At 44.0% G+C, this 72,089-nt stretch overlaps 2 protein-coding genes across 2 annotated transcripts in view; both read left to right on the forward strand.

The window, feature by feature from the left end:
• Positions 1-20,810: 20,810 nt before the first annotated feature.
• Positions 20,811-46,738, forward strand: LOC116839247 (cytochrome P450 4B1-like). The gene is made up of 12 exons (XM_032805046.1): positions 20,811-20,996; positions 22,024-22,162; positions 26,298-26,342; positions 29,248-29,375; positions 31,110-31,231; positions 33,154-33,305; positions 34,200-34,306; positions 34,875-35,065; positions 40,376-40,509; positions 42,945-43,009; positions 45,789-45,871; positions 46,570-46,738. The coding sequence occupies exons 1-12, from the start codon at positions 20,811-20,813 to the stop codon at positions 46,736-46,738; spliced, it is 1,521 nt and encodes a 506-aa protein (XP_032660937.1).
• A 9,383-nt stretch (positions 46,739-56,121) lies between these two features.
• The window catches only part of LOC116839246 (cytochrome P450 4B1-like), a 17,700-nt gene continuing 1,732 nt past the window's right edge, over positions 56,122-72,089 (forward strand). Inside the window, exons 1-11 of the mRNA XM_032805044.2 lie at positions 56,122-56,345; positions 58,620-58,761; positions 60,348-60,392; positions 62,377-62,504; positions 62,963-63,087; positions 64,230-64,381; positions 64,852-64,958; positions 66,710-66,900; positions 68,387-68,520; positions 70,292-70,356; positions 71,039-71,121. Of these exons, the coding sequence (XP_032660935.1) occupies positions 56,136-56,345; positions 58,620-58,761; positions 60,348-60,392; positions 62,377-62,504; positions 62,963-63,087; positions 64,230-64,381; positions 64,852-64,958; positions 66,710-66,900; positions 68,387-68,520; positions 70,292-70,356; positions 71,039-71,121 (1,382 nt within the window). The 5' untranslated portion in view covers positions 56,122-56,135. The remainder of the gene's footprint in view (positions 56,346-58,619; positions 58,762-60,347; positions 60,393-62,376; positions 62,505-62,962; positions 63,088-64,229; positions 64,382-64,851; positions 64,959-66,709; positions 66,901-68,386; positions 68,521-70,291; positions 70,357-71,038; positions 71,122-72,089) is intronic.

The raw sequence follows: 72,089 nt of genomic DNA on the forward strand, positions 1-72,089 counted from the left end.
GAACATAGTGTCCAATGGCTGGCTGATTCGCCCCCCTGCGCAGTATCCTTGCTTTACTGGGATAAAAATGGAGCTGGATTATCCGATGAAGATCTGTGTGCTAAGGTGGACACTTTCATGTGCGAGGGTCCCGATAACACAGCCAGTGGGATCTCCTGGCTTGTACATTGCCTGCCCTGCACCCAGAGCACGAGCGGAGATGCAGGGAAGAGATCAAGCAGATTCTGGGAGACCGGGATACAGTTCAGTGGGGAAATCTTACAGTGTATTTGATGACTTTCCCGCCTAAGATCATTTTCAGGGGACTGATCTATTCCTAAGAGCATTATTCACAAAACCAAGGAGCTCAGCATCTCTTTGGACGCTTAATGTCATTGTGTATCTTGAAGGGCTGTATGTTGTCATCAGTTTCACAGGACTTTCATCTTCCTAATTATGACTGCTACAAGGCTCATTTCAGGTACAAACGGATTAAGTCAAAAGCAGAGGCCCAGAGTTTATCTTACATTAAAAATACAGGTCACAGAGGTGTATTCCCTGGATTTTGTGTATCTGTCTTTAAAATCTCACTATCCCACCAATGAGAAATTAAATTAAAAAAACAGCTACTAATGCAATGATACTCACACACCATTATTTGTGTGCTCTATACACCCTCTGCTGGATCTGTAGAACCATTCATCAACCACTGTTCCTCAAACAGTGCTCATACCATCAGCAGCACTGAGCTACAAATTGGGGAGCAAATGGTAAATCTGTTTAAAACACAGTTGGCAGGTGGAGGGGGGCGAGAAACATTTTCCAGACAGAAAATGACAATCTTGCTGGCCCTGCAATTAATGGCAGTATTCCTTTTGCTTCCAAGAGAGCTCAGAATGGGTAAAGGGAAAGAAATTGTACTATGGAGCTTCTACATTACAGTCATAATAACAGAACCTACCCTGAGAACGAAGCACATCAGAATTGTCACACTGGCTAGATCAGCTGCTTGCACGAGTAGGCACACTGACATCAGTGAGATGCACTCACCAATGTGAGCAAGATCATGGTTCCCAAACTTTTGGGCCTTGAGTCTCCTTCAAGAGAACAGAACCAACCATGCCTCCCTGCAAACCCGCCATAGGGTGACCCCTCCTGGAGCACCCTCCAGCCTCAAGCCACAGCACCAGAGGTGTGCCCAGCCTCAGTTTCCCTTTTTTGTTCGACCACGAAGGGAACATTATCTCCCAGACCCAAGTTTTTAAAGGTATTTAGGTGTCGCTGCACAATGTTGCAACACCTAGTTCATTTAAGAGCCTACCTCTTATTCTAAAAAGTGATTTAGGCACTTAGCAACCTAAATCCTACTGAGGCCTGGTCTATACTACAGAGTGAGGTCAATGCAAGGCAGCTTATGTCAAACTAACTTTGCAAGTGTCTACATTCAAATTTCGGTCCTCCACTATACCGATTTACTAACTTCACCTCCACGAGCTGCATAGAGTCAAGGTCAATGTAGTTAGATTGTCAGTGTCAGTGTAGAGACCACGTTGCTTATATTAACTGTTGTTGGCATTCAGAAGCTGTCCCACAATGCCCCGCACTGGCAGTTCAATTGGTGCGAGCGCTCCTGGTGAGGGTGCACATCGGCGACACAAGAAGCAAAGTGTAGACAAGCACAAGCAGTGTGATTACTGTGGTGGCTGTGTGTCACTGTAAGATAGATCGACTTCATTGTGTAGTATAGACAGAGCCTCACTGTCAATGGGATTCTGGCTCCAATGTGACTAAATCCCTTGTGAAAATGAAATGTAGCCTCTATGTCCGTTAGGTGCTGCAACGCTGAGTCCAGTGACACCTTCATCGCTTTGAAAATCTCAGCCTCTGTGTACAGCTGGGCACAACGCATTCCCACCTGCCAGCTCCCCAAAAGCCTTGCAGTAAAAGCATTCTGCACTTCCCACGGTCAACATTTAAAGGGACAGCTTTCTCCAGCCCCCTCTCTGGGGCCATCACCGTCAGGTCACCCACCCAACAGTTAATAGCAGCACATTGTTCACAGTTTCTCTGGCTTCTGAGTCAGGGCCCCACTCCCCAGGCCATTCACCTCTCCGTGACTAGTCCTGTGACCTTTTACCAGAACTCTCAAGTCAGGCCTCTATCTTCCTTCCATACAATCTGAGCAACACAGCTTTATGCTATGACCCTTCCTCTCTTTTTTTACATGCTTTGATGAGCAGTGAAATAGTTAACTGCGCTGATGTTTAAAGTATCACCTTCCGCACCAGTGAGACACATGGGGCAGTTCACACCTCTCCAAGCTGCTCTTTCAGGCTCTCTGCAAACTCATTACTGTGTCAGTCACTCTCACTTCACGTTTTGAAGGTTTCTTCCTCTATAATAGTTAGAGACTTACCTAAGAAATAGAACCAGATGGGACCTGCTGGGTCATGGAGTCCAGTCCCCTGCTGTCACAGGCAACCCCATCATGCAATTTCTTTGCTTTTAAACGAAGCTGAGACTCTGGAGTACAACTGAGGGTTATGCCATATGCTTCCTTCTCCCCCAGCTAGTCCCTTCTGCCCCCCATCCTCAACAACACACTGGAGAAAGCAGGACACAATCTTGCCCTACCCAATTTTGAATATATAGAATCCTGTATTTCCAGACTGCCATACTCCCCCCATTCATCATACTGATCTCCTCTCTCACCTCTCCACACAGTACCATGATACTTGCACTAACTGTTGTTCAGTATTAGAGCTTTTTGCAGGCTTCCGGCCCATCCTGGATCATGTGACAGAAAGGTTGGCATGTGATCACGCAGCACTTTCTGGGTCTTTTATTTCAAATTCTTTCCCTAAAAATTGAGATTAGGAAGGTTCTTAGATTGTAATGTGGGTTATTCCTTGGGCAAATTGTTGGCCCATAAATCAGCAAAGGACAGGACTCCATAACAAAGAGGCACGTTGTTTTTCCTGCACACATTTCACCTAAAAACCAGGAGCCAGATCCTCAGCTGGTGTATATCGACGGGACTCTGTTGGCATCAGTGGAGTGCCACCAATCTAGATTAGCTGTGGATTTGGCCCAAGTGATTTCCAGAACTGAGAAGTGAGCTACTAAAAATGAATTCAAAAGAATTAAAAAAAAATACATTTTAAAAACCCATGTGAAGATGTTGAGTGCCCCACTTTCAGAGTGTCCTCATCTCTGCTTCTAAACTTGCACTCCCCAAATGTGTGTGATGCAGGCTCCAAATTAGGACAGCGGGCACAAAATGCTGTTTGGCCATGTGACCTGGAGAGTTAGCTGTCTAAACATCAGTGCTCTCTTTGTGGAATTTTTATCTGAATCTGAGTTCAGATATTGAATAACCCCAAGATTTGGTGGGGTTTGGAGATGGGGTTTTGATTAGGGGCCCATCCTCAGATACAAAGAAGAGATGGAAGCGCAGTATTGTATTTTATAGTCTTTACAATTGTTTGGGAGATAAATAAATTATTGTGGTGTACCAGAGAGACTAAGTGGATGAGGTAATATCTTTTATTGGCCCAGCTTCTGGTGCTGAAAGAGACAAGCTTTTGAGCTAAGACAGAGTTCTTCATCAGGTGTACCAGACATTTGAACAGAACTCATGTCAATGTAGAGATCTGCAACTTGCAAATGGCATTGCACTCTATGTACTGGTGTTGGGCATATGTTGCCTACTCGACTTTTTGTACTAAGCGGTAGGTGCCACTCACTCACAATCTCTGTCTTTGGTTCATTTTAGGAGTGACCTTGTCAAGACGCCTTACATCACTATGTGCATTAAGAGAAACCTTCACCTTCATCCTCCAGTACTTCTATGGATGTATGTAAACACATTCCTAAGAGATGGTAGAGGAACACACCAATCCCTCATAAGATAAGGATGAGGTGACAGGATAACGGATGAGGATGTTTTGTTTGAACTAGCAGGTACAAGGTGTAGGGTGGTAACGAACAACTTCTGGAGTGTAACACCGAATGTATTTGTATCAATGTATAAAAGGAGATGACAAAGGAGGGCCAACTTTGTGCTTGCCGAGGGGTCAGCCTCCTTATGTGCTAATGGAGCTGGTACCATTGTCTCCAGCATATGAGTGTTAGCGTCCACTGAGCTGGGGCACTAGCACCGTGCTGCGTCACCAATAAACCTGGCCGAGCTCTTTTGCCACCAAATTGGGCCTGTGATCTTTCTTTATCAAGGTCTGCCGAATCAGCCAGCTGTGCTCTCTGCTAGTGCAGCTGACATCGGAGATCTGGAAACAGCAGCACCTAGCGGTCTTAACTCGATGGACGTGGTGAACTTGATGGTTGTTTTGGTTAGTGGCGAGCTACCCACTCTTAGAGTTGCAACCTTAGATGGCAGAAAACTCCGAGTTAGGAAATCCCCTTATCCCCTCCCTTCAGATCCTCACTGTTTGATGAGGAATGGACTCGGTAGGTAATGAGTAAAGATGACCCATATGAGGTTTAAAAAGAAAGCAGGAAAACATGGACTGGAATCTGTAAGGCTATTGAAGAGACTGTAACCTTGAATAATAAAAAAAAGAAGAAGAAGAAAAATAATAATAACAAGAAGAAATGTAGAATATTGCAAACTTTGGGTAGGTCCATTAGATGACTGAAATAACACACCACAAAACTGGCAGGGCAAGTAATAGAAACAAAAAAAAGAGAAGAGGCAACAGAAGGAATGGAGCACTGGAAAACACAAGCGCTACTGCCAGGGCAGTAAGCAGTTCAGATATATGGTATGCTGAGCAAGCACAGGAACAGAACAGAAAATTGGAATCAGCTGTAGAGAATCTGCAAAAAGAGAAGTGCCGTTCCCTGCTATAAATCTGGGTGGGCAGCAACAGGTTTTGGGTACTTATACTGTGCCCGGAGGATGGGGACAGAAATGGAAAAAGGTGGACTTGGAAAACTGAAAGATGGAACCTGGGATGGTTGAAATGGGGACATATGGAATGACCCAGACCAATAATCATCAGGTAGTCCATGCATGGGGCCTCTGCACCCCAACCGCCACCTTATGATGAGAGACCGCAGGTTCTGGCAAATCCTAAATCGAAACCTAGCATGGTACCTGTTGGAATGGGAAAAGCAAGTGCACAGGAGGGGGAAGGAGCAAACAATACTTTCACTAGACTGGTAAATCAGAGGGAGGAGGAAATGGAACAATCAGCAGTGCACATTAGGCGAGAGGGGCTGTGACTCGATCGCAGGGGAGTGGATAGAAAAGGATTTTAAAGTGAAAACCCAAGAGTGCCTGGGTTAGCACCTAGAACTGAGGCAGCGTGCTGCCCGGAAACGGTTAACTGCAGCCGGGAAGGCCAGTCCAGCAATCTATTTGGCAGGCAGACAAAAGCAACAGACACTGCGGGGAACAAATTCAGGTTTTTCAGGAGCAGGTAGGAACCCTCGCTCTTCTGTGAGAGCCAGGATCAAAACCAGGAGTCCAGGTTGCCAGCCCCCTGCTCTAACTCATGGAGGCCCCCTCAGAGCTCATAATATAACCATTTTTCTCAGATAGTTTTGCACACCACTTAAGCTTTTCTTCATATCCTCTGTGAGTTGGCTAAACTCACTGCTGCAGCTGTTGCTGCTGCTTGGCTCAGGTCTCCCTCCCTTCCTAGGTTGCTCCCCACCCACTCTCCTCACTTCTGCCCTCTCTTTGTTTTAAATATTAAAAGTCATAGTTATTACAGAGTTCAGACCCCCATCACAGAAAGAAATGGAGCAACTGAAAAAACCAAAAGAAATAATCAAAATGCCTAAGGTGGTAACATTACTTTAAATAACTCCAGTAAATTCATTATTTTAAGAGTATTTCCAGCTGTTGCATTCCTGAAGTGTAAACTTTCTTGATGATATGGTTGCCTAGCAACAGAAATGTTAATTCTGCTTCTAATGTTAGTCATTAACTAATATTTGAAACATGGGTTTTCCTTATTTCCACATAGTGTTGGAAGCAATGGAAATTGCCATAAGTTAAAGAAATTAATACAACAACGTGGGCAAAGAACTTTAAAGGCATTTGTATCAATTCTTATTAAAAGTTTTAAATAAAAGGGTAATAACTTGCCTATCTAAATATTTAACTCTTTTGTTTACCTATCTGCTTTCTAAAATGCATTGCCTTAATAACTTTAAGGTCATAATGCCTTATCTTGTACAGATATAAATACAATTCTGGCACCGTTCATCTTTAATTATGTTTGCCCTGTATGTCATGTATGTTATCCTCTCTCATTATATGTTATGTGTGTTACATGCCTAATTTTTTGTTTGTTTTTATTTTGTTGCAACAAAAGCCAATTTGATACTCATTTTTTATATAAGTGGTATCACACTATTTTAACATTATGGTTGAATTATAACCATCATAATCCCAACTAATTTTTGCAGTGCCCCAAAAGGCATCTATATCTCAGTTACAGATATAGGTACATAAATTTGTGCCTCAGTTAATACTTTAATTACAAACAAAAAGGGTTCTCTTTTATTAATCAAAAGCTTTTTTGTTCAAATTAAAAACCTCAACATTAATGCAAAGTTCATATTAACAAAATGTCAGTTCCTTTTCTGGGGTTTTGAAAAACTTGTTTGTGCCTTTATTAAATATTAAAATATAGTTATAGGAATGTTATAGCAAAAATGTCAAAAAATAAAAAAATATTTACTAGGACTGGTTATGTTGCAAAATGCTAAAGTGAACCAAACAATTTCAGCAGGTTTCCACATTTGTCTCCCAAACACAACCAAGTGCCATGAAAATTTAATACCCTCAAGGAGTTTGCATTTAAAATTCATTTGGGTTTAATTTTTTATGCTATTTTCTTTTATGTTATGTTAAGAAGAGGTAGAGGCTGTTAAAGTTTGTGCTTTCAAGCCCTTAACAAAAGGTGATTGCTATCATAAATAAGTAACTACAAAGTTCTGTTACTAACTCTTTCGCTAAAACAGAAAGCTCAGCAGGGGAGAGAAATACATCTTCTCACAGAAGCTAGCGAGCATCTATTTTAGCAGTCAAGCACTACATTTATTATGAAAAAATTAGTAATGCACATTAAGTGAAAATGCCTGTCTATGCAACAACTGTAAAAGCATCTAAAACAGGTATATTTAAGCTAAAGAATTGGGAAAATCAGAACGAAAGCACAGCTTGTGCTATAGAAGACTTGATCCCTATTATATTGTAAACAAACTAAGTTATGATGTATTAAACTTGGGTTATTGAAAACAAGAAAAATGTAAAATGAAAAGACTTGATTGTGTTAACCAAATTAAGCTGTTTAAGAGTGCATCTGAAATATTGAAGACACCACAAGATAGAAGAAGAAGAAAAGATAAAGTGCTTTATAAATAACAGACTGGTCAGCCACATCTCAGCCTACCCTATATGGACAATTAACTGCAAACAACTATAAACCACAAGCTGGGCCAGGTCTGTTAGTTAAACAGTGTGCTACTAAGCAAAGTGAGTTCATGTGCCGGTCATTTTAAATCTTTCTCCCTGAAATATGGCTGAATTTGGTTAGTGTGCAAAAACAAATCTATTATTACCATATACTTCTTTGTTAATTAACATACTAGCATCTTATCAGGAATATGCACAAGACTCAAGGACTGCGTAAAAGACTGTTCTGCAGCATGGTATATTTCAAAATAGGAGACTCTAAAATCTAGATGGAATTATTGGTTAAATTTCAAGATGATTTAAACCTGGAATATCCATTTGGAATAGAGGTAACATGAAATATATATAACTATTGTGACCACTAGGTAGTGGAAACTGTCTCTGAATCTATAATTCATGATACTGATGATCTGGTTACCAAAGAAACAGTACACGATTTACAACGTGCATCATACTGCTAAACTATTAAATCAAACACAAGTGAAAATGAACAAGCTAATTGCAGTAAACAATATGAAGCAAGGAAAAACTGGATTGGTAAAGAAATTATTTGTACTGCTTATGACAGTTGCGTAGTAACTACCATAATTAACTCATCAGAGAAAATTTTTAAAAGGAAAGTTGCCTGACCTTATTACTAATAAATAGCTAACTGGGATTGCCCTCAGGGTATAACAGTGGTAAATTGGCAACGTTCCAAATTGTGTAGACAAATTCCTTGTTACTACCAGTCGTAACTGGGGGTCAGTGACACTGCATCCGAACTGAGGCACATTATTCAAAACAATCTTGTTCAGCGTCTGGTTCCCAATATTAAATCCTGACACAGCAATATTTGTAAAGTGGTTACTGTCTATTCAGCAGTGTATCTGGAAGACAGCAGTTACAAGAAACAAGTGCATCTGAGTCAGCTTGTTGACCTGAATTTGATGAGCTAGCTGTTATGGCTTGTCACTGATCACATCCGACCGGAAGATTTATAGGTTCTTGTCCAATTCAGACTACAGGGTTCAGGGACTCAGAGAGTTCTGTATCAGGAGAAGACTCTCGGGGTGCTTGGCAAAAACACTGACACCGAGGACAATACCAAATTGATAAAACTTTATTTAGATTAACAAAAGAATAATAAATGCTATGAAACTTATGACTCCAAAACAGTAAAAGAATTCCAAAACTCCTGCTTTTCCAAAACATTCCTATTGTAAGTACCTTAACCTAACATACTCACACCCTTCCTTGAGGACCCGGTAATAGGAGGTGAAGGACCTGGTATGCCCGGTAACAGGATGGTGCTGCCTTCCCCAACAGTTAGGAATGTTGAGTAGTTATACTATACTGCACAAGCTGAGCTGATGGTTTGATAGAAGATAGATAAAAAGATAGTCTATAGAATATAGGAGAGCAAAGAAAAGAAAGAGCTACAGGAAAAAGCACTCAAAGAAAAAGAAGCTCCAGAAAAAGGACTAGGAAAAAGCTCCCGACTTCTTCCATACAAGGTATTTCATAGGATCCTGACACTCTGTAATTCAAGCCCAACCTACCATACCCAAATGTTATTTCCGTACCCGAAGAAATTTATGGGTACCTTATCCTATAGGTTAGTGGATTATACTTCTGATGAAGTGGGCATTCGCCCACGAAAGCTTATGCTCCAATACATCACTTAATGTCCCAGCTTCCTCTCAGCGAGCACTGCCTTCTCCTAGTCTTTGTTTATCTTAACTGCTTAGACTGGAAGCTTTCCAGGGCAGGGCCTGTCACTTACTCAGTATACAGTGGCTAACACAATGGGATCTTGATCTCAGCTGGGTTGTTGCAGGTGCGACCAGAATACAAAGAAATAATAGTAAGAAAAGTCTTCAGGAAAACTCTCTCCTTTATGGCCTGCTCTCACTGCTGAGTCTGATTGATGGCTTTACAACACTATAATCCCAGTTTTACAGCAAGTGGGCAGCAGTTTACTAAACGACAAGAAGATTGGAGTGATTTGTGAAACCAAACGATCACTTTATAGAGAAATGCTCCTTTTAGTTTACAGTGGAACCAACTATTTTTGTTTCAGGCATTTGACCCATTGAGGATTTTCTCCACAGAGCCCACCCCTCAGATATTCTCATGCCTTCCGACCTTTAGCATCTGTGACTTAAAAAGAGAGGAAAGAATCCCTATAAAATCAGTCTTCCCTGCACTTTGAGGAATAGGATTTGGAATGATTCTTTCCCATTTGATGTGGCTTAGTGGAAACGGGGTGCAGTGAATGTATTTTGATGTTTGGTGAACATGGGTATATAATTCTGTGACAGAGTGCTGGGCAACAGCAGCTCTACCAGCACTCTTATCACTGGATCACCAAGGAAATCACCCCAGAGTAAATCTGAGGGGCAAAACTGAACCTAATTGATAGATTAGGGATGGGTGGAAAACAGCTACAAGGCTAATCAAGTCGAAAGTAGAAAGGCAATGGAAGGAAGTTCTCAGAAGGGAAGAGAAACTGACAGGTTTTTCAGAATCAGAGCCAGGACCAGGAGAGCTTTCTTGGGTGGACAGTACCTTCTTTCTCCCTCCTCCTTGGCTGAGTGAGCTAAAGAGTGTACGCTATTGTAAACACAGAGCTGCATGAGATTTTAAGGCTGGTGGGAAGAACTCTGTAAATACAGTGCACAAGCTGTTTGACCAGAAGAAGGTCTCTGAGCAGTTTGTGGCTAGACAAGGAACAGGAACAGGGTGATTCCCCATCACAAACACTCTTTCACTCCATCCTGATTGGCAGTGGAAGTTTGAGGGTTGATAGATCCTTGACTGAGGAGACTTTGTGGAACCATAAGCAGTCCTGGTTGTGCCCACCACTATTTATTATTGTGATGGATTGTGCCTGGAGTGATAGAAGATACTCACTTGACCTTTGGCCTCATGACTAGGTGTGCAATGGTAACTAATAATATACTCCTTTGTAGGGTCTTATCATGGCAGCTAACAAAGAAGAGGAGGGAAATCTCAGCTCCCCTGCTGTCTTTACACTCAAGCCATGCATGGTATATTATTCTTTATAGATTCATAGATTCTAGGACTGAAACGAACCTTGAGAGGTCATCGAGTCCAGTCCCCTGCCCTCATGGCAGGACCAAATACTGTCTAGACCATCCCTGATAGACATTTATCTAACCTACTCTTAAATATCTCCAGAGAATGGAGATTCCAAACCTCCCTAGGCAAATTTATGTCATGTTTAATCACCCTGACAGTTAAGGAATTTTCCTAATGCCCAACTCTAAACCTCTCTTCGCTGGCAGTTTAAGCCCATTGCTTCTTGTTCATCTTAGAAGGCTAAGGTGAACAGTTTTCTCCTTCTGCTTATGAACACCTTTTAGATACCTGAAACTGCTATCATGTCCGCCTCTCAGTCGTCTCTTTTCCAAACTAAATAAACCCATTATTTCAGCTCCTTCACAGGTCATTTCTCAGACTTTAATTCTTCTGTTGCTCTTCTCTGCGCCTCCAATTTCTCCCCATCTTTCTTGAAATGCCGGTGCCCAGAAACTGGACACAATACTCCAGTGAGCCAAACCAGCGGCAGAGTAGAGCGGAAAATCATTTCCTTGTGTCTTGCTCACAACACACCTTAATTGCATCCCAGAATCATGTTTTGCTTTTTTGGCAACAGCATCACACTCTTGACTCATATTAGTCTGTGATCCACTCATGACCCTAGATCTCTTTCTGCCATACTCCTTCCTAGACAGTCTCTTCCATTCTGTATTGTTGAAAGTGATTGTTCCTTCCTAAGTGGAACCTTTGCATTTGTCTTTATTAAACTTCATCCCTGTTTACCCTCAAACGATTTCTCCAATTTTCCAAGATCATATGAATTATGACCCTACCCTCCAAGCAGTTGCAATTCTCCCAGTTCAGTATCATCTGCAAACTTAATAGCGTACTTTCTCCATGCCAATATCTAAGTCGTTGATGAGACTATTGAAACAGAGCTGGTCCCAAAACAGACCCCTGCCGGGGAAGGAAAAACCCCCTTGTTATACCTTTCCAGCAGGATTGAGAAACATTAATAACTACTCTCTGAGAGCGGTTATCGCCAGCCAGTATGCACCCCATCTTTATAGTAAGCCCCATCTAGTTGCATTTGCCTAGTTTATTGAAAGAATATCATGCGAGACTGTAATCAATGCCTCTATAAAGTCTTATACACATCCTTCTCAACCTTATACCAGCGCTCGTTATCCTCAACGAGAAGCTATCCAGATTGGTTTGAACATAGAATTTGTTCTTTACAATCATGACTGCTATTCCTATCACCTTACCACCTTCCAAGTATTGCAGATGATTTCCTTAATTACTTGCTCCATTATCTTCCCTGGCACAGAAGTTGAACTAACTGGTCTGTAGTTTCTTTTTATTTCCCTTTTTATAGATGGGCACTATATTTGCCCTTTTCCAGTCTTCTGGAATCTCTCCTGTCTCCCATGATTTTCCAAAGATAATAGCTAGAGGCTCAGATACTAACCCTATTAGTTCCTTCAATATTCTAGGATGCATTTCATCAGGCCCTGGTGACTTGCAGGCATCTAACTTTTCTAAGTGATTTTTAACTTGTTTGTTTTTTATTTTATCTTCCAAACTTACCCCCTTCCCATTAGCATTACTATTACTTTTCTACTGGGCCCAGACCTGAGGTCTTTATGAATGAAAATTACCTGTAAGCTGAGTTTCTCTGTGATGTTGTTGCATCTCAGAGTTATGGGTAATGCACCAACCTTCCAAACAGTGCTCATCAGAGCACCCATGCACCGTCCCTGCCCTTCCCCTCAGATCTTAGACTGTTCTGAGGGTGAGGGTATACAAGGGAGTCTTGCACCCTCTATCTTTCCATTGCAAACCCAGAGAAACCACAGCAGGACACCGACAAAGAGATGAAGGTGGATGGGAAGCAGGAATATGTAGAGTCATCTCAAAGAGCTCCATTTACAAGCAATTAACCCTCCTTTCTTCTTCAAGTGGCTTGGCATGTTTGCACTTATGGGTAGTTTGTCAAGCAGTACTGAAGACGCAGGAGGAGGGAAGCAGAATCCTAATTCAATAATGCTTGGAGCACTGCTTTACCAAATCTAGCATCCACTCTCGAAGGCAAAACCAAAGCATAAAGTTTAGTAAAGGTATGAGCAGCCTTACAGATTTTCTCTGATAGGAACATGTTTAAGGCAAGCAAAACATGCCACCACTGGCCTAGTAAACTGAGACCTTACAAAAGTAGACACAGGTACTGCTGTGAAGTTGTAACATTCAATGATATGGTTTTTAACCCATCTGGAAATAGTCTGAGCAAAAAGTCACATATGATTATGGGTAAGGTTAAGATTTTGTCACAGTTATTTTTAGTAAAAGTCAGGGACAGGTCATGAACGATAAACAAAAATTCATGGAAGCCTGTGACTCGTCCCTGACTTTTTCTACAAATAACTGTGACAAAATGGGGCTGATTGGGGGATGAGAGCTCAAGACCTGCTGCAGGTGTGGAGGGTGGAGGTCCAGCACACACCACCACAGTAGATGACAGCTCTGGGGTCCCCCAGATCACCATGGTGGCTGAGAGCTGTGGGTGACCCCTGCCACACACAGTTGCTGTGATCTTTAGGGACACTGACGGCTCCAGTTCCACCAGGGCTGAAGTGGAAAATGTCACAGAGGTCTCTGTGACTTCTGTAATCTCTATGACATAATCTTACTCTTTGTTATTAGCACAAAAAACAAACAAGATGATTTCCTAAAACCCTTTGTTCTATTTAAATAATATGCTAAAACCTTTCTAACTTCTCAGGTATGTGACACAGATTCCCTTTTATTAGTATGCAGTTTGGGGGAAAATACCAGTAAATTTAGTCTGACATGAAACTCAGATACTATTTTTGGTTAAAAACCTGGGATCAGGTCTAAGATCCACTTTAACTTTGTGAAGGCTAACCGGCCGTCAAAGCAAGCAATTCACTCGCCCATCTGGCTGATGGTTATAGCAATAAATAAACAATTTTGATAGATAAATAAAAGAAAGACCACTGTGCTAAGGGTTCAAATAGCGGCCTCATAAGCACTGATAAGATTAATTTAAGGTCCCCTTGTGGAAGCAGATCCCTCAAAGGGGGATACATGTTATACAACTCCTTCATAAACCTTTAACTGTATTGTGCACAAATAACGACCTTTGTGCTAAGCTGAGAAAGCTGCCCAGTAAACTTTTAGGAGAGGAAACAGATAACTCTTAAAACTTTCAGTACACTAAATACTCTAAAACACAAGGAATAGAAGCTCTAACTGGTGAATGAGATCTTCCCCACATCCAAGAAACAAATCTAGTCCCTTTCAAACAGTGACGCTGGGTCAGTTCATCCTGTTCCAAGCAGGCACAGACAACCTGGTAGTTATAAACAACGGGGTGGCCATGCCTACACAAGTGCTCCCACTGTTCCTGTCCCCGCTGGAGCTGTACTGGGAGTAGCTACAATGGGAAATTTCTAAGAGGAACATCAGATTGTATCAAAGGCCTAAGAGATCTTAATCCTAGATCTGTGGAGGTGTAGAGCATCTTCCAGCAGCTCTGAGTTCAGGGCAAGGTCCCTGCATCTAGCTGAGCTGCACTTAACAAAGAATCCAGGGCAGGGGAAGAAATGTGACCTATGTGAAATTTCCGCTGCCCTGAGCAGCCTAAGGGCTGCTTTAAATTACTCTGGCAAGAGAAGTTCCATAGGGATTTACCCACTGACTGGGAATCACTGGAAGACAGAATACAAATAAGTTATAGTAAAAATAGTTCAGTTCTGCCCCTCTTGCTCCTGGACCTCCCAGAAAAGTCCCATCCAACTATGAGTGGAGCAGGTGGCATAGAACGGTTTATACCAAGTTTGCTGTACCCAGGGACTCATTGTGTGTCAGAGCTGACATGTTGGGAGAGATGTCTGCGCCCTTTGTACCACCAGACAAACACAAAGCTGCCAGGAATTGGCTCTGAGGATGCCCGGTCATTTGCAGGACGCCCATAGACTCTCACAGGATCTAGCCTTTTGTAAAACAGGAGCACACACTGTGTCTAGGTTTCAATGAATTCAAACACTCACCTCTCCTCTAAGGTTAAGTAAGTAACACCTGTAAATTTCTGCAGTTCCATTAGCCTTGAAAAACAGCAAATAACAGATCGGTGGGACAGCTCCCCAGCTGATAGAGCTGCATTGAAGTCAGTGGAGCCACTCTGTGGATAAATGTAAAGTAACCCACATTGGAAAAATAACCCCAATGATACATACAATATGATGGGGGCTAATTTAGCTACAACGAGTCAGGAAAAAAGATCTTGGAGTCATCGTGGATAGTTCTCTGAAGATGTCCACACAGTGTGCAGAGGCGGTCAAAAAAAAAAAGCAAACAAGATGTTTGGAACCATTAAAAAGGGGATAGGGAATAAGACTGAGAATATATTATTGCCCTTATATAAATCCATGGTACGCCCACATCTCGAATACTGTGTACAGATGTGGTCTCCTCACCTCAAAAAAGATATTCTAGCACTAGAAAAGGTTCAAACTCCACCAGAGAGGTCCTTTGGGGCCATCTGCCTGTCCCAAGTCAGGATAAAGGAGGAGGGTTGGGCGTGGGGCTAGCAACTCCACCCTGTAAAAAAATCAACTTGCTACAGAAACGCCAACAACAGAGACAACAGAGACTTTTACCCTGGAAAAAGAAGGGTCTTCAACTCGAAGATGCATGACTCTGGGTGGTGAAAGCCATGAGGAAGCCACTAAGCTGATTACCCTTCTTGCAACCAGGAGGATTACCATAGGCACATGGAACGTGAGGACCATGTATGAGTCAGGAAAGACGGCGCAGGTTGCAGCAGAGATGAGGAGCAACAACCTGACCCTATTAGGCATTAGGAAACAAGATGGACGCAAGCTGGACAGAGACGACTGTTGACAGGAGAGCTGTTGCTGTATTCAGGACATGAAGAGAGCAACGCACCCCACACACAGGGAGTAGGCTTCATGTTGTCCAAGCAGGCACAGAGAGCACTGATTGGTTGGGAGTCACATGGTCCCAGGATCATCACAGCATCCTTCAGAACTAAACTGAAGAGGACTAAGATGAATGTTGTTTAGTGCTACGCTCCGACTAATGACAGCGAAGAGGAGGACAAAGATTATTTTTACAACAGACTCCAGAAAATATTAGAGATTCTCCCAGACAAAGACATCATCATCCTTATGGGAGACTTTAATGCCAAAATTGGACCTGACAACACAGGATACGAACAAGTCATGGGGACCCACGCTCTGGGAGAGATGAGTGAGAATGGAGAGAGATTTGTGGATCTGTGTGCACTGAACAACCTGGTCATAGGAGGTAGCATCTTTCCTCACAAGCGGATCCACAAGAGTACCTGGGTATCACCAGCAGGCACGACAGAAAATCAGATCAACCATGTCTGCATTAGAAAGAAGTTCAGAAGATCCTTGCAGGACGTTAGAGTTAGAAGAGAGCAGACGCGGCGTCCAACCATCACTTAGTGGTGGCTAGATTGAAGCTGAAGCTGAAGCAGAGCTGGATAGACGCATCAGACAGAAGAGTGAAGTACAACGTCAGCCTTCTGAAGGACCATAAGACCAAGGAAGATTTTGGACTGATGCTGAAGAATAAGTTTTCAGTATTACAGGATCGGTCTGAGGAAGAGGAAGACAGTGTACTAAACAGATGGCAGAAAGTGAGAGAGACACTTAGATTAGTATGCCAGGAAGTGCTTGGAATTAAGAAACACCAACAGAAAGAGTGGATCACAGCAGAGACCTTGACCAAGATAGAAGACAGAAAGAAGAAGAAGCAGCAGTCAGCAACAGCAGGACTAGAGCTGCAAAGGCCAAAGCTCAAAAGAGTATGCTGAAGCCCACAGAGCAGTGAAGAGGAATATTAGGAAGGACAAGAGAGAGTATGTGGATGAACTGGCAGCAGAAGCGGAGCAGGCAGCATACAGCGGTAATATGAAACAGCTGTATGATATTACCAAGCGACTGTCTGGAAAGTTCAGCAAGCCAGAACGTCCCGTTAAAGACAAGCAGGGAAAGTCTATAACAGGAATAGGACAACAGATGACAGATGGGCGGAGCACTTTGAGGAACTCCTGAACAGACCAGCACCACCAAATCCACCAGACATTAACCCAGCCAATGAGGACCTCCCAATTAATTGCGATAAACCAACCAGAGATGAGATCAGAAAAGCCATCACCATGATGAAGAACAGGAAGGCGGCTGGACCTGATGACATCCCAGCAGAGGCCCTGAAAGCAGACCTGGATGCTTCAGTGGAAATGCTGTACCCACTCTTTGAGAAGATATGGGAAGAAGAAGTGATTCCGGCAGACTGGAAAGAGGGATATCTCATCAAAATCCCAAGAAAGGAGACCTTAGCAACTGTGCCAATTATAGAGGAATCACACTCCTGTCGGTGCCAGGGAAGGTCTTCAACCGAGTTCTCTTAGAGAGAATGAAGGATGCCGTCGATCCACAGCTATGAGATGAACACGCAGGTTTCCGGCTGAACAGATCATGCACGGACCAGATAGCAACGCTTCGCATCATAGTCGAGCAGTCTGTGGAGTGGAACTCCTCGTTGTACATCAACTTTGTTGACTATGAGAAAGCGTTCGATAGCGTGGATCGAGAGACCCTCTGGAAGCTCCTTCGGCACTACGGCATTCCAGCAAAGGTGGTCAACCTGATCAAGAACTTCATATGATGGTATACACTGTAGAGTGATCCATGGAGGGCAGCTCACTAACAGCTTCCATGCGCGAACTGGAGTCAGACAAGGATGCTTTGTTTGTCACCACTTCTCTTTCTCCTCGTCATCGATTGATTATGAAGACATCCACTTACGAGCGTAGGAACGGAATCCAGTGGACATTGTGGACCCAGCTTGATGACCTGGACTTTGCTGACGATCTTGCACTCCTTTTGCACAGTAAAGAGCAGATGCAAAAGAAGACCAACACTGTGGCAGCCACGTCATCACAGGTTGGCCTCAACATTCACAAGGACAAGACCAAGATCCTTAGGATTAATTCCATCAGCAACGACCCAGTCACACTGAATGGAAGCCCCTTGGAAGAAGTGCAGTCCCTTCACCTACCTAGGTAGCGTCATCGACCAGCAGGGTGGCACAGACGCAGACATCAAAGTAAGGATTGGTAAGGCAAGAGCAGCCTTCTTACAGCTCAAGAACATCTGGAGCTCCAGAGAGCTATCTTTGGCAATAAAAATTCGACTGTTCAACTCCAATGTGAAATCAGTCCTACTGTATGGAGCTGAAACCTGGAGGACAACCAAAACAACCACCAGGAAGATCCAGACCTTCATTAATAGCTGCCTCAGAAGGATTCTCCAGATCCGCTGGCCAGACACCATCAGTAACATCCACCTCTTGGAGAGGACCCGTCAACTCCCAGCAGAGGAAGAAATCAGAAGGAGAAGGTGGGGTTGGATAGGACATACACTACGCAAGCAGCCAACTAACATCACCAGACAGGCACTGCGGTGGAACCCCCAAGGCAAGCGGAAAAGAGGCCGTCCAAGAAACACCTGGGCGACGCGACCTTCAGGCTGATAGCAAAAAAATGGGCTATACCTGGAACCAGCTAGGGCGAATGGCCCAGGCATAGAGGACTCTGGAGATCTGTGGTTGGTGGCCCATACCCCGATTGGGGTGACGGGCATGAGTGAGTGAGTGAGAAAAGGTTCAGAAAAAGGGCAACTAAAATGATTAGGGGTTTGGAGAGGGTCCCGTACGAGGAAAGATTAAAGAGGCTAGGAATTTCATCCTAGAAAAGAGGAGACTAAGGGGGGATACGATAGAGGTATATAAAATCATGAGTGGTTTGGAGAAAGTGGATAAGGAAAAGTTATTTACTTATTCCCATAAATACAAGAACTAGGGGTCACCAAATGAAATTAATGGACAGCAGGTTTAAAACAATATAAAGGAAGTTCTTCTTCACACAGCGCACAGTCAACTTGTGGAACTCCTTGCCTGAGGAGGTTGTGAAGGCTGGGACTATAACAGTGTTAAAAGGGAACTGGATAAATTCATGGTGGCTAAGTCCATAAATGGCTATTAGCCAGGATGGGTAAAGAATGGTGTCCCTAGCCTCTGTTCGTCAGAAGGATGGAGATGGATGGCAGGAGAGAGATCACTTGATCATTGCCTGTTAGTTCATTCCCTCTGGGGCACCTGGCATTGGCTACTGTCGGTAGACAGATACTGGGCTAGGTGGACCTTTGGTCTGACCCGGTACGGCCGTTCTTATGTTCTTATGATTTACATCAGTTGAGGATCTGGCCTAGATGACCTTGGGACTCAAAAGAACAGAGAATTTTCACTCAACTCTTAATTGCTGGTTTGTTCTAAGCTGAGGAATGCACTGGGACCTAGAGACCTTTGATCTACTGGATTTGTTACATGACCATGGGCAAGTCAGAAGGTCAAGCATTTTGAAACTCGGGGTTTGATTCTGATCTCACTGACAACAATGTAAGTCTGGTGTAAACTCCGCTGAAGCCAAAAGAGTCACAATCCTTTACACCTGGTGAAAGCGACTGGAGAATCTAGCCCTTGGTGTCTAAGGTTGGCACCCGATTACAGTCCCAGTCTCCTTGCCCAGCCAATCCCAGTATCTTCTCATCCCCACTCACAGTCCTGTGATGTTGTTAATATAACCTGTGACCATACAGATCATTATTGGTGCAACCACGGTTATATATTTGCAGCAAATATTGTACAAAGCTTCTTGAGAAAGGAATTTGCAAGTTAAGTGCCCAGTCGAGAAACACTTAACTGACAACAGACCTTGGAAGACTCCAATCCACATAAGAAGTCTTCCTGGAAACGTTCAAGATAGCATATGAGCAATGGCTGCCACCTGTAAAGAACTGAGTCATGCATGGACATGTGGCTTGCCCATGTGACTCCAGGCTCCATCTTGCTGCTGTGGTCTTCCACAGGGCAGAGGATATAAAAGGTCCTGGAAACCCCTCCATTTTGTCTTCAATCCTGCTTCTTGCCTCTGGAGGGACTTTGCTACAAACTGAAGCTCTGAACAAAGGACTGAATGACCCATCCCAATGGTGGTGTACTCCAGAGACTTGATCTGAACCTGCAGTTTTTTCCATCACTGCTACAAGCCTGAACCAAGAACTTTGTCATTATTGTATGTAATTCATTCCATTTAACCAATTCTAGCTCTCACCTATATCTTTTTCCTTTTATGAATAAACTTTTAGATTTTAGATTCTAAAGGGTTGGCAACAGCATGATTTGTGGGTAAGATCTGATTTGTGTATTGGTCTGGGGCTTGGTCCTTTGGAATCGAGAGAACCTTTTTTCTTTACTGGGGTATTGGTTTTCATAACTGTTTGTCCCCATAACAAGTGGCACTGGTGGTGAAACTGAAGTGTCTAAGGAAATTGCTTGTGTGACTTATGGTTAGCCAGCAGGGTAAACCGAAGTCTTCTCTGTTTGGCTGGTTTGTTTTGCCTTGGTGTGCAAAGGAACCCCAGCCTTGGGCTGTAACTGCCCTGCTTTAAGCAATTTGTCCTGAATTGGCATGCTCAGTTGGATCCCACTAGAACCAGCATCATTACAAGTCCATGTGTCTCTTCCTTCTCCTCTTGGTTCCTTTTTCCAAACTGCTTCCCTCTCCCTAGGATCGGCGTCTTGTTCCCTGATTCTAAACAGGGAGGTCGCTCCCCCACATTGCCTGCTACCAGCGGACAGACACCAGAATGGCAAATGTCAGCCCGAACAGTTTAAGCAAAGCAACTGAAAATGGTCTGATAATGGGAAGTGTTGGATAGCACCACCTCTGACTGAGGTTATCAGCCCCCCATACTATATACATACATGTCTATATGTGTGTGTGTATATAAATACATACAAAGGTCTCTGTCTATATATGTAAAAATAATTACTGGAATTCACTTCACCAGCTGGTTTAACAGAATATGAGTGTACTGGTCTTCAGACCATGCTGCAAAGTCCATCTCTTTACTTGTGTGTTGTGGGGAGGGGCTCAGCACTGGACTGCTATCTGTTTACCTCTGGCCACTGAGCATTTCTCCTCAAGCCTGTGTGATCTCTGATAGGTCGTACGACATTTATGGTTTCTATCTGGGCGGTTTGGCTCTGTAACCGGATATCTCAGAGCCAGTCCAGCCCTGGCTCTTCACTCCAGCTCCCACTGCACACAGGGATAGGGGTGTGTGTGTATAGATTGCGAATTCGTGCATATGCAAGAGAGACAAAGGCTGATGGCACCATAATATCTGTGCTGGACAGCATGGGGCCCTCCCGGGCCTGGCTGCATGTGGACATCCATTGGATTTTTTACCTGGCTGCTGTGTTTTGCCTGACCTATGCACTGCTGAAAGTGATCCAGCTGTGTAGGAGGAGACAGCAACTGCTCAAAGCCCTAGATTGCTTCCCAGGCCCGCCAAGGCACTGGCTGTATGGCCATGCTCAGGAGGTACGGTCTATTTATGATACTACTTGATAATATATTAGGGAGCATGTCGGAGTGTGTGTCACAAACGAATGAAGTCTTGGTAAACTCAGCACACTTCCCTGCTGTCCGTACTTGCAGAGAAATGGGGAGATGTCAGTGATTTTGTGTGTGAATGGTAAAGGCCACTGTCATCACTGGGGGGGAGGGGGAAAGCCTGCATTTTTCAGTGCCCAACCTTCAATACCTAGGGCTTGATTTCTTCAGAGGTGCTGAGCACCCTCAGCTCCAATTCAACCAGGCTCAGTAAAGTGAGCGAGCAAGTGAGGATAGGAGAGAGCGAGCAACGGAAGCGGGGATGGAGTGAGCAGCGGGTGGGGCCTTGGAGAAGGGGTAAGGTGGGGTGGGGTCTCAGAGGAAGGGTGAGGCAGGGGGCGAAGCATGGGTGTTTGGGTTTGTGTGAGTTGAAAGTTGGCAACCCTAGATGTGAATCATGCTAATTAATACTTGTATTTATTGTTTCTCTTATAGCCACACCCATAGACCTGTCTTTAGTTCAGGGTCCCATTTTGCTAGGCACTGCAAAGATGAGACAGGCAAACTGTAGGAGAAAGAAAATCATATCATCCCCATTTGAGATACAGAGGCCCAGATTGGAATGATCTTTCCTAGTTGACTAATAACTTTATCACAAGTACAGCCACTGAAATCAATGGGAACAATTGGTGGGATGGGGAAAGTGCTACTCAGACTATCACAAACTGACTCAGGGAAGTTAACTGATTTGTCCAAGGTCACACAGGGAGCCAGTAGCAGAGCTGTGAATTGAACCTAAGTCTGCTGCGTTTTAGTCCAGTGCCTAAGCTCTTCAGGGCAGGGATTGCCTTTTTTCTGTGTTTGTACAGCTTCCAGCACAATGCAGCCCCAATCGTGATATATTTAGGTGCTACCATAATATAAACCTTTATAATACTTAACCATGAGACCATCCCTTCCTGCACTTTCATTTTCTCCATAACAGTATTTTTTTCTTTGTAAAAAATCATTACAGCTTCAAGATCAAGAACTCAACAAGGTCATATCTTGGGCAGAGAAATATCCATGTGCTCACTCTGTATGGTTTGGAGGTTTCTTAGGATTTCTGAATATCTACCACCCTGAATACGCCAAGGCTGTATATAGCAGAGGAGGTGAGAATAGGCAACTTTATTTCTGAGTTCTTAGGATTACAGTTGCTAAGTGTTCCTGCCACCAAAGTCGGGGCCAGCCCACAACATTTTGGCACCTGAGGCGGGGAGCTCAAATGGCGACCCCATGCCCCCTTGCTTAGGCCAAAACTATGAAAGGAAAAATCGTTTTAGGGTTACTGTTGCTAAGTGTTCCTGCCACCAAAGTCCACATTTAGTGGAGTGCTGATATCTTGAAATCTGTAGCCTTGTTATAGAACTACAGTAACTCCTCACTTAATGTTGTAGTTATGTTCCTGAAAAATGTAACTTTAAGTGAAACCATGTTAAGCAAATCCAATTTTCACATAAGATTTAATGTAAATGCGGGGCGTTAGGTTCCAAGGAAATTTGTTTGGGGCAGACAAAAGGCATTATATACTGTACAGTACTGTACTGTGGTTGGGAAGTGCCCCTGGCTTACCCCACACAGGCACAGCCCACTGCAGGGAGGGATGCTAGGAAGCACCTTTGCAGCAGCAGTGGCAAGTTCCCCGGAGAAAAACAGGCGCTGACTTTGCCGGGGTATGCTCCAGGCCCACCTCTTCCTGTCCCTGCTCCACTTCAGGCCCACCTCTTCCCACTCCCACTCCACCTCCTCTCCGGAGCATCTGCATCCCTGCTCCTTTCCCCCCATCCTCCAAAGTCCTAATCGTCACCAAACTGCCATTTGGCGACACTTAGAACTTTCTGGGAGGGAGGGGGAGGAGTGGAGATGCAGCACTTCCCCTCTCCTCCCTGTCCCTCCCTCCCAGAGAGTCCTAAGCACGAAGCACTGGGAGGGAGAGAGAGGAGTGAGGAAGCGCCACATCTCCACTCCTCCCCCTCCCACTCAGAAAGTCCTAAGCACCGTCAAACAGCTGTTTGGTGGCGCTTAGGACTTTGAGGGGGGAAGGAGCAGAGACTTTCTGGGAGGGAGGTGCAGGAGTGAGGAAGTGCTGTGTCTCCATTCCTCACCCTCCCTCCCAGAAAGTCCTAAGCACCGCCAAAAAGATGTTTGGCAGTGGGAGAAGTGCTGGGAGGGAGGGGGAGGAGGCGGAAAAGAGGAACTTGTGCAATGTTCCCTTGTAAAGTCACTGCTCTTCCACAGAATCTTACAAGCAGTGGACAGAGCAGGCAGCCAAACAACATTATAAGGGAGCATTGCACAACTTTAAACGAGCCTGTTCCCTAATGGAGCAGCGACGTAACTTTGAAACAACGTTAAGCAGGAGGACGTTAAGTGAGGAGTTACTGTATTTGCTCCTAACTATTAACACTCCCCCACACCCTAACTTGCATCCTTATATAATTCCTCTCCTGTTTTATGGTTTATACATATTCAGCTGTTTTGATCTTCTTTAGTGACCCCAGTGTAGGTGTACACTGCAAGATTCAATTAAAAACCAACGTGAACTCAGAACAACCAAATTTATTCATGTGCAGAGGGCCAGCCTAGGGTTATGAGACCCTCCAAACAGGCTAAAATGGAAGTTAAGTTGCGCATAGGCTAAGTGGAAACCCTCTGTATGGGAGTGAATTTTACCCTGTGCAATTATTTGCATAGTCTTCTAAGAACACAAAATGTCTGTCAGCAAATTGCCTGTGTGACGGCTGACATACCAGACTGAACTGGGAAATTCCAGGGCTAAATGAATGAGCCACTAGAGCATTAGCTGAAGAGTCTGACTTCTTAGCAGTGTCTGTACATGTATCCTCTGTGCATCAGACCCAGAGGGGGACCATCAACACTAGCTGTCCAGTGGGTTACACATGGAAAGCAGGTCCTGCTTCACTTACCTAAAACCAATGAACTAGCTCTGAGCAGTACGGGTGGATGAGCCTAATACCACTTCCTAGAATCTGTTTTACCATGCTCGAAAGAGCAGAGTGGGGTTTGAAAAGCGGGCAGGCTTAGGAATTATAGCATCATAGAATATCAGGGTTGGAAGGGACCTCAGGAGGTCATCTAGTCCAACCCCCTGCTCAAAGCAGGACCAATTTCCAACTAAATCATCCCAGCCAGGCTGTGTCAAGCCTGACCTACGAGTCAGCAGCTAGAATCTAAACCCCAGTAAAGGGTGAAATCATGGACCCGCTGAAGTCAATGGGGCCAGGATTTCACCTCTGAAGTTTAGTGGTTTACATGAACTGAATTGGTGGTGACCGTGCAATAGCTAGTGTGTAGGGGTTTACAGTGCACAAACGCAGTTAGCACTTCCTGGCAAGTTTGCTGAATCTGACTATACCTGAGAAGTGCTGAGGTGCTATAGAAACCCTAAACCAGGTACACCAATACCATTGATGGTAAAGAAGGAAAAACCCCTCACAATAATCTACTCCATCCCCTTGCCAATGCCAGATTATTTCTATCCGCTTACATGGCCCTCGGCACCATGGTATCTCTTTCTAATTGTGTATTTCACAGGCTCAAAGCTTGAACTGTCAGAAAACATTTGTTTGAAATACAGCCTAAGGCCCAGATCCACAAGGGTATTTAAGTGCCTAACTCACACTGATTTTCACTGGCAGTTAGGTGCCTAAATATCTTTGAGTATCTGGGCCTATGCTTTCACTTTACTCATTTTAACCTATTTGTTCCTACACCCTTCCCCCACAACTTGCATCCCCATATAATTCCTCTGCTGCTTTGTGGTTTACACTGTTTACATATTTGGAGACCATTCGGCCCCTGCCGGCTCTTGCTTAGCTAAGACACGTGTATCCAGCTGCTTTGAGCTTCCTTAATGACCCCCATACATCATTTCTTTTGCTCTTCTCCGAACTCCTGCCCAGTTTCTGAAGAGCTTTCTGACAACAAAGTGGCCCCAGCTGGACACGGTCATCTCAGTTCAGCCCTGGATTGATTAGGCACAGGGCTTGGATTACCCTTTTCTCCTCTGGAGGTTGTCCCTCTAGCCAATGGCTCTGAGGCGCAGCGTGGTGGAAGCTTGCGTGGCACATTTGAGTTAATTTGTGTGAACATATCGGCCTCTAGCGGCTGGCTGCTGTGAGGATAGGACTCTCCTTCATCACAGCCAAAGGAGGTGCTTCTTTAATTCAAGTGGCGTTGGTGCTGAAGGTCTCAGGGGTGAACATTCGCACTGTTTGTGTGTTGGCAGCTGCAGGTTTATTGGACCTGCACACACACTGCCCGATCATACCTGCTCAGTGACTCTAAAGAGGACTGTCAACACAGTGCCTTCCATGCCCCTTCAGCTGATGGAATTTGCTTCTGAAGGGAGGCGAGAGGCAAAAGAGAGTACTCTCAAATGTGGCTGCCAGTTGTGCCCTGCCTTCTGAGCTCTGAGATAAAATCACCTGCCATTCCTCCCTATCGCATGTGGACTTTGCTCCAAGATTAGGAAAAGCACCTCTGTCCCAATCCAACCTCAAGTTCGATGACCTTTCCCTATACATCAATCTAAATGCAGGGCTTGTTTCTGCTCCCATCCCCCAGCCCGTCTTGTCAGATTGCTCGTCTTCTCCCCAGCCCAGCCAGCAGTGCTGGGAGAGAATGGCTGCAATTCTAGGCCAGGTGCCCAGGGACAAGGGAGACAAAGTGGGCTGGAACTGACATTTCTGCCCTTCTGACTACGGGCGGCTCCAGCAACCAAGACTGCCTTCGGAGTAAATTCTGCAGTTGTCCCCAGGGCTTCGTATGGCTGGCGGTGCAAGCCAGAACGGGTGTGCTGGTGCTAGCTACAGTCCCACCCCAGGGCACAACCCATGCATCGGGGCTTGTGGGAGACGGACAAGGATAATGCCCAATGAAGTCCCTTCATGAAGATCATACTCTTCCAGCTCCAAGCTGGCTGTTATCAGCATATGTAGGCTGTTGGAGCAGCGGTGAGAATCCTGATCACTGTATCTGTGTCTGGCACTACCTCCAGTTGGGGCAGAGCAGATCTGCAATACTACCACCCATTGGGGCTTATAAGCAACGATCTAGCCCTTAATGGGTTCCATGAAAATGCTTTGCTTTTCCCTACGGAAGTATAGGATGACAGGGGAGGGCAAAAACTTACCTTCCTGCATGACCCCTTGATTTACTGACATAGCTTGCCTTCGAAGGCAAAGTTGATTCCATTAAAACACGCATTTCTGGTGCATTTTTCAGATCCGAAGGCTGGTGACTTCTATAATTTCTTTGTTCCATGGACTGGTACGTATGCTTTTTGGCTCTCACATAACATTACATAACTCAGTTCTGTAGGGACTGTTCGATTAACTGGGTGCACAAATTTACCTGACTTGTGAGCCCAACTGTGAAAAGTAAGTGGGAAATTAATGAAGTGTCACAACAACCTAGGACCATAAACGCTGATGGGAAAAGGTGCAAAAGGGAGCTAAAGACTGAAGTAGTCCACACAAAAAGGCCTCCGGATGTAACTCAAGGGTTGTGTTCAGATCATGCCAGGTAAACAAGAGAAGTGGAGGACTAGAAATCAAAGGACCAAAATCTTTGTGTCAGAGACCTGGCCTAATTTCAGCACTGAGGTTGCAAGTAAAAGTCAGCACCAGAGGCAGAAGCTTCAATGTCTATCTTTGCTGTTCTTTTCCTTCCCTTTTTGGGGTTTGTCTTGTTTTGTCTCTTAGGAAGTAGGATCAGCTCCAGGCCATTTCAACTAATTCCCCCCCACCCCAAAGGACAGTTATTACCGTCTTTGGTACCATGTAAGAGACTGTCTCACAAGGGGTTTTTTCCTTCTTAAAAGTTTCTCTCCAGCGAAAGGGAAAGGAACAAGGGATGTGGTCACAATGAAAGCCTTACTTGAGACTTTACATTTCAAATGCTTGAACTGTTTTTTCTTCCTTTCCAGTATCTTTAATAAGGGGTTAAAAGGGTTTATAAAGGCGCATTTTCCCTGGTACTAAGGAGGCTGGGGTTTCTGCACACCAAAACCTGAACAGCGTGTGAAACTGTTTAATGCTGGTCAGTGACTGGGTTATGTTAACATGCTTGGCTCTCGGGCCCATTTATTCCATCTAAATTAATACAAGAGGAAGAGATCTTATGGAGTGAAACTCACCCCACCTGCTCAAAGATCCTGTACTGAAGATTCATCTGTCCCTTCTCCTGCAGCTGAGTCTGTGTGGGTGGGGAGAGAAGGAAGCTGCTGCTTCAGGACCCAGTGGGGGCCAGAGAAGGGATGGGATGGAAGCATCAGGAGGACAAGGTGAGGGAGCAAGCTGCCCCTTCCTAACCTCCCAGGGATCCCATAGGAGCCACGAGATTTTGCTGCTTTCCACCACTCCACTATGGATCACTCTAATTTGCATCTTATTGGCTGAGAAGTCCTGGTGTACGTCAATGACCACAAGGCTGGGAATCAGGAGCTCTAATCCTGCCTCCCTGTGGCTGGTAAAGGCCAGCACAAGTTAAAGCAGTCAGCGAAAGAAATCTCCTTGCACACCATCTCCCTGACATATGCTCTGTGCATTACAGCCATGCCAAAGATCTCCAGGGAATCCTGCCCTCTCCTCCATGAGAAATGGGAGCACAAAGGTAGCACAGGATAGGAGGTGGCTTTGTAGAGGGTATACACCCCCATCACCAAATACACCATTTAGTTGCTTAGCATTTAGATGCTTAGTGAGAGGCACTGTATACCTAGGTGAACTAAATAAAACTGGATATATTCACAACAACAGACAGGGTGATTGACTGATGCAAATAAAGTCCCTGCTTCTGTTGAGCTAGAATCCTAAAAGCTAGTAGGGAAAAAAAACATTGGATTGGTAAGGACTGCTTGGGTCATCAAGTACAGTCCCCAGACACTGCAGGCAACCCCCTCATATAATCCTGTTCTTAAATGTATCAAGCTACATCTTCAAACTGGTTAGGTGGTTTGTCCCCACAACTCCTATGGGGACATTGTTCCAGAACCTCACTTCTCTGATGGTTATAAACCACCTCCAACTTCCAGCCTAAGGCCAGCTCTACACTAGGCAATTATTTTGCTATAACTACATCGCTCAGGGGAGTAAAAAATCCACGTCCCTGAGTAACATCATTATACCAACCTAAGGATCGGTTTAGACAGAGTTTCTCCCACTGACAGAGCTACCATCTCTCACGGAGGTGGATTTACTACGCCAACAAAAGAGCTCGCTCCCATCAGCATAGAGTGTCTTCACTAAAATGCTACAGCCAGGGCCGGCTCCAGGCTTTTTGCCACCCCTAGCAGCGGGGGAGAAAAAAAAAAAGCCGCAATCTCGGTGGAACTTCGGCGGCAGCTCCACCACTCCTCTTTCTTCTTTGGTGGCATTTCCGCAGCAGGTCCTTCCCTCCAAGAGGGACCGAGGGACCTGCCGCCAAAGAACCTGACCTGTCGCCCCTTCCCCTTGGCCGCCCCAAGCACCTGCTTGCTGGTCTGGTGCCTGGGCTTGGCCCTGGCTACAGCAGCACAGCTGCACTGATGCAGCTGTGAAGATGCAGTTTTTCAAATGTAGACCTGCCCTAAATGTATTTGTGGCCACTTTACACTTTACTTAGGACAGCTACCCCCACTTTCCAAACCACTTTTCTTCAGTTCTTTACCCACACAGCAAGGGTTTGCATTTTCTCCAAGATAAACCATTATGAATACAAAGACCCTTTTTTCGATTAACAACTGTCTTTCAAGGGCATAACACTGTCTCTTTGGGCTAGTTGACACTAGAAGTGCTACAACGGCTTATCTGCACAGATGCAGCTATAGTGCATCTGGTGAAGACACTCTATAGCGATGGGAGAGAGCTCTCCCATCAGCATAATAAAACCACCTCCATAACACAGTGCTTTCCACACTGGTGCTTAAGTCGGTGTAACTTACATTGCTCATGGGTGGCGTATTCATACCTCTGTATGATGTAAGTTATGCTAATGTAACTTATAGTGTAGACAAGCCCTCCGATTCCACCTTTCACAGGCCAGATCGTATGGGTTCATCTTGTTTTGGTGAGGCCTTTTGTTAAGCCCATCTAAGCAGTCTGATTTCTTTTGTCATGAGCTGTAAGTTATGGACAGAAGTCCAGACTCTCTGCCACAATCCAGAAGGCTTAAAACTGTGTGTTTCCCTCCTCAGGGAAAGGATTAATTGTTTTACATGGACCAAAGTGGTTCCAGCACCGTAGACTGCTGACTCCTGCATTTCATAATGATATTTTGAAATCTTATGTGTCGCTGATGGCGGAGTCCACCAAAGTGATGTTGGTAGGTAACCCTCTGCTATTGTCGTCATTCTTAACCTTCCCCTTCCCATATTGAAACGTAAGGCCTGTCAAGCTGCACTTTATGCTCATTCGATACAGTAAGACAAGCTGGTGTGAGATGTTCCTCACCATTTCCATCCTAGAATTAATCACATCTGGGTACTGAGGTGAGCCAGTCTCAGGGATGGCCCTAGACTCCATCCAGCAGTGGCCTAGTAGCGTACATTCCCAACCCTGTCTTCTTACCCCTGAGTCAGTGGCGTCAAGAGGAGCAGAGGTGGGGCCCCATTAACATTACTGCTTCATTATGTAGCCTGTGTGTAACAAAGGCCCAGATTCTCTTCTCCTCTACCCCAGTATAAATCAGTAGTAAGCCCATTGACATCAGTGGAATTACAGTGGTGTATGCAAAAGGAGAATCAGTCCTAATATGTCTTTAGTCATCTCCTCTGCTTTCAGTTCTAATCACCACTGGCATTTTATTTAATTAACTCACTGAAACAGCAGTGTTACAGTAGCCGAGTGAGAAGCTAGTCCCCACTAGGTGAAAGGGTTCCACCTAATACATGATCTGCTAAGAACGTAGAAGTAAGAACATAAGAACATAAGAAGTAAATTCAATATGGCAATCTCCCCACCCTCACCCCAGATTCACCAACTTCGAGATGTTCCTTCTGCTTCTTCTAGCCGAAGGACCTGAGATTCCATAGCAACACGCTGGGCTGTACACCTATTGATGTGTTTGAAATGGCAACAAGAAGTCAGTCCTATAGAAGATATTCCTCACTTACCATGTCTCTGGCCATGTCTACACTTATGAGCTTACAGTGGAACAGCTGTTCTGATACATCTGTGCCGCTGTAAGATTGCTCGGGTAGCCGTGTCATGCCAATAGGATAGAACTGTTCTGTCAACATAATAAAACCAGCTTAACGAGCAGCAGTAGCTATGCCATCGGGAGAGCATCTCTCGATAAGTGTTTATGCTGGAAAAGCTGATACCACTCAAGGGGTGTTTTTTCCCACCCCTGAGCAGCAAAAGTTTTGTAGACATAATGCTAGTGTAGACACGGCCTCTCTCAACAAGAATAAAGTATTATGAATAACATATGGAATGGAATTTGTTTAATGCTGTCACTCCACAAGTTGAATGTAACTATCAGAGGGGCATCCAAAACAGCAGACTCAGGATATTAAGATTAGCTAGGCAGTATCAGCAGGGTTGGGCAGTTAAGGAATTACCATAAAAGAGTGAGACAAAGTGGATGAGGTAATATCTTTGGTTGGACCGACAAGCTCTCTCACCAACATAAGTTGATCCAATCAAAGATATTACCTCACCTTGTCTAACTCTTTCATGGCAATTCCTTAACTACCCAATCTCATCCACCTTGTCTCTGTAATATCCTCGGACTGAATTGGCTACAACTACACTGGATACATAAAAGAGTGAGTCATAATCAACTATTGGAACAGATTAGTGAGGAAAATGTTTAATTCATCCTTGTTTGGAATCTTTAAATCAAGACCGGATGTCTTTCTGAAAGATATACTCAAATTCAATCACAAATCCTCCATTTCTTCATTTCCACACCATACTCCGAATATTGTACAGTTTGCAAATGAACCTCGGATCCTACAGACAAAGAAATTATTCAAAGGATGATGGCTGGGATTTTGGTGATCTGAGAAATTCCATTTGTTCTGTGAATGCTGACCTCTCTTTTTTACATTAGGATAAATGGGAAAAGCAGATAACAAAGGACAAGTCGCTGGATATCTTTGAAGACGTTGGCTTGATGGCTTTAGATAGCATGCTGAAATGCACCTTCAGTTATCAAAGCAACTGCCAGAACAGGTCCGTATGAGAAGGACAGTGGTTTTGCCTTTAAGGCACTGGACTCAAAGTCAGGAGATATGAGTTTAATTTCCAGCTGTACCAGAGACTCCTTGGGTGACTTAGGGAAAGCAATTTAGGCTGGGATTTTCAATAAAAGCAAGGAACATGGCCAAATTCCTGTGGGTGGCGATGGTGGGAAAGTATGAAGTTGCACTGAGGTAGCATAAATGTCTCTCTTTAATTAACACTAAGGCTGTCGATTAATAGCAGTTAGCTCACGTGATTAACTGAAAAAAAAAGTTGCGATTAATAGCAGTTTTAATCACACTGTTAAACAATAGAATACCAATTGAAATGTATTAAATATTTAGGATGTTTTTCCATATTTTCAGATATATTGATTAAAATTACCACACAGAATACAAAGTGTGCAGTACTCACTTTATATTATTTTTATTACAAATATTTGCACTGTAAAAATCATAAACAAAATAAATAGTATTTTTCAATTCACCTCATACAAGTAACATAGTGCAATCTTTTTATCGTGAAAACACAAATTACAAATGTAGATTTTTTTTGTTACATAACTGCACTCAAAAACAAAACAATTTAAAACTTTAGAGCATACAAGTCCACTCAGTCCTACTTCTTGTTCAGTCAATTGCTAAGAGAAACAAGTTTGTTTACGTTTATGGGAGATAATGCTGCCTGCTTCTTATTTACAATGTCATCTGCAAGTGAGAACAGACGTTCACATGGCACTTTTGTAACTGGCACTGCAAGGTATTTACATGCCAGATCTGCTAAATATTCATATGCTCCTTCATGCTTTGGCCAGCATTCCAGATGACATGCTTCCATGCTGATGACATTCATTAAAGAATAATTGGTTAATTAAATTTGTGATTAAACTCCTTGGGGGAAAATAGTATGTCTCTTGCTCCGTGTTTTACCCACATTCTGCCATATACTTCATGTAATAACAGGCTTAGATGATGACCCAGCACATGTTGTTCATTTTAAGAACACTTTCACTGCCAATTTGACAAAACCAAAGAAGGTACAAATTGAGATTTCTAAAGATAGCTACAGCACTCGGCTCCAGGTTTAAGAATCTGAAATGCCATCCAAAATCTGACTGGGACAGGGTGTGGAGCATGCTTTCAGAAGTCTTAAAAGTGCAACACTCCAATACGGAAACTACAGAACCCGAACCACCAAAAAAGAAAATCAAACTTCTGTTGGTGGCATCTGACTCAGATAATGAAAGTGACCATGCATCGGGCCGCACTGCTTTGGATCATTATCAAGCAGAACCCATCAACATGGACACATGTCCTCTGGAAAGGTGGTTGATGCATGAAGGGACACGTGAATCGTTAGCGTATCTGGCATATAAATATCTTGCGATGCCAGCTACAACAATGCCATGCGAACACCTGTTCAATTTCAGGTGATGTTGTAAACAAGAAGCGGGAAGCATTGTCTCCTGCAAATTGTAACCAACTTTGTTTGCCTAAGCAATTGGCTGAACAAGAAGTAAGACTGAGTGGACTTGCAGGCACTAAATTTTACATTGTTTTATTTTTGAATGCAAGTTCTTTGTATATAATTCTACATTTGTAAATTCAACTTCTATGATAAAGAGATTGCACTACAGTCCTCATATTAGGTGAATTGAAAAATACTATTTCTTTTGTTTTGTTACAGTGCAAATACTTGTATCAAAAATAAATATTAAGTGAGCACTGCATACTTTTTATTCTATGTTGTAATTAAAATCAATATATTTGAAAATGTAGAAGACAACCAAAAATATTTATATAAATAGTATTCTATTATTGTTTAATAGTGCAATTAATCGTGATTAATTTTTTTAATTGCTTGACAGCCCTGATTAACACACATTAAATTCCCCTTTTTTGTCTTCCCTTTAGCGAGAATACATTTCTCAAAGCTATACGTCAGCTCACAGCCATGGTACAAGAGAGAATGAGGACATTTCTGTACCACAATGACCTCATCTACTGGTTCAGTCCCCCTGGGCGTCGCTTCTGGAATGCCTGCAGAATAGTCCATCGCCATACAAGTATTTTTCCTCTCTTGACTCAAGATTTCATCTGTACAACTGAGACATTAACCATGCTCAAGATCCTGGGTCTCTTAAGAGGGATGGCCTTCTGGGCAGGCAGGCGAGACATACTGGAAAATATTATATTAAAAAGTTGGGTATATAGTGGTAAAACCATGAATGTTCCTCAGATTACCTGGGGCCTGAAATTTATACTTTGGGAAACTCCATTAACCAGAGGAACTTCACATTCTGGTCCATTAATTGAATCATACAGTGGAATCAGAGAAGAAAGAAATCTAGAGTACCATGTCATTTAATTCAATGGTTCTCAAACTGCACTCATGGAGTACAATCAGTCCACAGAGACCTGCCTGGCAATCTGCAGAATGAAATCTGATGAGAATCAGGCAGTGATGGGATTTGAATGTTACAGTGGGATGGGAATATGACCCATGAGATAATCCTTCTTTTAATAAGTGGTCCTGGAACAAAAAGGTAGGAGAGGAGAATCTATTGATCTAGTCCATGAGATGGATTTGTGATTATAACAGGACTGGGAATCAGGAGATCTGAGATATATTCTTGCATTTGCTACAGACTTTTCATGTGACCTTGAAACAAAATCACTTAATACTTCTGTGTCCTAAATTTCCTTACCCAGGAAAAGGGAGAAATACCACATAATGTACATACTTCACAGAGAATACATTCTGAGAATACTGAATGTAAAGAACTTTGAGATTCTCTGTTGAAAGGTGCAAAGTATTCTTTTTTCTAGTGATTTGACTAGTCCATTCTTAAATGTATCTAGAGATGTGGCTTCCACCATTTGCCTTCCAAGGTGATTGAATTACTAGTGAATCACAGTGACATTTTAACTAAATCATACATTGATTATTCTTTCCCTAGAGAAGGTGATCAAGGAGAGGAAGGAAAGACTCAAGGATGAGCGAGAGCTCGAAAAGATCCAGAAGAAGAGGCTCCTGGACCTTCTGGATATTCTTTTATGTGCCAAGGTGAGTCCTGAAGAATACACATGAACTAACTGTGCTATACCATGTGCACATTTCACTAAGTATCACTGGGAGATACCTGAGCATTGCTGACTGCAGTTTCCTCACCAAATACTCCCTTTTCTAATCTTGTTGGTTGTTGGGTGTAGCTGGAATGTCTAGATGCAATAGGTCAAATTCAAACATGCTATAATTGGGCACAAGTCCTACTGAGTCTCATACCAAGAGTGAATTTGTTTGGATGTGCTTGTTTTTTAATAAAGTCAATCAAAATATTTAAAAATGGTTGAAATCTAAATTAAATATTTCAAATATATATATAGTAGGTTCTTGTGGGAATGCAGAACATGAACAAAAGAACACAGGAACTGCCACTGGATCAGACATGAGGCCCATCTAGTCCTGTCTCTAACAGTGGCCAGCTCCTTCAAGTGAAGTTATAAGAACCCTGCAGTAGCAGATGTGGGATAATCTGCCCATCATATTAGGTCTTATCCTCATCTCTAACAGAGATTGTCTTAAACCCTGAAGCATGAAATTTAATTGCAAAATTTTTCTATGCCAAAATTAGGATGAAAATGGAGAAGGATTACCTGATGAAGATCTACGTGCTGAGGCAGACACTTTCATGTTTGGGGGTCATGACACCACAGCAACTGGGATCTCCTGGCTCTTATACTGCATGGCCCTGTACCCAGAGCACCAGCAGAGATGCAGGGAGGAGATCAAGGAGATTCTGGGAGACAGAGAGACCATTCAGTGGTAAGGCACCTCATTTATTGCACATTGCTTCCCCTTGCAGATTGGGTCAGCTAATGGTGAGACTTAAGCAAGTTCAAGACTCTGCTTTTAATCATTACACATTAACACTTGGGATGAGAGTTTGAAATTTTGTGAACATCTCCACTTAAATTTTAGGTATGTACAGAGTCTGAGAATATAAATCTGGAGTAATTCTTCAGACTTCAGTGGAGTTACTCCAAACTTAACACTGGTGCTACTGAGAATAGAATTTGCCTGTAAGAAATATCGTGCCAGACCCTCAGTCAACCCCACTGAAGTCACTTAGTGCTCCAGGGCATTCTTGCTGATATACATTAACTGGGCATCTGGCTTAATATGCCTGTTCTGTCTTGTCTCAGACACCTGAGATGTTTATTGATGAACTTCACCTTAAGGTTTGGTGGTAGGCCTTCATCCGTACTCATGATCATTGTTGATTTGGGCATTAATTGCCATAGGTTTTATAACTGACAAACAACTACAACTGAAATGTATTAAATAAATGCTAAGAATTATCAATGAGATGAAAGCAGTCAATGGCAGAGTTAGTGCCCAAGTCACCAATGAAAATAAATAAGGAAGTACAGATCTGTCACAGTCTAAGGATTACAACTGGCAGAAATTTGGGATTTCCAGTGTGAGAAATTTTGACTGTGTTCCAAATCAGGACAAAACCAAATTGTTCAAAATTTTGTGTGAAGTGAAAATCCCCCAAACCATTGTTTTGGAAATACTGACATACAGTTGGGGACCCCAGAGCTTCCAGTCTCCTGGGTCAGTTGGCTTCCTGGGCTACTGAGAGTCTGGAGTGCCTGGGATCCCTTGCCCCGTGGCAGTCTCCATGGAAGGGCTTTCCCAGGACATCCAAGAACATCAGAATGGCCCTACTGGGTCAGGCCAAGAGTCCATCTAGCCCAGTATCCTGTCTTCTGACAGTGGCCAATGCCAGGTGCCCCAGAGGGAATGAACAGAACAGGTTATCATCAAGTGATCCATCCCCTGTCACTCATTCCCAGCTTCTGGCAAACAGAGGCTATGGACACCAGCCCTGACCATCCTGGCTAATAGCCATTGATGGACCTATCCTCCACTTCCTTATCTACCTTCTCTACACCAGTGATGATTTTATAGACCTGAATCATATCTCCCCTTAGACATCTTTTTTCCAAACTGAAAAGTCCTGGTCTTAGTAATCTCTCCTCATATGGAAGCCATTCCATACCACTAATAATTTTTATAGACCTTTTCTGAACCTTTTCCAATTCCAATATATCTTTTTTTGAGATGGGGCGACTACATCTACACACACAGTATATAAAAAATGTGGGCTTACCATGGATTTATATAGAGGCAACATGCTAGTTTCTGTCCTATTATCTATCCCTTTCCTAATTATTCCCAGCATTCTGTTTGCTTTTTGACAGCCACTGCACATTGTTTTCAGAGAACTATTCACAACGACTCCAAGATCTCTTTCTTGAGTGGTAACAGCTAATTTAGACCCCATCATTGTATATGTATAGTTGGGATTATGCTTTCCAATGCGCATTACTTTGCATTTATCAACATTAAATTTCATCTGCCATTTTGTTGCCTAGTCACCCAGTTCTGAGAGATCTTTTTGTAGCTCTTCACAGTCTGCCTAGGTCTTAACTATCTGTAGTAATTTTGTATAATCTGAAAATTTTGCCACCTCAGTGTTTACCCCTTTTTCCGGATCATTTATGAATATGTTGAATAGGACTGGTCCCAGAACAGACCCCTGGGGGACACCACTATTTACCTCTCTCCATTCTGAAAACTGACCATTTATACCTACCCTTTATTTCCTATCTTTTAACCAGGTACCAAACCATGAGAAAACCTTCCCTCTTATCCTGTGGCAGCTTACTTTGCATAGGAGCCTTTGGTGAGGGACCTTGGAAAAGGCTTTCTGAAAATCTGAGTACACTATATCCATGGATCCCCTTGGTCCACATGCTTGTTGACCCCCTCAAAGAATTCCAGCAGATTGCGGGGGCATGATTTCCCTTTACTAAAACCATGTTGACTCTTCCTCAACAAATTATGTTCATCTATATGTCTGACAATATTGTTCTTTATTATAGTTTCAACCAGTTTGCCCGGTACTGAAGTCAGGCTTACAGACCTGTAATTGCTGGGATCATGTCTGGAGCTCTTTTTAAAAATTGGCATCGCAGTAGCTATCCTCCAGTCATCTGGTACAGAAACTGTTTTAAATGATAGGTTACAGACTATGGTTAATAGTTCTGCAATTTCACCCTTGAGTTCCTTCAGAACTCTTGGGTGAATAGCATCTGATCCTGGTGACTTACTGCTGTTTAATTTATCAATTTGTTCCAAAACCTCCTCTAATGATACCGCAATCTGGGACAGTTCCTCAGATCTGTCACCTAAAAAGAATGGCTCAGGTTTGGGAATCTCCCTCACATCCTCAGCTGTGAAGACCAATGCAAAGATTTCATTTAGTTTCTCTGCAATGGCCTTATCGTCCTTGAGTGCTCCTCTAGCATCCCGATCGTCCAGTGGCCCCATTGGTTGTTTAGCAGGCTTCCTGCTTCTGATGTACTTAAAAATTTTTGCTATTACTTCTTGAGTCTTTGGCTAACAGTTCCTCAAATTCTTTTTTGACCTTCCTAAGTGTATTTTTACACTTCATTTGCCAATGTTTATACTCCTTTCTATTTTCCTCACAAGGATTTATCTTCCACTTTTTAAAGGATGCCTTTTTGCCTCTCACTGCTTCTTTTACTTTGTTGTTTAGCCACGGTGGCTCTTTTTTGGTTCTCTTACTATTTTTTTTAATTTAGGGTATACATTTAAGTAGAGCCTCTATTATGGTGTCTTTAAAAAGTTTCCATTCGGCTTGTAGAGAATTCACTTCTGGCACTGTACCCTTTAATTTTTGTTTAACTAACGTCCTCATTTCTGTGTAGTTCCCCTTTCTGAAATTAAATGCTACAGTGTTGGGCTGCTCTGGAGTTTTCCCCACCACAGGGATGTAAAATTTAATTATATTATGGTCACTATTACCAAGTGGCCCAGCTATATCCACCTCTTGGACCAGATCCTGTGCTCCACTTAGGACTAAATCAAGAATAGCCTCTCCTCTGGTGGGTTTCAGGACCAGTTGCTCCGTACCTCTGTATTCTTATTATTAGAGCATGGAATTTCTATCCTTAGAGATTCTATGATACAGTTTGATTCATTTACGATTTTTACTTCATTTGATTCTAAGGTAAGAGTCTGAAAGCCTTATCTCGGTCTTCCAAGGCTTCCAGGGTCCTAGCTCCACAACAGAGAGTCTAGAAGTCCCGGTATGGCAGGGCTGCCCCAGAGCTGCAGACTACAAAAGCTTGAGTTCCCTAGTCCCAGGGCAGTCTCCAAGGGCAGTCCCACCTGGCAGGGACCCTGATAGTTTTCCAACATAACAGCCTGAGATTCAGCAATGTTCTTTGAACCCAAATCTCATTTGTGAAAAATTGTAGGCTTGATGAACTGGCATTTTCCAATTAAACTCTTGTTTCATCAGAAATTTTCTCACCAGCTCTACAAAGGATGCATTTTATCAAAAAATCTAAGACATCCAATAATGTTAGAGGGACAAAGTGACCATATTTTAAAAATAAACATAAAAGTCAGACTCTTTTGTGATGACATTGGTTGGAATTGTGAAATACTCATCCAAATTACATAGTTTTTAATATGTGTACTGATCTTACCTAGTTCTAACTTCTACTTCCACAGCCACGTGGACATACATCTCAGAGTGGAGGATTTCCCTCCCAGTAACTTATTGCCCTGTATGAGTTTATTGTGTAACCTTGAAGGAGTGTTATGTGGCAAAGTACCTCCTTCTCCTCAGCAGGCTCAGTCCTTTTTAGCCTTGGAGACACAGGCTTGGGCAAAGCAAACCCTTCTAGGTAGCACAGGGTCTGGCTAATCCTTCCCTCAGTCAGTCCCTTATGCTTGTTTTCCTCCCCTTCTAGGGACAGAGGGCAGCCTTCCTTGCTGGAAGAGATCAGAGCCTTGCTGCACCTAACTTGCTGGCTCCTTCTCTCTCTGCTTCCATGCCAGGGAGGGTTTAAAAAGGTCTCCAGCAGTTGGAGCCAGCTGAACCTAATTAGTTCCCTGGTAACCCCTTTTCCAGCTGAACCTTATTTCCCCCCTGGTTATCTCTCCTCAGGGGACTGAGAGAGGCCTTTTAAGCCCCTGGGACTAAATGCTACCCCTCCCTTTGTAGCCATTTGTCCTGGGTTTGCCACACTTGTTAAACATGCACTTTGAGCAAAAGAACAGCTTTGATTGCACCTGCACTTTTTAACTTTTCCTTTCACTGCAAACAGCATTCATTACATTGAATGCTAGTTCCACTGGACTGGGGCTTCTGGTAAAAAAAAGAACAAATGGTACCTGATGTGGCAATAAGTCTTGGACAAAGCATTTATAAGTTATTAAAAAATCCAAATGTCTGATATGGATGAAATGAAAAACTAAGACATTGTGGGTGTCCCAAATAGACTTTCTGAGACAAGAGAACAGGAGCTGGTTGAAAAATGCAAATAATTTTTCATGGAAAATTTAAGAACATTACTTTCAAAATTTCCCATATTTTGCTTTGATTTTTGAAGACAAAACAAAAACAAATCTTGAAGAAATATGTCAGTAAAAGATTTTTGTTTTCATGAGCTAAACCCCAAGAATGTATATTATAACCTGAAAAGTTTTATTGAATATTTTTTCAGATTTTAGTTTCTTCTTTTGAAAAAACAGAAAATTTCAACAACAAAAAAATAAATTTTCATCAACACTTTTTGTTTTGGTCAACCCATAAAAAATTTTCCTCAAAAACTTTCATTTTGATCAAAAAAGCATTTTTCATTAAAAAATATTGTAATGAAATAATATTGAGCTGCTGTATCAGATAAGTAACTGATCCTGTTTTTTGGAAAACAGGTACTCAGTTATAGATTGAGAACCCCACTGAAGTTGGTAGCATTACTCCAGCTGAACACGCTGCTGGTGAGAGCAGAATTTAGGCCTCACTGCTCTTTGGGTATGGAAAAACATAACAGCATTTCCCAGTTTTAGTCAGAAGCCTTCCATTTGAAGAGAACAAGAGGGAACTTCTTTCAGACTGTAGATTCCCTTGAGGGTTTACAATCTAAAAGATTCACCTAGAGAAACAACAGGTTGTGCAGGCAGCCTTGTATTTCTGCATTGGGGAGGAGATTCCCACATTCAGACATATCTTTGGTTTCTTTTCAGGAATGACCTTAGTAACATGCCCTACACCACCATGTGCATTAAAGAGACCCTCCGCCTTTACCCTCCAGTACCTCAAGTGTATCGACAACTCAGTGAACCAGTCACATTTTTCGATGGGAGGACTTTGCCAGAAGGTCTGATTCTATCCCTTTTCCTGTGTTCTTTATAAGTTTAAGGGTTGCAACTTTATATATAGTAGCTAATGGGCATTGTATCTGTGTGTATCAGTTAATTATGGACCCAAGTGATGGCATTTGGATCAGGATTAAGAAATCCTCTAAAGCTCCAGGGGTTTTGACTCCAGAGTTTTGGTTTACTCCAGTTAGGAAGGTAAGCAGTGCACCAATAACCAAAATGGATTAGGATAAATATTCTGCAATCACACAAAACAGAGATGTCTAATAGTGTCAGCTGAACCAAAAATCCAGGAAGCGTTTCCCTGCATCCATATCTGTCTCAGTCATTAACTAATCACCAGCCAGTTGTCTCAGCCATATTTTACATATCCTTCTGACCACAACAATCTACTGCAAGGAACAATGACACTTTGATCATGAAGTGACTGAGAAAGAGAGAAGTCAGAGACTGGGAAGGACATTAATTCCAGAGGATGTCGGGAATGATCTGGCCCACTCATAGGAGGTGGATGAGTTTGCTTTGCTAGCTGACAAGATCAATGTACTCAAAGAGAGATGAAGAGCTCTTCAGCTGACCTACACTGTGGGCAGGAATTAGCACCATACATAAAGCTGCTGAGTAAGGCCAGGTCTACACTACGAGATTAAATCAATTTTAGATACGCAATTTCAGCTACGAGAATAGCGTAGCTGAAATCGAATATCTAAAATCGATTTACTCACTCGTCTTCACCGCGTGGGATCGATCCGCGCGGCTCGCTGTGTCAAATCCGGAAGTCCGGTCGTCTAGCTGGAGTTCCGGAATTGATCTAAGCATGCTCTGGGATCGAAATATCGCATCCAGACCAGACACGATATTTCGATCCCCGAGCAATCGATTTCGGCGCGTAGTCTAGACGTGGCCTAAGACCTAAAGTACTGGGACAAGTACAGCTTGCTAACTCCATCAAGAGGCGTAAGAAGTGGGGTGTGACTCTCTGATCTGAGGGAACTAACTGCAGAGCCACGACGGTCCTTCTGGACACACTTGGAACAGCTGGGCTTAGGGAAAATGCCTAGTTTTATGTCACTTCATTGTAATTGATGTTACCATTAAGCCAAACCCCATAAAGAGGGTGACTTTAACCTGGTACAGCGTGTGTAGACTTGATCCAGAACTGTCTAGGAATCGCACCTATGCAAGAGAAGACTAAGACTAAGCAGTTTGTGTATATGAACAGGAGGGCTCCTCTGTAGGGATGTATTCACTGCCTGGCCTTACAAATGAGAGAGGAGAAATGACGATGATTTAGTTGGGGTTGGTCTTGTTTTGAGCAGGGGGTTGGACTAGATGATCTCCTGAGGTCTCTTCCAACTCTAATCTTCTATGAGTCTATGATTCTATGACTGTGACCATGTTATTTCTTAGCCCTCTCTTCAATAAATGAAGTAGATTGAACTTAGTAAATCTCCCACTATAAGGCATGTTTTTCAAACCTCAGGTAATTCTTGTAGCTGTCTTCTGCGTTTCCACTTATCCTTTTATTATATTATATTATATTCCATTTATACAGCGACCTGTAAGTTGCTCAGGCAAGGTGATGCTGAGCACAACTTACATGCCTAGAGAGATGAATAAATAGATGTGTGCATACCAGTAAAAATAAGGTAGCAACCCCATATACTTTGGGTGGATGGACTGGACATATTTAGCAGGGCTTAACAAAATGCACTCTTGGGACTTAAAGAGTCAATGCAATCTTGGAACCATTAGCAATTATATCTGAGAACTCATGGAGGATGGGTGAAGTCCGAGAGGACTGGAGAAGGCTAAGTATAGCACCTATCTTTAAAACAGGGAACAACAGACCAGACGAGTTTCAGTAGACCAGACCAACAACAGACCAGACGAGGAAAGATTATGGAACAAATTATTAAATTATGATGCGGAACCAACTTGATTTCTTTCTTTGACAAGGTTATTGGCCCAATGGATAGGGTGGATTCAGTAGATTTGATATATCTTGATTTTACTAAGGCTTTTGATCCAGTCCCACATGACATTCTCACAAACAAGTGTGGTCTAGATGAAACTATTACAAGATGGGTGCACAACTGATTAAAACCGTTCTCAAAGAGTAGTTATTAATGGCTCACTGTCCAACTGGGAGGATGTATAGCTTAGGTGCTGCAAGCCTGGGAGGCAGGAGAAGTGAAGCAGTTACCGTGTGCTCGGGGTGCTCGGGCACGGAGCAGGGGTGAGCTGGGGCAAGGGGGGGGCCTCAGGGCAGACGGGGGGAAGGAGGGGGCGCAACATGGAAGTTTCGCCTAGGGCACGAAACATCCTTGCACCGGCCCTGGTGGTGGGGCAGGAATACAAAAATATAAATAGAAAGAAAATATTGTAGCAGGTGATTTTCTTCTCATGAGATCTTTTCTCTCATTCTTACCAGGTAGCTTAGTGTCTCTGCACATTTACGCTCTTCACAGAAACCCCGCGGTATGGAAAGATCCAGAGGTATGTTACTTTGCTTCTTGTGATATTTAGTTTCTTTTTGCCTGGGCACAATGGAAGGAACTTGCTACAGCATCCCTCCCCACCCTCCGTTGGGGCAGTGTGGCTATATACCACCAGCCTCTTGGGCCAGGCCTTAAAAGTACAGTCTGGCCTCTATATATGCGGAAGTTTTTTATTGGATTGTTTGTTTTGGATGTAGCTTAGGACTAGTTTCTTCTCTCAGTCAGACCAGAGTAAATCCAGAATACATTTATGGACCCCAATGGAGCTATTCAGGATTTACACCAATTCAACTGAGATCAGAATCTCTTGCCCTTTATCTGCACTGATAATGAAAATGGGATTCAGACGTCTATTCATTTAGAAAGGTGTAATTGCTCTGAACCTTTAGAATCCCATCATCCCAATTAGATTAGTCAATGAAGGTTCTCCGTAGTGACATGAGGCCTCATTCTCCACCATAGGGCTTTGTACATCAGGCAGTAATTTATATCCCATTCAGGTAGTTTTGGCACATTGCATGTGTGATTGAATATATAAGATACAGGCATGGGTCGGCACTGTGTCCATGGTAAAAATTTTGAGGTACATGGGCATGGACCTCAACATTTTTACCATGAGGCAGCGCCTTCCTCTCCACCCACGCAAACGGCTTCCCTGCATCCCTCTGTGCTGTGAAGTATCTGTCTTGGCCACTCTGCAGCATGCTGCCTCCGGAGTGCAACTTCATTCCGCCCCCGACAGCTCCGAGCCCATTGGCTGCCCCCCACTTCACAGCCCCCTCAGCCTAGCTCCAGCCCTTTGGTTCCACCCCCCCCGGATGCAGAGGCCTTCTCAGCCTAGCTCCCCAGCAACAGCAGGGATGAAGGACAACAGAGGTGAGCCCCCCCAAGAATTTGTTCCACCCTGGCCCTGCTCACAACAGACCCCTGCCCACAGCTGGAGCCTGCCCCTTGGAGGGGATGCCCTGGTCAGGAGGCAGAGGAGATGCCCACCCACCCTGGGATAACCCCTGCCTGAGGCGAGGGTGCCCTAGTCACAGTGAAGGGAAGGGGAAACCCTGCTCCACTGAGCAACCCCCTGCCTCCAGTTCCCACATCCTGTGACATGATGGGGAATCTCCCATGTAAGCAACACAAACAGGGGAGATGGACCCCTTGGTCCCAGACGTGGGATAAATGATGTACCCTGGTCAGTGGGAGATGCTAATCCTCCTCCTGCCCACATACACACATATCCTCTCACAAGACATTTAAACAAGAGCAATAAAAAAGTAAAAACAACGAGGCGTCCTTGTGGCACCTTAGAGACTAACAAATGTATTTTTCTGGGCTAGAACCCAGTTCATCAGATACATGAAGTGGAAAATACAGGATAGGTATAAATACATTGGAGTCTGTTTTTTAAGTTTTTTTGTTGAAGAATTGCCACTTCTAGGTGTGTTATTGAGTGACCGGGGAGATTGAAGTGTTCTCCTACTGATTTTTGAATGTTATAATTCCTGATGTTGGATTTGTGTCCATTTATTCTTTTGCGTAGAGACTGTCCGGTTTGGCCAATGAACATTGCAGAGGGGCATTGCTGGCACTTGATGGCATATATCACATTGGTAGATATGCAGGTGAATGAGCCCCGATGGTGTGGCTGATATAGTTAGGTCCTATAATGGTGTCCCTTGAATAGATAAGTGGACAGAGTTGGCACTGGGGTTTGTTGCAGGGTTTGGTTTCTAGGTTGGTGTTTTTTTGTGTGGTGTGTAGTTACTGGTGAGTATTTGCTTCAGGTTGGGGGGCTGTCTGTAACAGACCTAAAAGTGGCAATTCTGCAACAACAAAACTTCAAAAACAGACTCCAACGTGAAGCTGCAGAACTGGAATTAATTTGCAAACTGGACACCATCAAATTAGGCCTGAATAAAGACTGGAAGTGGTTAGGTCTTTATAAAACCTAAACCTAATTTCCCCCATACTAATCTCCCCCTACCGTTTCTCACACCTTCTTGTCAACTGTTTGAAATGGGCCACTCTCATTACCACTACAAAAGTGATTTTTCCTCTCTTGGTATCCTACTGTTAATTGAATTGTCTCATTAGACTGACCTCACACTTGGTAAGGCAACCCCCATCTTTTCATGTATTTATACCTGCTCCTGTATTTTCCACTCCATGCACCCGATGAAGTGGGTTCTAGCCCACAAAAGCTTATGCCCAAATAAATGTGTTAGTCTCTAAGGTGCCACAAGGACTCCTTGTTGTTTTTGCTTATACAGACTAACATAGCTATCACTCTGAAACCAATAGAAAAGCACTGGCAACAATGCACTGGATATATGTTTTAGGATGAATATTTATTTCAATGCCCCATCCCACAAAAAAATATTGACTGCAGTGGTGAGGTACGTTCAAAAACATGAAAGTGAGTTGAATTTATTATTATTATTAACTAGCTAGCTAAGTTACTGGTTTTTTTCAGTGTGGAAAATGGTGGTTATTTTGCAGGTTGAATGATGACTGAATGACATAACCCCCAGCCCTCGCCAATGTCTGTCACTCAGTCTGTTAATTTTGTCAAGTGTCCCTTGTGCAACATGGTGCTGCCTACCCCAGATGCAAATCAGTGCAGAATGAGGCCCAACTGTACCCTCAGTTACAGAGGAGATGGGGGATTATCTAACTAGCCGAGGGAAGAGATGAGACCTTGCTGTGTGAACACAGTTGCCAAACCCAGCAGTAGCTTTGTCACTAAATGTCTTTAGAGTACAAGTGATCTTTTCTTCCAGGTGTTTGACCCCCTGAGATTTTCACAAGACAACTTGTCTGATCAGCATTCCTTCGCCTTTATGCCCTTTGCTGCTGGACCACGGTGACGTATTAATTAATTAATTGTGTGAAACCTACAGCCAGAAAACCGAAAACCACAATGAGAGGAGAGAAAATTATCTTGTGTACCTCTAAATGTACTCAGAAGTGATGATTATGATAGATTGTGTTTTAGTGCTTGATCCCAAGTCCATTAACTATAAGATATGATTTTTATTACAGTAGCACCTAGAGGCACTAACCAATATTATGGGTCCCCACTGTGCTAGGACCTGTACATACACATAGAAAGAGACAGGGTAACCATTGATGAGAGTGTGTTAGACGTTCCCCTCTCTGCCCAATCGGCAGAAGCTACTCGTCTGTTACAATCCCACTTAAAGAGCCCAGGTATTTATCTCAAGATGTATCAGCTCATGCTTTTAGCTCTGGGTGTCCCTGAGTCAATTCCCGATGTGTCAGCCAAGGTGGAGGCCATCACAGTAGACCCTGCCTGGAAGAGCTTACAATCAAAATAGTCAAAGGCTTGGAGGTGAAACTGGGGTACAGAACAGGGACATGACTTGCCCAGGGTCACATGGCAGGTCAGTGGCAGAATCAGTAATGGAACCCAGTCCCCTTGACTCCCTGTCCACTAGAGCAGCTTCCTCTCTTTACGCTCCAGCGGATTTGGGTCAGACCATTAATGACTTAGCCTATAAATCTCCCTTACAGACTGAGTATTTTTCCTTTTCTTCTCAGGAACTGCATCGGGCAGCAGTTTGCCATGACTGAGTTGAAAGTGGCTCTTGCCCTAACCCTCCTCCGCTTCGAACTCTCACCTGACCTGACTACACCTCCTAATGAAGTAACTGAGCTTATCCTGCGCTCCAGGACTGGAATACACTTGCATTTAAAGAAGCTTTCCTAATATCTTTGCTATTTCATGCTGAAACTATCTTTGATTTTTTTTTCAGCAAAGCTTGCAAGTCACAAGACTTTCTTAGTAGATTTGCTCATCTTAAATATGAGGAACAGTAAGTTACCGTACTAGTGTGTGAGAGGGTAGAGACATTCTTTAAGGGTGAGGCTGGGTGGAGACATTCTTATGGGGCCTGATCGTCAGCCACTGTAAAGTGACATAGCTTCATTGACTTGGAGTTATGCCAAAATACACCAGCTGAGAATTTGGTCAATGATGTTTATAGATTGGCCATATACAGAGACACGAACGAAAGTACAACAGGAAATCACTGGTTTTGAAATCCAGTACAGTGAGGGCATAATTATATTCTGTATAGAGAAACTTTTCTCTCTTTTGGCTTTTCCAGTACCCTTTGTCTATTCCTTCTGTCCCACCTTACAAAGCAATAAGGATCTTAATATTAAGTCTCCCGGTGTAGGAGGGGGGAGTATTTTCCTCTTCGCATTAGGAGGTGATCTTCCCATTAATCTTTGAGCTATGGAAAAAACTGGTGGGAGCAAGATTTTCCTGTTAAATGCAATCTGATTTAATCAACGGTAAAAGCCAGATTTTGATCCATTGATCTCAGTGGCGTTGCTCTGGGTTTGAAATAGAGAACAGGGTTTGTGCGTTATAAAAGTTGCTTGTGGAGATCCATATTTACCAAATCGGATGCAGTTTTATTGGGAATGGATCTGTTAATGCCTTCTGTAGTTGAACTCCTTAATAAAGAGTTGTGGTGTTTTTTAAATACTCAAATACTTATCCAGGTTTTGTTGAGAATATTTCAATAAACACATTAATAAGCTTCAACCACTCAGTGACATATTCTGCAATGTAAAATGCGGAGATGTTTGCTGTACCCAGGGGCTGTACCCATGGGATGACAACTTGATTCAGGTCAGTAGATTTTTCTGCGTTGTTAGGGGAGCAGGACAACAAAGTAACATCAATGATAAAAACCCAAGTTCAGAAACAACATTATAAACATCAGGGTTGAAACCTGTGTCTCAGGCATGGCCAGCTGTGTAGGTTGAGCCAGAAATGACCAATGAGTGTCCTAAGCAAGTAATAAATTAATTTAATGATGGATGAGTTTTACATCCAAGTCCATGTTGACATGGATTCTGAAGTCTCCCTAAACAATGAGTTTGGAGAATTTCAACACCAGTATAGAGGACAATGCTTCCATTTTGTTTGCACCATTATGGAGAAAGCTACTTGAGTCCCAGACTCATGCCTGATCCACTGAACGAAGGTGCCTATGCCAAACAGAGTGGGACTTTTCAGAAGTACCTAGGTGATTTACAAGCACAAGTCCCATAGAAAATCAGCACCACTTGCCCTCTGAAGTTACTTAAAAAGAAAGTAAAAGGATAAATGGACACAAATCAGATATTAGAAATGGCAATATACAAAAACCTGTAGAAGAACACTTCAATCTCCCTGGACACACAATAGCAGATTTAAAGGTAGCCATCCTGCAGCCAAAAAACTTCAGGACCAGACTTCAAGGAGAAACTGCTGAGCTTCAGTTCATCTGTAAATTTGGCACCATCCGCTCAGGATTAAACAAAGACTGTGAATGGCTAGCCAACTACAAAAGCAGTTTCTCCTCCCTTGGTGTTCACACCACAACTGCTAGAAGAGGGCCTCATCCTCCCTGATTGAACTAATCTCATTATCTCTAGCCTGATTCTTGCTTGCATATTTATACCTGCCTCTGGAAATTTTCACTACATGCATCTGATGAAGTGGGTATTCACCCATGAAAGCGCCTGCTCCAATATGTCTATTAGTCTGTAAGGTGCCACAGGACTCTTTGCTGCTTTTAAGTTACTTAGACACTTCGGAAAACCTCACCCACATTCTTTTTCTGTCTCATTTTTCCTATATTTAAAGAGGGCTAACAATAATTGTGAACTATCCCATGGCTCTTTTGCTTACCTCTGCAAGATCCTCCTACAATAATGTCTAATACACCTGTTGAAGTTTAAGGACTGGAACTTTCTTCCAGCATTTATTTACTTCATGGTCTAATTTCAGTTCATTATGCAGACCCAGTAGCTTCTCCATGGTTAAAATTGCAACCAGGATCCTATTCCACATTTTGCCAATGGTCCTGGTAGTCCAGTATTTGGACTCCCACACTAGCTAATACCTGCTTCTATGTAGAAACCCTACAGTAGGCAGCTATGAAGCAGCATAAACCAAACTATGCTGGGAGTGAGAGAGTGAGATAATTTGCTCCCAAGATACTGGGGTGTGAAATACAATAGGCTTAATTTTGATTGAATAATGCTGTCAAAATAGTCAGCGCATTAGCTCTGCAGACACAGCTCTGATAATTCTTCTGTGTGATTAACCCAAAATATGAAAATGGGAAGTGGACTTAAGGCCAAATCTATTAATTTTTATTTATCATCTTTGTAGTTATTCTCCTTCCCATATGGGAGTAGCTATGTTAGTATAGAGTACCCTTATACTGATATGACTGTACCTGACACGGGGGGGGGGGGGGAGGGGCGCTATTTCACTCTATGTGGTTTTCAAATAACATACCCCTTTTTCCAAATAATGTTGTTTACTGCATACCATCATCTGAGGTATGGTCATAATATACCTGTGATTAGATTCCCAAGTTTTACCAAATAAAATGAGTTGTCTGCCATTACAGGATTTTTCTTCCCTAACCCCAGGTTGAAAAACACTGCTTGCCAGCATAGTCAAAGCAGTACAACTTTCTTACAACTTGTGTATGCAAGTCCCGCCATAGGGCAGAAATATGTGTGGCAGAACCTGTATCTCAAATGTTCAGTGAGCAATTTCATTAACATGAGAGATCTGCTCTGTTTGTCCAGATTCAGTTCAAGTGTGAAACCTATTACCAACTTAGATCTATCTCCGTTATCTTGAGATTTCACAGCCGTGTCACTGACGCACACATTAAATAGCAAGTATTAAACAAATTCTAATGTAATCTTGTTAGCACTTTAGGATTCCAAATAAAAGTTGAGCAGGATTCAGGGTCTCAGATCTGTTCTGTGGATCTCATGAGAAACTGATGCTCCTGCTGTATCCTAATGTGATATCCTAAACCCCTCTAGGGTCTGGAAAGCTGAAATAGTATCATTTGTACTACAGTAGTGCCAAGAGGCTCCTGCTGAGATAGGGGCCTGATTGGGGCCCAGGTGCTGTAGAAACATAGTGTTACGGTAAATAACTTCCCAACAGGAGGTGCTACACTATGATTATGTATTGGAAGTTAGACTACTGCTTGAAGATCCAGGAAACTCCAGTTATGTCTCTAACCCAGACATCTCCAGGTGTGGTGATCTGCCCCATCTAGTGGCACCAAGACCACTTAGAGAGGGATTAATGAGTCTTCTCTATAGCCTTAGCTAGCAGCTATATGGCTTTTAGCTCATGCAGTAGAGGCTCATGCATTTAGCTCCAGAGTTTCCAGGTTCAATCCTGCCTGCCAACAACCGGGGTCTGTCGGTATTACAAATGCTGAAAGCCCTGTGGCATGGCTGCGGCTAGCCTGGGTCAGCTGACTCAGGCTGGGGCATGTTGGGCTATAAAACATCTGACCCAGGCTCTGAAATGTGGAGTGGTGGGTTTTTTACTGCAGTATAAATATACATTCAATGTGGAGGAACGAATGCAGCGAGAATATTGCACAGTCCTGGCTCTATCTCTTTATATTCACACACCAATCCTGGTGTCAGGTTTGTGTCGGCTCCTGCAGGTCCACGAAATCAGAAATCAAGACTAGCAGGAGGAGAGGAGAATGCTCCAGAGAAAACAATAAACGTGGCTGCATATCAGGTTCCTGTCCATAGCAGATGGACATGAAAATGGATGTGTTTAGCAATTGGACATTATTTGGAAGGGAAGCCTGCAAAATTGCAATGGACAGGATAAAAAGGAAAAGAAAATAACAGTCACACAATTAGCTGTAATGGAGAAAAACTGCCACATGCTCCAGCAGCATTTGGATATGTCAGCAACAGACCAGGAGGACGCCTGTAAAATCCTAGAACACTATCTCATGGTTCAAGACTAATTATACCTTTGACTTTGGTTTCTCTGTGGGCATCTGTTCAAGTGACTGGCCCTGCGCCTTCATTTTTCTCAGAGTGGACTGCCACAAGTGACCCCACTTTTAGCCTGGATCTTGATGCTGCAGAACTCATACACCAATTGTGATTACTTCATTGTCCTGATTGCGTTTGGCCACCTGCATGGATTCCCTTCAGCGTCTGTGACCAGTAGGTGATACAGAGACTGCAAACAACTTCTTGAAAGCAAAGACTCTTCCCTCAAGAGTTGGGTAGGTTCAACTTTTCATAGGCACACACCCTGCTTCCAGGTACCCGAGTTTTGTCTGCTTTCCTGCAAGCCCTGTCTTTTCCCGTCTGATCAACAGATCTATGCTTTTTAACAACGTAACGGTTCTGAAGTTCTTTGTTTGAGCCCAGCCCCCATCTCTGAGCTGGCCCCTGGTTGAAGTCTGGCTCCCTCTGCCCTGCTCCCTGGCCGAATACAGCTCTGGATCTGCTGGGGCAGCACAATGCCCAGGCCAAAAGACAGGTACTTGTGCCTCCCCTGGCACATGCCTGTTCCTCCCCAGAGAAGTGCAACCCATAATGAGAACCTCTAGTTTCAGACCCATGGTGCATACACTGCTGCTTATTTACATGACATTGTCACTTATAGCCAAGACTGGTGTTAAGCATGTAAAGTAATAACAGGTCACCAAAACTGTGCATCTCTCTGCCAGGATGTACATTCAGCACTTTAAGTGGACCCAATGGCTGCACATTTACATACGAAGTCACATGTTAATGAAGAGAAGTGAAGTCAGCAAAAAATGAGCACACAGGAAAAAAACAAGCCCTGGAGGGTCATACTGCCTAGGAGTAAAGACAGTGAACTTTCAGTGTATTTCTAAAAGGCAAAGAAGGCATCATGGTATCCTATGGTTAGGAAGTAAATGGATAGCATATCTGCATTCATGAAAACGGGATCTCTTCCTACCTTGGTTGAAAATGTGGCAGAGGACTTGGAGTGTACTAACCACTTTAGACATGCAGTTGAGTTTTGTCTCTAGAAAGCATGTTATGATTTTGTTTTATATGTAACCATCTGTTTCCAATATTCTTATTCATTATTCCCGAATCTCTATACTTTAATCATAAACTTATTCTCGTTTTCACAATAAATAGATCTCAGTGCTGTAATATTAAGCAAAACATTGGTCTTGAGATGAATTTTACAAACTGGTCTGAACTGTTTCTTTGGTCAAGCAGGCCTGGTAGTATTCAGTGGAGAAGAGGCTGGACACTGCAGGGAATTCTCAGAGAGTGCTTGGGCATTGATGTGTGCCATTCGCTAACCTGCACAAAGGGTATGAAGCCTGTGGGGTCTGCAAGGTCGTGCTTGTGCTGCCAGAGGCGGTTGGTTTCAGGGAGCGGAAGCATGAACAAAACTGCATCACGCTAAGGGCATGTAGCAGTGAGGTGCTTTCCGACCCTGGGTACCCCTGTGGAGCATCACAAATACATAATGCACTCGATTTGCGGCTGCATCCAGAGCCCACTGAAGTCAGTGGAATAATTCCCATTGACTTCAGTGAGGGCTGGATCAGCCCTTAAGTCCAAATTTATTTTAAATCCATGTAAAGGGTATAAAAGGTTATACTGCACTCTCACCTCTTACTGGGCTCAAGGCAGAGGTAATGGTAAAATTTTATGGCCTTTGTTATACATGTAACCCCTTCCTGGGGCATCCTGGCCCTCACTGGTGGTGGAGTCCCTTGTTCCACCCTCCTCAGGATCTCTCTGATCTCCACCTGCACCCAACAGGCCCTGGGTTCCCAACAATTAGTGCTTCCACCTAGTGACCAGGTATACAAAGGACTAACAACCCCTTGACTGCTAGAACATGAATTAACTAGTACATGGAATCACAGTCCACATAAAAAAAAACAGTTTAATCCCAGATAGGAACAAGGTAAGCTAAAACAGAGGGATGAGAACAGGGAAAGGACTCAGGGATGTAAATAAAGAAGGACCTAACCCAGCTTGCAATAACTCCTGAAAACCAGCAACATAAATCAGTGTGACCCTTGTACCAGAGATTATAGGCAGTAAGAAGAGCTGGTTCAAATGTCTAAGGTTCCTTCTGAAAATTTAACAAACAACAGTGGCTCACGTCCCTGCCCAGAAATCTAGGAAAACTATATACCCCCTGAGGTGTCCCTGACAAGCAATACTTCTAACAAACACTGAGTCCATTGTACAAAACAAAGAAAACTTTACTCACAGTTTGTTGTCCTGGATGGGCAGAATTCAGGCAGGCCTATCTCCAGCCCCAGTGGAAAGTGCTGCCAGATCTGGTCCGGGAGCTATACCACTTCGCCCAGCTGAACTGATCTCATTGCTGGGTAGCAGGGACCTCATTAGAGTTCCTCAGCTCACCTGCTCAATAACACCTCTGTGTCTGCCACTGTCTGCAAAGCCATGTCTTCTTCATGAAAGCTACCTCTCCACCACTCTTCAGAGACAGATCAGTGAAACAGCACTGGGCACAGTTCTTGCCACCAGAGATAGCATTGCCACCTAAGATAGCAGCCCCTCCTCCTTCTCTCATATTGTCAGGGCCCCAGTACCCAACCTTGCCAGACTGCAGTGATGGTTTGGATGACCCATAATTATAGGCATAGTTGGTGCAGTTCTCCTGCTCTTTTGTTACCCACAGGGATAATAGTGTTTTATTACCCCCAAATTTAAAATTTGACTGAATTTTGACCACAGTTCCCCATCCTCTCATTTCCCTTGACTCACCAAGAAATGCCAGCAGACAACTCCCTCCCCTATAAAACTTCTGTCATTTGGAGCTCTCAGCAGCTCTGGGGCACCATGACAGGATTCACACACCAGAGCGGCAGCTCCTGCTGGCCATCTTGGAGATTAGCTCTCTCAGCCCTCTGCTGGTCAGGCCTCTCCCGCCGCCTTCTCTGCCTGCAGAAATGCCTGATTCCATAGAGTCCTCTTCGTGACTTGGCCCTCCATCCATACCACCATCCACGTTTTCCCCCTTCTGGGGGGAGAAGGGAAGTATCTCCCAGCTCTATAGTCCAGCCACTTCCCTAGTGGCGAGTTGGGGGGAACTGGGCACATCCACTACTCTGGGTCCCAGCCCAGGGACCCCGTAGATAGCAGCCTCCTGCTGCCTCTCCTTAACTTCTCCGACAATATTGCTTCAATTCTCTTGGCCACTTCCCTGCAGCCACAGCACCTTCTTCACCCTCTTCTCAGGACCTCCAGCCAGCACTTCCCAGCAGCAACCAGCCAGCTCCCCGGTCCCTGCCAGCAACTGCTCTATCCAAGGTGCTACCTTCTTACTGCCTGCTAGGAACACAGTCCTCTCTCCTTGGGCTCCCTGCAGCAACTGACTAGGGTTGGGCTCTGCCCTGCGGCTCTTCTTATATGTGAGCCCTCCGGGCCCTGATTGGCTGCTCCATGCAGCCGCTCTCTCTTATTGGCTGCTTTTAACCTCTTCTTTTCCTGTGTTATTACCAGAGAAAATTCTCCAGTTTCTACTGAATAAGCAAAAATCACTCCACTCCGAGATGGATGCTGAGGACCCTGAACATGCTCTGAGGTGAAGGTCATCAGTGAGCATGTGCAGTAAGGAGTGACAGAGGGGAGAGTCAGTTAAGCCTCCAGCTGGTCAGAACCCGCTCAGACCGGTCACAACTTGTTTTAAAGGGCAGAGCTGTCAATCAGAATTCTGAGCACATGCGAGTCAGGAAACTGTAGCTCGGAACAGGGAGCTATATAAAGAAAGAGCTGGATGGTGTCCCAGGCAGGATCGAGTCCTGGTGGCCAGTGCAGTGGGGTCTCTGTAGGGTTTCCACTCCCACAGTTCCTGCATCTTCTGGGGACTCGGCCTCTCTTGTGGATCGGAGAGCTCTGGGTCAGCTTCAGACCTTGTCACCAAGAGAGTAAAAATGGCTGCCTCTCTGGTAGCTGTGGAGAGAAACAACCAACGGTTTCTCCCTCAGGCTCTCCGCTCCTTCCCCCCAGTCACACAGTCCCCCCCGAGCCCTATGAAGCCTCTTCGGGGACCTGCCGTTGATCACCCAGCATTGCCAATCAGGCTTGTCTTCCTGCCACAGGCCGGGTGTCTCCCTCCAGCACAGCCAAACCAGGCAGTCTCAGAGACAGTCCCAGTTTATGCCTCTGTGCTACTTTCTGTAGGAGCAACACCTCTGAAGCTCCCAGACTGGCAGGGGCTACATACAGGAGAGAAGACATAGGGTGACCAGACAGCAAGTGCAAAAAATTGGGACGGGGGGTAGGGGGTAATAGGTACCTATATAAGAAAAAGTCCCCAAAATCGGGACTGTCCCTATAAAATTGGGACATCTGGTCACCCAAGGCAGACTAGATGATCTAATGGTCCCTGCTGCCCTTAGAATCTCCTAATCTACCCTGTCGTTTGCCTGATTTTTAAGAGCTGAACTCACTGGGGCTGCTAATGGTTCTACCATTTTGTAAATCTGCTCCATTTGTGAATCAGCATAGCTGCAGTGGAGGATCTGGTTCATAGTGTTTACTATAGAGACAAGGTGGGTGAGGTAATCTCTTTTATTGGATCAACTTCTGTTGGTGAGAGAGAGACAAGCTTACACAAAGATCTCCTTCAGGTGTGGGAAATATACTCCAAGTATCACAGCTAAATACAAGGTAGAACAGATGGTTTAGCACAAGGAGTTAACACTATTTCAAGGTGATGTGGCCCTTTAACACCTCTCCAGGTATAAGGGCAAAAAAACTGGGGGGCAGGGACTTAATGGGTTATAGAGTGTTATAATAAGCCATAAATCCAGTGTCTATTCAGTCCATACTACTCTAACTTTCCTAAACACTAAAAATCCTGGGACCAACGCGGCTACACTCTGCATGCAAGATTTACGCTGCCATGCAGAGCTCTATGGGGTGCGTTTTTTGATATGTTTATGTTCTGAGGCAGAGATAATGATTACTCCTACCTCACCTACATAGCTACCCAGAGCTTTATTGGCTATATAATTATCCAGCCTGTTTTGCATGAATTAGAGTCAGACACAAGCTTCCCACAGCATGGGCTATTCTTTCAGCAAACTTCATTCACGGTTATTCTGATTTGGGCGGTGCTTGTAATCCATTTGAAAAGCAGTTGAAAGTCTAATCTTTGCAGTCCGGTGTGATAAGAGTGTGTCTGACTCTGAGCATACAGGAAGTACAGAGTGCAGCAGAAGCTGACAGGGTTGGGGCTTTTTTATACAGTACCTGCCAATGAGGGCAGCAGCATGAAATCGGTACTGGAGACAGTAATGAACCCTTCTGGGGCATGGCTGAACAGAGCTGTCTCCCAGATGTTTCACCTGATGGCTGTGGTGTGCCTTGCCTGTGTGGTTCTGAAAGCAATCCAGCTGTACAGGAGGAAGCAAAAACTGCTCAAAATCTTTAAAAGTTTCCCAGGACCTCCCACCCACTGGCTGTATGGCCACCTTCAAATGGTAAAGTAGCAACTGCGACTGTAGCGTGTGTGTGTGTGTGAACAGTAAGGTAGCAATTGGAATTGTACTATGTCATAGACCTACCTCAACTATTAGACTAATGGGCACTTGGCTTCCTTGTTTACATAAGTACAAAGTTTCTTTACTTTCCTTTACCCTCCCACTAATAGGAGTCTATTGTCACATTTGCTAGAGAGAGGTCACAGGCTTTCTGTGGTTAAGGCAGAGACTTGTTTTCTCCTGTTAAACCCTCCAGAAAAGGCCAGTTCAGATTCTGCATGCATGCTCTGTGGCCTACAGAGGCATTTTCACTCTCTTTCAAGTTACCAGCACATGGCTCAGAACAAAGAGAGGCGTCTGGCAATGTTTTGAAAATTCTCCCAACCCATAAGAACAGCTTGTCCTGGGCCGCGTCCGATGAGTTCTAGGTCCTGTGAGGTAGGAAAAGGCACATCTGTGAAGTTTTTCATGGGTGCATTGAGAACATCAGAATATCTCATCAGGTTCTTTGGGAAACAGCCAGGAAGGCAAAACAACAGCTGGAGATATGACACCTCCCAACAGTGCTTAAATTGTAATGAAAGAGGTGCTAGGGCTCAAGCAACTTTTTTATATTCATAACTGATGCAGCAAGCCCAGAGGTGCCAGCGCTATGAACTACCAAGCCTAGAGGCACAAATTAAGCACTGCCGTCCAGTACACACTTCTGGGTGGCTGAGGGACAATACCTGAGCTGGAGGAGTCTTGAGGAAGTTAAGGCTTCCATCACAGGATGGGAAGCCTTTAGGTAGGCTAGACATTCACATGGACTATTGTTTTAAAATCCTGGCCATGTTATGCTATGCTTCATTCCTGCTGTTAAAATTAAACTATACATTGGTTTAAGCAGGCTGTCTGGTCACTAGCTCTCAGATGGAAGAACTTGCGGTTGCCAAAACCAGTGGGATCTGCACAGGGCCGGCTCTAGCAATTTCGCCGCCCCAAGCACGGTGGCACGCCGCAGGGGGCGCTCTGCCACTCGCCAGTCCCGCGGTTCTGGTGAAGCTGCCGCAGGCGTGTCTGCGGGAGGTCCACCGGAGCCGCGGGACCAGAGGACCATCAGCAGAAACGCCTGCGTCAGGTCTACCGACGCCGCAGAAACGCCTGCGGGAGGTCCACCGGAGCTGCCTACCGCCCTCCCAGCAACCGGGAGAGCACCCCCCGTGGCCTGCCGCCCCAACCACGCGCTTGGCGTGCTGTATCCTAGAGCCGGCCCTGGATCTGCATGGCTGATCCACAAGGTGCTGTAACCTAGAATCCAATTTAAAAGTGGGAGAACTGTTGGCATTCAGAGTTCTCCGTTTCGGAGTGAGGGGACCGGTTGAAGGAGGGATTCCTTAAGCAACACTTAACTGTGTGGGCTACTTCTTATGGTTTCCCATGGCTTTGTCCTCATTCATTCACCTCTGCTGGCCTTTCTAATGAACAGGGGGGATCTCTGCACTTAAAGTGACTTGTACAAAGGCAGCTTTACAAAAATACAAACATGCATTCCTACCTAGGCTTGCTAGCTATTGCCTCATCTGACTCATCCAGTCCCCTGACTGTAGCAAGGCTCTTCCCCCTTTGGAGTGTGCTGCTAAAGATCTCCCTTGAACTACATCTCCCTTTAACTAACAATGCAGCTTCAACAAGACAAAAACCTAGACAACCCTCACACAAGTTGTCAGTCACAGCTGGGTCTGCGCTTAAATCCCAGGTGCTGGTGTAAATGGGCATCGCTCCAGTGCCTTCAGTCAAGTTATTCCTGTTTCCATCAGCTGAGGATCTGGCCCTCAGTGCCCATTTGAACTAGATTCTAGATGTGCTACATGGGAGAACTCAGACAGAAAGCTCAAAGGCCCAGACTCGGCCAAGTGTTCTGTGGGGATGGGATGAGGAAACATAATGGGAGGTGGAGGTCAGGGTCCAGATGGATATCTGACGGCAGAACAGGGAGAAATGGACTAGGTTGAAAGAGGAATTGCTTAAATAAAAACTGTCTGGGCTACTTCTTATGATTTCCCCTGGCCTTACCCACATTCACCCACCTTTATCTGCCTTTCTAACAAACAGGGAACCTCTGCACTTCAAGTGATGTTAAAAGCCTAATCAATAGCACTACTAAAATGCAGACATGTACACGTACTTGGCCTGTTAACTATTGTCTTATCTAACTCCCCGGACTGTTCCTCATTCAGATAGTGCTGCTAAATATCTGTAATGAACTATATCTACCTTTAATTTACAACACAGCTTCAACAAGAGGATGAACTAGACAATACAGCGTCCTGGGCAGAACAATATCCACACTGTCACCCCATGTGGTATGGCGGTTTCTTAGGATTTTTGAGCATCAACCACCCTGAATATGCTAAGGCGGTCTACAGCAAAGGAGGTAAAGATACTGCGTCTTGTGATGTCCTGTCCCTCTAAATGTTTAAGTACTCCCTCCTTCCCAGTGCTATGCCCCTCACTTTCTTGTTAGTTTCAGTTTTTCAGCTAGAACAATACAGCAAGCACAGCACAAAACTGTGTTTCTAGCAGCTCCCACTGTGTCTATCTCCTTCTCTGCTGGGCCCCAAAATATAACACCTCTTATATCTGAGTGCTAGTGATATCATTCCATACTGCAAATGCCACTGAATGCTATTATCTGTAAAGCAGAGGTCTCAGAAATGGACATGAAAAGCATCTATTCAAAGAAAATGCCATTGTTTTAAGATGGAAACTGGCACAGAATGAAATCAGTGTATTTTGTGAGCATTTTGATCAACTGTTTTCAATACTCACGCAGAAAATGATCACTCTCCATCTGAAGAGCAATTAATAAGTGCTGAAGCTCAAGCACTGAACGTAATTTACACCAGCTAAGGAGGTTCTGGCTCCTGATACACAGGGCCTGCAATTATTTATGCCTGCAACTTTGTGGGTGGAAAAAGGTAGACCTATTTAGACCAGTCTGAAAAGGCAGCCGTTAATGTCCATTTCAATATGTATTGCCCACACTCCAGAAAGGTTGGCTCATTGCACATACTTGGAAAATGACAGGTTGTGTTCACTAGAGCTGTAGCCTCTTCCTCAATGGGCCAGGCCTGCTCAGCTGAAAGCACAACCACACTTGACTTATGTTTTTTTCAGTGCAGATGGGACTTGAGTTAGGGGCAACACTCAAGTTATAACTCAAGCTAAGGCTGCACTGAAGAAAAAGCCTGAATTAAGTAATGGTATTAAAAAATCTCTGTACTTTTTACACATAATGAGCATCAGAGGCTAATGAGTCAATATTCCTAAGCAAAAGAGCAAATCTGAGCAGGCACAAACTGAAAAATACAGACTGGGAGGTGATGTATTTATTGGAAGGGATTTTAAGCATAACTAAACCAATTTGGTCTGTCCCCAGTGCTCTGATACTATGGTGATGGGAATGAATCTGGATAGATGGATGAATGAAGGAGAAGAGCATGCTCTAAATAGAGAGAATTGTGGTCACCTTTTTTTTTTAGTAAGGCTTTGTTTGTAAATAGTCAATGATGAGAAAGAATTGATGTATTAGAAAATGGCTTCTCATTTGCTATAGAGGAGTCCAAGAGGTCAGTAGGTTGCTTAGAGCCATCTGTTGTGCCTTTTTCTGATGTGGCTATAACCCCCTATAACAACACCTATTACTCCTCTCTGTTACACGCTTACAATGTCTGTCAGACTTTTATTAACCCTTTAGAATCTATTAATAGAACCTTGATATAAAATCTATCAATAGAACCTTGATATAAAATGTAAGAATTTTCCTGAATGGAGATTGTCCTTCCCAATACAGATTTTGCTATTAACGAGAGCATGATTAAAGCTTAGAAGTAATTCTAATAATGTTTGACTAACATAGGACCAGATTTTGATTCCTTACTCACCATGAGTAGCACCTTATTCACCTTTGGTATCATTTTACCCTAATAATATATTTCTCTTCTCTATTGAATTCTACAGACCCTAAGTCTCTTGTGATATACAGTTTCCTGGTTCCCTGGATTGGTTTGTACTATCATATTTCATTCTCATTTACCTCATGTAACAATATTGCTGGTGATATTTATGAGGGAAGCAACACCATTTCTTGTACCACATAGATACAGAGCGATAGCATTTAATAGCTAACACAAAAACCAGGACCGGCGCTAGGGGTTTGAGCGCCCTAGGCGGATGGCAATTTCGCCGCCCCACGTGCTGGTTCCGCGGCTCTGGTGGAGCTGCCACAGTGGTGCCTGTGGAGGGTCTGCTGGTCTGCAGCTCTGGTGGAGCTGCTGCAGTCATACCTGCGGACGGTCCACCGGAGCCACGGACCACTGGACCCTCCGCAGGCACTACTGCGGCAGCTATACCCGAGCCGCCTGCCACCCCCTCCGGCAAAATGCCGCCCACCAATAATTCTGGCGCCCTAGGCGATTGCCTAGGCTGCCTAAATGGTAGCGCCAGCCCTGACAAAAACAACTGTGACAGTAATTGGAAGGTGTGAATGAAATGCAGGAAACTGGAGAAATCCGAGTTCAGATTGAGAAATGGAGGTTAAGCTCCATCCTTTTACTCATGTCATCATTGTAACTAGATATTTCGGAGGTTTAGCTGAGAGCACATTAGATACAATATTTTACATGTGATATTAAGTGGTAATACGTGAAAAACATAAACACGTGTCAGATCATCTTTGAGCCTTAACCTTGAATTTCCTTGTCTGGATTGAAATTAGACGTTTTGGTACATAATGTTTTCTCCTCAAAAAAATATGGCTTTGTTGAAACTGAAATGTGCATGGAAAAATATCAATTCTGACACAACTGTTCAGCTTTCAGCAAGAAATTTCTCTATGAAAAATGTTCTGTTTTGTCTTAAAATATCATTTTCTTTTGGTTGTTTTAGTTGAAACAAAATGTCATTTTAAGTCTAAACAAATGGAAAACTTGCATTTAATTACAGAAAGGTTGATTCAAAATGAATTTTGGTTTGGTTCCCACAGGAAAACTGAAAATTGTTGATTAAAAATTTTCAAACAAAGATTTTTCTTTTGAAATTTCTCACAGGGGAAAAAAATATTGGTTCTCCAAAAAGCTCTAAGTGAAATCAAAGATGTTTAGTGATGTCACTCAGCAAAAGAAGTACACAGTGTCAACACAGTGTCAACCTGTAGAACTCATTGCCAGGATAAGTTGTGAAGGCTAAAAGTCTAACTGGGTTCAAAAAAGAAATAGATAAGCTCATGGAGGATAGCTCTATCAGTGGCTAATAACAAAGATGCTCAGGGATGCAACCCCATGTTTTCCGTGTCCCTCACCTCTGACTGCCAGAAGGCGGGAGCAGATGACATTGTCATTGCATAATTGCCCTGTTCTGTTCATAGCGTCTGAAGCACTTGGCATTGATCACTGTTGGAAGACAGGGTACTGGGCTAAATTAGTGGCTCTCAACATTTCCAGACTGTATCCCTTTTAAGAATTTGATTTCTCTTGAGTAGCCCCAAGTTTCACCTCATTTTAAAACTACTTGCTTACAAAATCAGACATAAAAATACAAGTGTCACAGCACTTACTGAAAAATTGCTGACTTTCACATTTTTACCATATATTTATAAAATAAATCATTTGGAATATACATATTGTACTTACATTTCAGTGTATAGTATATAAAGCACTATAAACGAGTCGTATTAAATTTTAGTTTGTGCTAACTTCACTAGTGCTTTTTATGTAGCCTGTTGTAAAACTAGGCAAATATCTAAACGAGTTGATGAGACCTCTGCGTACCCCTTGTTGAGAACCACTGGGCTAGATGGACCAGTGGTCTGACCCAGTATGGATGTTCTTATGTTCTAAAGAAAATCTCTCATCTTTTTGATGAATACACTGGATAGAACTGAGCAGATATTCATTCATATTCTGGCTGGATTGTATCATGGCACCTGAAATGATCCATTGCTTAGTAGGAAGTGATCTAACCAGCTCTTTTGCACTGTGCTCCTCCATAGGGCAAGGATTGTTGATCTTAAATGGGCCAAAGTGGTTCCAGCATCGGAGGCTGCTGACGCCAGGGTTTCACTATGATCTTTTGAAACCTTACGTGACCATGATGGCAGATTCTGTCTGCGTGATGCTGGTAGGAACGGCTGTTGGCACAGTCATGAGTTCAAACCTCCCAGTGCTCCTTCCTGATTTAAGAACCTTTACCTAGTAGGTTAGAAAGATTTAAAAACATTGAGAATGTTCTCCTTGGTGCATGTTGGGTCTGCTGCCAGCGCTGCAGCAGTGTAGCACAGTGAGCAGAAGAGAGCCCATGCTAACCCATTGCACATCTCCACAGAGTGACCTGTGATGACTTGGTGGACAATAAGCCCTGTTAAAGGCACTCCTGCCATCTCTCAGCCTCCCATGCAACCCAGGGTTTAATCTCAAGACTGTCAGTGAAACTGGCTGGACTGTTAAAAATCACAGCCACCTGCTCACAGGTCCAACATCTCCAGATGCAAGAGGTGGCCCAGACCCAAGTGAATGGCTGTAACCAGGATTCTGTACTCCCAAGAAAATGTCTCCCTTCTCATTACTCTTTTCCAATAGGATAAATGGGAACAGCTGATCATGCAGGATAAGTCAGTGGAGCTCTTTGAACATGTCAGCTTGATGACTCTCGACAGCATCATGAAATCTGCCTTCAGTTACCAGAGCAACTGCCAGACTGACAGGTCAGTACAGGCTGGTGTCAAATCCTGATGAAAAGTCCTTGTCGGCCTTAAATGACTTTAAATTCAGTGCGGTGCAATTGTGTCCGAACTGGGAACTACACAGATGTGATAGAAGTAGTGGATGCATTAGCCTATTGATCTTCATCTCACTAATACAGGGGAGTATTGGGATCAGGGATGCTAGAATCCACTTCATTACTTCTTACAGCCTGCCTCAGGAGCTAGAAGTGCTGGTGTCTTTTAAATGCAGAAGCTACTAATATATTGATGCCAACAGCTGATCTTTATGAGAATTCGGTGTTGTTTGATGGGGGTGGTAACAAAAGTGAGATTGTTGTTGTTTAACTGAGACAAGGGGCATTGTTTCACAGCAAACCAAGAAAGCTGCTTCCTATATAGTCAATCATATTATACAGCTATTCAGATCTAAGAGTAGCTAAAATCATAATGAGTCTGATCTGGAGGTGCTGGAACTAGGAGTTCTGGAGGTGCTCCTGCACATGCTGGCTTGAAGTGGTTTCCTTTATACGCAGGGTTTACAGTTTGGTTCAATGGCTCTCAGCACCCCCACTGTACAAATTATTCCAGCACCCCGGTCTGATTTTGCTCTGGTGAAGTTAGTAGGGGGGTTGCTATGGAATTCAATGGGCTCGAGATCAGCCCTAAGTTTTCATGTGACTAGTGACTTTTGGTTCCTCAATGTCACAACCCAAAAGCCTGAACTGGGAAGGCATGGAGTGCTTGCCACTCCTATTGCAATAAAGGAGAGCTGAGGGCACTTGGCACCCCATAGGACTGGGCACATGGCTTATCAGGCACTTATACTGGGGGTTGAAGGCCAGGCAGAAGTGCTGCAAACTCAAGACATTCAACTACAAACACTCAAGTTATTCCCCAGGAACACTGCTTTGCCTTGTGCAGGCTGGCCTGAATGCTTTGGAAGGAAAAGTCCATCCTCTGAGGCAGTTTTACTATATTAATGCCTGTTCACATTGCTGTCATGCTGGGTGAGCTTAGTCTTGCACTAACCACACACTTGCCATTAAAATCAACAATTCTGAAATCTTTACAATCTCTCCCCCAATACACTCAAACTCGCTGCCCAGTCTTTATCCATCTCTCTCTTGACTCTCTCTCTATAGTGAGAATTTATATATCCAAACTGTCATGGACCTCAGCTTGATGGTGCAACAGAGAATCCAGACACCTCTGCATCACAACCATCTCGTTTACTGGCTCAGTTCTCAAGGGCGTCGATTCCGCAAGGCCTGCAGATTAGCACATAAGCATACAGGTATTTCCTACTATCCTCTTCTCGCCTCTCATTAAGGGTTTGTACCAGGCTCCAAGATAAACCCTAGTCTACACTACAGACTTATGTCAGTATAACTATGTCACTCAGCAATGTGGAAAATCCACATACCTGAGCAAGGTAGTTATACTGACCTAACTTGTGATACAGACAGCCCTAAGTCAATGGAAGGTCTTCTCCCATTGATATAACTACCGCCTTTCAGGGAGGTGGAGTACTTACACAAACAAGAGAAGCGCCCATCGGTGTAGGTAGTTCAGGCACCTCCGCAGTGGCCCAGATTCTTTACATCCCCCAGAAGCCACACAGAGTGATCCATCTCATTTCAGAAATTATGAGAATCAAAGAATTCTGGTTCCCGGGTATTTTGGGATCCATTGGGGTTCTGGAGAATCACAGTGCACATATGGCTCCAAATGGGATATAATTACTTTAATGTTTTCCTGATGCAGATAAAGTGATCAGAGAAAGAAAGGAGACCCTTAAAGATGAGCAAGAGCTTGAAAAGATCCAGACGAGGCGCCACCTGGACTTTCTGGACATCCTTCTGAATGCTAAAGTGAGTGTTGCAAGAACTGTTTGGAGCCAAGTATGTGAGCATTTCGAGTAGCAGCACTGAGAGAGGCCTGGGTATTGTGGACAGCAGCTTCCAAAAAATATATTTTTTGTTCAGGGAAAAGGTTAAAATTGATTGGCCGGATCCATCAATGTTCAGAAGCATAGTTTTGACACAAGGGATGGGTTCTGCCTCAACTCTGTGACTGCAGAGTCCTGTGTGCATAGTTAAAGCCACACAAACGCTGTAAGCTTGTTCATGTGCAGTCCAGGTTATAAACCACACTTAGTTCCATTTTTACAAAATATAGTCACTGGCAAGACATAAGCAGACTCCTATAGATCGAAAGAGTGATCGTTTTACAGAAATTATCATTTTAACTCAGCAGTAATTGGATGGCAATGTAATTATGCAGGACTGTGCGTACCATTTAAGCTGGGGAGGGCAAACTTTTTGGCCTGTGGGGCACATCAAGTTTTGTACATTGTATGGAGGGCCAGTTATAGGAGGCAGTCATGGTGCAAGCACCTCCAAACTATCTGCCCTCCCTCCCAAAAGCTTTTGCCCCATCCAACTCCTGCCCCATTCCCTGACAGCCCCTCTGGGACCCCTGCTCCATCCTCACAACCCTGCTCCCTGTCCTCTGACTGCCCCTGCAGCCCCGCCACCCCATCCAACCCCTCCTCTCATTCCTGATGGCCCACTCAGGACCCTAACCCCATCCAACCACCCCTTCTCCCTGTCCCCTGACTGCCCCAGGACTCCCCGCCTCTGACTGCCACCTGCCACTCCATCCAAACCCCCCTCCTTCCTGACTTCCCCCCGGGACTCCTGCCCCCATTCAACCCCCTATTTCCCCCCGACCACTATCTGCACCCCCGCCCCTGACCACCACCCCAAACTCCCCTGCTGTCTATCCAACCCCCACCCACCCACTCCCTGCCCCCTTACCGCGCTGCCTGGAGCACAGGTGGCTGGCGGCGCTACAGTCACGCCACCTGGCTGGAGCCAGGCCATGCCACCACCGCCGCCACCACCCACCACAGGTCAGGCCAGGCTCTGCAGCTCCGCTGCCCCAGGAGCTCACATCCCTGCAGACCAGAGCATTACGAGCGAGCTGAGGCTGCGAGGGAGGGGCGACAGCAGGGGAAGGGTTGTGAGCAAGCATCCTGGGCCAGGAGCTTGGAGGCCAGGCAGGACGGTCCCTCTGTCCGGATGTGGCCCATGGGCCATAGTTTGCCCCCCACCCCGATTTAAGCTCAGCTTTGTGTTAGGCTGGGGAAGCACTGGGAGGAGAGAGAAATTTCCATCCACTGCTGCACTGTACATGGGGGTACTAGTAAGTCCACTGCTATATCCCTTCTAAGGGATGCAGTGTGTTTCCCTTGGTTCATCATGCCCTTTCCATGGACTAGTGAAGGGGGAGGGGACAAGTATGTCCCAGCTTCCTCCTTACTACTCACCATCCCTCCAGGAGGTGTCTTGTCCTCCAGAGTGAGCAAGCAGGAAGCAGTATCTGCATTCGAGGGACAGCAATGACTGCAGTGGTACCTGTCTGCGTCACAGGAGTTTATTTCACATGCGGGGATTCTTACGTTTCTCCCCAACCTAAAGAGAAGGTCTGACCCACTGGGATCAATGCTCCAGGGTTTCCTTTCTAACACATTTGTCACTTAAGCTCTGAGCAGCAGGAAGCCTCATATCTCTTTCCTGGGAAAGCCCATGAAACCCTGATAGAAGCCATGTGTTGTTAGGATGAAAATGGAGCTGGATTATCCAATGAAGACCTACGTGCCGAGGTGGATACGTTTATGTTTGAAGGTCACGATACCACGGCCAGTGGGATCTCCTGGCTCTTATACTGTATGGCCCTGCACCCAGAGCACCAGCAGAGATGCAGAGAAGAGATCAAAGATATTCTGGGAGACAGAGATACTGTTCAATGGTGAGAACTTAATATTCCTTGCAAGTGATCTTCCAAAGAACTTTGAAACCCCTATCAGGTGATCAGTTTATTAACCCCAGTTGTCTCTCCCCCTACCCCCCAGTTCCCAATTGGGAAAACTAGTTCTCCTGGACTGCAGGCAGCCTTTTGTTCTGGGGTGAACCTACTTGAATGCAGGACCATCATTTTTAGCCCCTGTGCTAGATGTAAAGATTTTTCCCAACACCTCCTGGGTGGCCCAGCTCAAGATGGAGGCCACAGTACAAACCAGAGGGCATATAACAGTTTATAGTCAAAATAGCATTCAAAAAATAGAATGGCATTTGCAGCTTGGCATGAAACAACTGTCCCATCTCTGCATAGAACATTGGTGAGACAGATTCTGGAATACTGCATCGAGTTCTGGTGTCCATGTTTTAAAAAGGTTGTTGAAAAGTTGGAAAGGATGCTAAAAAGAAACACCAAAACATTTCAAGGGCTGGAGAAACTGCCTTACAATGAGAGACTTAGAGAATGTCTACACTACCCGCCAGATTGGCGGGCAGCTATCAATCTAGTGGGGGTCGATTTATTGCGTCTAATCTAGACGCAATAAATCAATCCCCAAGCACTCTCCCGTCGAGTACTGTACTCCAGCTTCAGTGGCTGGAGAAAATGCCTTGAAATGAGAGACTTAAAGAGTACAGTCTATTTAGCTTATCAAAAAGAGGATTGAAAGGTGATCTGACAACAGTGTCTTTCATGGGAAGAAAATACTAGGTACTAAAGAGCTCTTTAATCTAGTGGGGAAAGACATAACAAGAGCCAGTAGCTAGAAGCTGAAGCCAAACATCCTACAATTAGAAAATGGACACATTTTTAAAAGTGAGGATGATTGACCATTGGAACAAAGAATGAGAGGAAGTGGTGGAGTCTCTATCACTTGATATCTTCATATTAAGGTCGGGTATGTTTTTGGAAGATATGCTTTAGTCAGACATAAGCTATTGGGCACAACTGGGCTCAGTTCAGAGGGATCTGGGGAAATTTAATGGTCTGTGATATATAGGAGGTCAGACTAGATGATCTAATGGTTCCTTCTTGCCTTAAGCCCTAATAACTCTATATATTATATATGGAGAGGTAGAGAAGGTTGCCTAAGTGTGTCCATTCTAATCACCCTTCCCCGTTCAGCTCCTTTTAAACTAAGGGAGCTGGGCAGAGTACAGCTCTCCCTTCTCTTATAAAACCAGAGGGAGAACTCTCCCTCCTCTACTTCGCTTGCATAAGCAGTACCTCCCCATCGCTCTTCCTCCTCCATGGCTCTCGCACTGAGAACTCTCATCTGCTTGCAATTTGCTTGACTTACAGGTTATAACGTTCCCCTTTCGGTTTTCTGTTTTCCAGGTCACAGCTCTGCCTGCGGGTGAATCTCTGTAGAAAATATGAACAATATCTTTTTGGCCATTGTCAGTTGTCCCCAATTTCTGCCTCTGGTTCCTCTCAGGGATGACTTTGGGAAGATGACCTACACCACCATGTGCATCAAAGAGACTCTTCGTCTTTACCCTCCGGTACCTCTCGTAGCACGAGAACTCAGTGCACCTGTAACATTTGTTGATGGACGTACCTTACCAAAAGGTCTGCTTAGTCTATCTCCTCTTTAAATGCTTATTAGGCTGTTGTGTGCCTGTACATCAATGGCAGTGATGCTCATGTCTCTCACTTGTAGATCACCTCTCATTCCAAAAGCAATTTATATACAGAGAATGAAAGGAGGGAGGGGAATTGTTTAGGGAGACACACGGACTATTATTAGGAGTAATAAATAGTGTGATACTTGATTTAGGCTAAATATCAAGAACATCCCACAAACGCAAATTCAACTACCATCTCCATGTGGACAATTCACAGATCTGTCTCTCTACTCCAGACCCATCTCCTTCTGTCCAAAAAAATCTCAGCCTGTCTCTGACATCTCCTTGTGGCTGTCTAGCCATCAGCTCAAGCTCAACATAGACAAAACAGAACTCTTACTCTTCCCTCCAAAACCATCTTTGCTACCTCCTTTCTTGACCACCCTGTTACCCATCACTGAGGCCTGTAACTTGGACATCATCTTTGCTCAGCCTGGATGTGAGAACCTAGAGACAGATCTATGTCTAAGTCTTGCAGATTGTTTCTGCATAATGGGTCTAAAATCTGGACTTTCCTACCCAGTCACAACGCTAAAACTGTAGCCCGGCTCTCATTATCTCCCATGTCATGATAACATCCTTTTCTCTGACCTTAAACAATGCAATCTTGCCCCACTGATATGCATTCAAAAAGCTGCTCCAAAGGTTATTTTCCCAGCCTGTGACCAAGGTCACTTGGACCTTGTCATCCCTCTTTGCATCTCTCCACTGGCTCCCGCTTCTTTATTGTATCAAACATAAGCTACTTGTCTTCACTTGGTAGGCCCTTCATGACCTATCACATTCCTCACCCTTACCTATCACCCCTCCTTCTGTATCAAAAGGTCAACTCCCACCTCCAGCCAGGCCATGATATCACCCTCCATTGCCCACTTGTTAAATTTTCCAACAAGCATCTTCATGCTTTCTGCCATGCTGCCCCTCACACTTGGGAGGAACCATCATTAAAACTCTCCCTTTGCCATAAACCCTACAAAAATTCACAACTAGGCTGCTGATGTGCTGAGACAGCTGCCTGTCATGATGATGGATGTTACTTCTGTGAACTCCTCCATCAGTCTGTCTGATTCTATCTGTTGTCTCTTGTCTTATACTTAGACTGTAAGTTCGTTGGGGCAGGGACTGTCTTTTTGTTCTGTGTTTGTACAGCACCTAGCACAGTGGGGTCCTGGGCCATGGTTGGGGTTCCTCAACATGGCAGCTATACAAATAAATACCAAGAGTCAATTCCTAGTGGTATGATGTATAAGTTGTTCCAAAATCTTCAAAGGTAAAAAGTGTAGACCTATTTAAAAGCAGATAAGACAAAGAGCAGGAGAATAAACCACAAGGAAAAACTCTGCATTGATAAGGACATGGAGCACATTCACCAGGACTCTTTCATCTCTAACATCTTTTGGGATTTTCCCCCACCCTACCTCAACATTTCCCCTTCTCCTCACGCTTATCTGAAGTGACTTTTTTCACCATCTGTAGAAATTCTTTAACATTTTTGGACAATTTTTGTTTTATTAGTCCGTAAAGAATGAGGTGGTCCCCTGATGGAACTCTATTACTCAATAAACACATGGGTGGCAGAAGAAAATAGGATTTCAAAAGGGGATTTGATACTAATCTAGTTTTACAGGACTCCACAAGTGTAGGTGGACAGAACACTATGGTCTAGGACACGTTTTTCCTGTCTTATGATGATTTATTTCTGTGATTCTTAACAGGCTCCCTCGTTTCACTGAATATTTATGGTCTTCACAGAAACCCCACAGTCTGGCACAATCCAGAGGTAATTCTTTTTTTACTTGAGACTGATAAGATATTTTTGGATATGGGATAGCTATATGTTGGATCAATGAGAAGTTCCTGTGTGCACAGAAAGCAGCAAGCAGGCCCTTTCCTTGGGTAGATGACATTTTTTCACTAGGAGTATGTAGATAACACAGTGTTCATGCTGTATGAAGACTCCACTTAACTGTAGATTTTAGGGGACATGTGGGATATGGGAGGTCCAGAGAAAACTAAATTTTATTTCTATGTGAATTTTTAATTAAGGATGGAGAGAAAACCAGGTTCACCCATGCATTGGGTCAAATCCTAAAGCTGACACAATACCTTTCATTGCCCTGACTCCTCCCATATTTGTTTGGGCCACACCCACTCATCTTCATTTTGGGAAGTTTGTAGATGTCTCAAGGATCTTCTGCATGGGGCCATTTCTCTGCTGTAAGCTGGGAGCCCCTAATACAAGGTGTTAGCTATGGAGAGAGATTGTGATGGAAATTTTGTCCCTTTTCCCTACCCAAACCATTGGTACACATTGTCCTTTGTCACTAAGATAAGGCCGTTTACTTGCCTTTAGTGGGCTTGTGCAAGGGAAACTGAGAGTGGAATCTGGCCCTTACTAACTAAGCTCTGTTGCCAAACTAAACAATAGTTTCATAACTATGTGTCTTTACCATTCTTTGCAGGTCTTCAACCCTTTGAGATTCTCACCAGAGAACTCAGCTGGACGCCATTCCTATGCTTTTCTGCCTTTTGCAGCTGGACCCAGGTGGAGTATATTTAATTCTATATGTCGCTTTAGTTAAATAAAATCCTTTTCCCTGGACACTGATGAATCACTCCCACCTTGGGGTGACATTCCGGTTCCCGTGAAGTTAGTGGGAGTTTTGTCATTGGGGAATAGAATTTCACCTTTTATCTTTGCCATGTGCCATATCAAGGTGCTCTTGTTTTACACGTGCTCTCAAGGTATTCAACAGTGTGTGCTTAAAAAGGAACATTTGGGACTGAAGCAAAACTCCAAATCCAAACATCCTCTAACTTAGGAAACTCTTGGACCTGGATCCAGGTCAGGCTTATGTCTTTTTAAATCCACAGCATGTCAGAACAATACCTCCATACCATCTTCCATGTGTTCTCCTATATGTGGTTTGACCTTGAACTCATCGGCAAAGCCCCTGCTTCTCTCCAATGTTATGTCCCACTTTTTGTTGTGCTGCCTGTAGGGAACCTTGTTGATTGGTATAGAAAATTATTTTGTTATTTTCCTGCCCTGGCCTCTGTCTGCTTGTTTGTTTGTCAACTCTTTGGGGGAAGGGACAGTCCTTTGTTGTCTATCTTGCCCAGTGTCTAGCACATTATAGGCTCTATTGCCAATTAGGACATGGGGTGGTCTAGTGGACAGGTAAGTCTAGAGACTTGGGATCTATGCCTGGCTTATCCACTGATGTGCTGTGGGACCTTGGGCAAGACTTGTGAAGAACTACCCTGTACATATTCTTCACTATGGAGAGAGGAGGTGGCAGCTTTCCTGCTGTATTCACAGCAGAACTGTACACGTAATTGTCACTTGTGTCTAGAATCCTTCTTCCCTGACAAGTGCCTGCAACAAAAGAGCAAACCTTTTGTTTAATTACAAATCAGCCAAGAGAAACACCGTTAGGTGCTGCTAATTGTTCTCTCCTGATCCATCACAGGGACCAGATTCTCAGCCTGTGTAGATGGCATAGTTTCATC

Source organism: Chelonoidis abingdonii, chromosome 7 (genome assembly GCF_003597395.2).
Source record: "Chelonoidis abingdonii isolate Lonesome George chromosome 7, CheloAbing_2.0, whole genome shotgun sequence".
Lineage (NCBI taxonomy): Eukaryota > Metazoa > Chordata > Testudines > Testudinidae > Chelonoidis > Chelonoidis abingdonii.

Coding starts and splice junctions, on each gene's coding strand:
- LOC116839247 (XM_032805046.1), top strand. CDS start 20,811: ATGGGGCCCTCCCGGGCCTGGCTGCATGTGGACATCCATTGGATTTTT. Junction 29,376..31,109: donor AGTCCACCAAAGTGATGTTG/GTAGGTAACCCT, acceptor TTTTTACATTAG/GATAAATGGGAAAAGCAGAT. Junction 35,066..40,375: donor GACAGAGAGACCATTCAGTG/GTAAGGCACCTC, acceptor GTTTCTTTTCAG/GAATGACCTTAGTAACATGC.